We start from the raw sequence: 72,089 nt of genomic DNA, 5'->3' as shown, positions 1-72,089 counted from the left end.
CTTAACTGCCAAAACATCTTTTGGACTGTGACCCCTGTGTAACGGCTGCTCTGCTGCCTGAGTCTGCAGAGAGTCTGACACAATAGCTTATCTCCACAGGCCATTTTAAGGAGCATCCCTGCCATTGCTGCAGCATTGGAAAAGGCTCCATTAGTGCTGACACTGGATGCTCATGTAGCCCAGTTGCCCATGTTTTTGTCATGACATTGTGCTGGAAGCAGAATTCTATGATACAAATGCTGTCAGCTGGTCTGCTCTAAAGCTCTCACCCATTCCTAGCACTGATGGAGCCATCTGGGGTGATGGTAGGAGATTTTCCTGCAATTGTCAGACTTGGCCCACCAGAGGGTGAAGGTCAACTCTGATCGGCCTTGGGAGGACAATATCTAATATAAATGTTGCCAGTTTTATATAGTGCAGGCTGGGGCAGGGGAATATGAGCCTGTCTCTTTAAATCTGAGTCGCTGTAAGAACAGGGAAACCAGCCTGTGACCCACAGAACCTGCTTAAGAGCCCTTCAAAGACACCATGAGCCATCTGAGCTCCCCTGCTGTCTGAACAGCAGCATCCCAAAAACAGTAGAATACCTAGAGACAATAGCTCTGAAGAGTCAGGTAACAATTCTCAGATGGGAATGCGCCAGTGAGAAGAAGGAAAACAAGGAGCCTTGTCTGTGCAGCAAGGTGCACAAGTTTGACTAAAGGGGTGCTTTAAAATCAATGCAGTTAAATTGGTTGGAAAGCACTGTCTTAAATCCATTCACCCTAGCTGATACTGATTCATCTTAAGTCAATTTCTTGCTGAATTAAGTTAACTTGCCTTAACAGGAGAGGAAGGATGGTGCAATGGGAAGGGCACTTGCCTGGGATTTAGGGGACCTGGGCTCAGTTCCAGGCTCTACCACAGTCTACCTGGTAACCATGGACAACTCACTTAATCTCTCTGTGCCTAGGTTCCCCATCTGTAAAATAGGGACAACAGCCCAGCCCTACCTCACAGGGAAGTTGGGAAGATAAATGCATTAAAGACAACAAGGTACTCGGCTCCAATGGTGATGGGGGCCAGAGAAGTACAGAAGCCAGATTAAAAAATGTTTTGCACCACTTTAACTAAATCCCAATTTAAAATAATGATTTAAGTGAAACCGTTGCAGCTTTAGCCCTAGTCAGGGACTAGGACCCTGCAATGGCTAGTGTTGTACAAACACAACAAAAAGATGGGCCCGGGTGTAGAGTTTACAGTCTAAATGCCTCAGGGGTCTTTTGGGTATGTACCTTCCTTTGTTTAAATTAAACGGTTTTAAACATTTTAAAAATCAAATTTTTGGAACTGTTTTAAAATGCTCTGTCTCTACAAAGGTTCGCAAATTGCAGCTGGATTTTGCAAAGTGTTTTTATCTCTGATTCCTTCAGCCCAGAAACTTGCCTTTAAAAAGAATGTCTTTTCCTTTCCCTCAAAACAAGAAATGTCGCTTTGGTGCCTGCGAAATTTTTGGTCTAGTGTGGAATTTTTATAGCGTGCCAGCGTGGCTTTGAATTTCACAAGGGATTGTTAGTAATTGGCCAGAGTCCATTTTTAAAAATTAATATTGTTTTAAAAGGGGCATAAATTGTTTGTGTCCCAGCATGGGTTTTGAAAGTTTTGTTGGGTCTAGCTGGCTTCTTTTATTTGGTTTCTTTGGTTTCTTTTGTTGTTGTTGCCTTTCCCCCCCTCCCTCTCTTTGTTTTAAAAAGGGAAATGTTTCATTTTGCCAGCAGGCTTTTTCATTTTAAAAAGGAAACTGATTATTGCCAGCCTGTTTGCTCAAATTGACATCTGGAAGAGCAGACTGATAGAAAGTGCAATAGACTGCTTAGCAAGAATATTGCATATTATGTCATGTCTGACTCTGAAGCACGAGACATGGAATTCACCCTCTTGCAGAAAAAGGCAGCTAATTTGCACACTAATCTACATACCTGCTTCCCCCACCCCCACCCCTTTCCCTGCATTGACTTCAAATGTAGTTATGCATCTTAAAAAGAAAAGGAGTACTTGTGGCACCTTAGAGACTAACCAATTTATTTGAGCATGAGCTTTCGTGAGCTACAGCTCACTTCATCAGATGCATGTGCATCTTAGTAGCTCTGAGAATCATGCCCTGGGGTGAAATCCTGGCCTCTTTGAAGTCTACTGCAAAACTCCCATTGACTTCACTAGGGCCAGAATTTAACCGTAGGTGTCTAAATTCAGGCACCTAGAAATAGGCCACTTTTGAACATCATGCCTTGAATGAATTCCTCTGCTCCGTTTACCACCACACTGCAGCTGGGGAGGGGAACCAAGGATTCAAGGACTGGCACGAACATAGACACTCAAAACTGTACTGCTAGACCTTTTCCACCGCCCCACACACTATAACAACAAGAGCTAAATCCTGAGCCTTCCTACCTAATCTTGGGCAACCTCCGAAATCCACATCGGAGGGACCTGTGTAATCTCTGCACCAAGAAGAATCTCTGTTCAGTGTCCCCAGGACTGTGCTCCCATCTATGGAGCCAAAATCCCATGTGGGCCATGGTGCTGCTGAGGTGGAGAAGCAGGTTGGAAGGGCTTGTACTAGAAGTTGCAGCCTGGTCAATAGGAGCTGAGGTCTCCATCCTACAGTCACATAAAGCAAAGCCCATTCGCTCAGACTTAGCTGCTGTCCGAGGCTCTGGATTGTATCCTTTGTGCATCTGTATGGTGTTTTTTCCTCTTTACACAATAAAACAAGGTGGCAAAAAACACTCAAGCACAGTTGGGTCCCAAATAACAGTGTTTAGTAAACATACACTACCATGAAAGGCCTAGCTACACATACACAGGGCTCTGACTGGCTTCTGTCAGCTTCCAAAACCTAGAACACAATGAGCACCACAATAGGGCTCACAAACGACTTCAAGGGATACTACCCTAGTCCGATACGTTACAATCAGGTCATTCTGTTTGCTTCCTTTTGAAGATGGTGCTGCTGCAGCTGCAGCTGAATCGCCTGGAAATGCCAAGTGCCAGGGCACGATCCTGTTGATGTTGCTCTGTATTTCAGAGCAACCTCAGATGGATGTTGTGAGGCATACAAAGGGCCAGATTCTCAGCTGGTGCAAATCAGGGCAACTCCACTGAAGTCAGCAGAGCTACACTGATTTACACCTGCCACAGATTTGGCCCTTACTGTCCAGAGAGCATGGGGGCTCTTTGAACAAGAGGCCTGACACGATGTAATTATTTAGGATTACCATTCTTCTTCTTCTCATATGTCAGCATAACAAAAGGAAGAGCGAGAGAAGTCTTGGCACATGATAGCTACAGACCCCTATGCTCTGCTGCTAGCTGACTGCTTGCTGTGGCCGACCAGCATCTGCCTCCATATTACCTCTGGTTCTCAGAAGCCCATTATGTTATTAGGTAGTAGCAGCTTGGTAAAAATTAGAGCCATTGGTTTATGGGAGGGAGAATCTGCTCTGCAGAACATTAGTTTCTCAGCTTAGCCATGTACCTGCTCAGGAACCAGGGAGCACTGGAGCTGTGGCCTGTAACAATAAGGGAGACCACTTACCAGGCCCACAGGGTCTCCTCTGAGCCATGTGCCAGGTAAATAGCTCTGGATTCCTAGAGCTAAGGGCTGCCAGGAGGGAGAAACAACAAAGGTGATGTTTCCAGGCAACAGCCTGGAAACTCTAAAGCAATAGGCTGTTTTAGTCTTTCGTCTCAGCTGTGCACATCAATCAAGCCAGCATCCCAGGAGTGGAGGAGCTGTGGGCTGCCAAAATACATTCAGCACTTTTTCTAACAAAATATTTACCTGTTAAAATGTCACCTTCCTCTTTTATCCGAGGCCCTGAGGTTTTGCTTCTTTGTAGGCAAAGCTAGAAATGGTTTGGAGGCAGGAGGATTTCTGTTCTCTCTGGCCAGCCACAGACCAGCTGCGTTCAAACGGAGCTCTGCTGGCTCTTACATGCACACAGCTCAAGTGACTGTGACAGGATGAAAGGATGTTCCTTGTCTTCAAAACACTCCACAAAAAACAATCACTTGCTTAAAACCATCTCCAGTATGAATTTAGCTAAACTGTTTCACTAGCGAAGTTTAGAAAGTAAAATATGGACCAGGAGACAAATGTCTTTTTTCTTGGAATGCTCTTTAGTTTTGCCACCAGCTACCATTTTCATCCCTGTGCCTCTCATTGAAATCTCTGGAAACTACAGAAAATGGACACTGCTCCTAATATTGTTACCTCATCCTCTGAAACCAAACTCCAAACCATATTTCAGCAAAACTCTGGGCTTTGAAAAATGACGAATGCTTTGTGAGAACATTCGGATTTCTTCAAACTAAAATGTTCTCTAACTTTTTAAAATTTCTTCCACTGGAAAAAGGGGGAAGAATGAGAAAGTGAGGTTCTCCCACCAAAATTAAATATTTTTAGCCATTAAAAAATTCATAATTCTTCTTCATTTCAAATGGAAAGGAACACATTTTCTATTCTGACAGGTTTTTGACTCTAAACATTCTCAGTACAGCTGCTTGGAAATTTTTTGTAAAAACAATTTTCCACTGGAAAATGATACTTCAACTAAAGCATTTTCTTTTTTGCAAAATCTGTCAATTTCAATTAAATTCCTTTTAAAAAATTGGAAATGCTGAAACATCCTGTTTTGACACTTTCAGAACAAAAAGTTTCAAGTTTTTATTTTGAAATTTACATTTTTATATAAAAAAATTAAAAAATGTAAAATGGTCAGAAACCAAATGAAACGTTTTGAATTTATCAAACCAAACTGTTTCAAATTTACCCAGAATAAAACGGTTACCAACCTCTCGGGACCGTGTTGCTCATGTTGATTCCAAGTAGGAGTGCATGCACTGCGTGCTCAGTTATCGGAAGGTTTTTCCCCTAGTGGTACCGGTCGGGTCGGCTGTGGAGCCCCTGGAGTCGCACCTTCATAGCGGTGTATATAGGTCCCTGCCAACCCGCCACCTCTTCAGTTCCTTCTTGCTGGAATACTCTGACAGGGGGAGGCAGGCGGGTCTTGGAATGGACATGAGCAACACATCTCGAAGAACAACAGTTACGAGAAGGCGGTAACTGTTTTTCTTCTTCGAGTGCTTGCTCATGTCGATTTCTAGTAGATGACTCCCAAGCCTTACCTAGGAGGTGGGCTCAGAGTTCATGGAATCGCTGATTGTAGCACCGCTCTGCCAAAAGCCCCATCGTCTCTGCCCTGCTGTAAGGGCATAGTACGAGATAGCCGCCAGGTGCACTTCTATTGAAGATGCTGACAGACCTTTGCTGTTTTAGGTGCAGCAAATAGTCCAGGATAAAAGGAACTGATGTCTGTAAAGGTGGAGGGTGTTTTTGTAATGTCGAAATGGAGAATCTTTTCCACTTGGCCAGATGGATGGCCCTAGTGGAGGGCTTCCTGATGCTAAGGAGGACCTCTCTAACAGCGTCTGAGCATGTGAGCTCCGAGGGATTTAGCCATGGAGTTTCCATGCCGTGAGGTGGAGAGACTGGACATTGGGATGCTGGAGGCGGCCGTGGTCCTGCGTGATCAAGTCCAGGACTAGGGGCAGGGTTATCTGTGTGTTCACAGACAGGTCTAGAAGCGTGGTGAACCAATGCTGGCAAGGCCACGCTGGTGCTATTAAGATAATTGATGCTACCTCCCATAGGCACCGACTTCCCCTCTACCTGGGGATGCTTGACCCCCCCAGACCCTACCCCCACTCCACACCTTCCCCCAAGACCCCGCCCCACCTCTTTCCCACCTCTTCCTCTGAGTGTGCTGTGTCCCTGCTCCTCCCTCTCCCTCCCGGAGCCAACCTGTTTCGCAGTGGGCAGGAGGCGCTGGGAGAGAGTGGGAGGAGTGATTAGCGGGGCCGCCGCCAGAGGAGAGGCACTGGGGGGACGGGGGGAGCTTGGCTGACAGTGGGTGCTGAGCACCTGCTAATTTTTCTCCATGGGTGCTCCAGGGCTGGAGCATCTATGAAGTCGGCACCTATGCTACCTCCCTTCTGCAGGACCTTGTTTACAAGCCAGAAGAGCGGGAAACGGTATAGTAGATGGCCCTTCCATCTCTTGTCCCCACGGAGGTTCCCAGGCTACAGATGATGGAGGGTCCCATGCCTCCAGAATCACTGACTAGGATCTGGACCCCAGCCCTTGGGCTTGGTAGCAGGCCTGGGTCCACTGCGGTGGCCACGACATCAGCGGCAATGGCTGCCCTCCATCTTGTCTGGAGTGGTGCCGCGAGCGGAGCCGGCTTTGCCTAGAGGTGTACAACCCTGCCTCCGAGTCCAATGAGGACTCTGACCCGGGCGACCAAGGCCGTGTGGAGCGAGACAGCGCCAGGGAGTGGTGCGGAGGTGAGGACAAGCGGTGCTTCATCATCGCCGGCTTGTCCCTAGAGGACACAGTGCTTCTTTGTGGTGCCTGTGTGGGGGACTGCGCCATCATTGCTAGGCGGTCCCTAGCCACCTCAGAGTCGTCCGGCGTGGAGGGAAGCTCTAAGTCCTCCTCCCGAGAGTCCTGCATTAGAACCAGACTCGACAGACCTCCCTGTGAGGCCAGAGTCGATGGTGCTGGCTGAGTCGGAGCTGGAGCAGGGTGTCCCAGCATGGGACACACCCCACTGGTGCCTCCTCATTCCACTGCTCTAGTGGGAGGGCGACCTCTGTCGGTATTCTTTCTTTTGTGCCGCACCGGCGAATGCGAGCGGTGCAGGGCACTTGCGCTGGAGGAGGTCTTTGGTGCCACGGAGTGGTGGTGTCGAGGGTCCCTGGAGCCCGAGTCCTTTCTCAGTGCTGTGGCCTCTCTTACTAAGGCTGGCGTGCTCCACACTGAAGTGCTGGGCGTGAGGGACGAGGCCTGTGCCAGCCGGGGATGAAAGGCTGACTCCATGAGGAGTAGTTTCAGCCTCAAGTCCCTCTCCTTCTTAGTCCTTGGGCAGAAGCCTCTACAGATTTTGCACTTCTCGGTCTGATGGGCTTCCCCCAAACACTTTAAACAGGAGTTGCACTTCCCTCCCTTTGGCATAGGCTTCAGACAGGACCCGCATGGCTTAAACCCTTGAGACTGAGTCAAGCCCCGGTCCCCGAGAGGGGAAACGTGGTGGGGGGAACCCCCAACTGAAACTTATCTAACTAACTAAGATCTAATTGAACTAACTAATACTAAGTTTTAAACTATTTACAGATATGACTAGAAAGAGTCCAGTAGGGGATTGCTTGCCATAGCAAGAGAAGAGCTGTGCCAATGACCGCCACTAGTGGTAAGAAGGAACTGAAGAGGCGGTGGGTCAGCCGGGACCTATATACACCGCCATGAAGGCGTGACTCCAGGAGGCTCCACAGCTGACCTGATGGGTACCACTAAAGGAAAAACCTTCAGATGACTGTGCACTCCTACTTGGAACTGACATGAGCTAGCACTTGAAGAATACATTTTTTTCAGAATTTCATATTGTGAAAAATTTCAAAATTTTGGCTTTTTGTCCATATTTGGGAGGAAAAAGTTTTAAACTTTCAAAATTTGTCACAAGATGGAAAATCCCTTTTCCAACCAGCTTGAACTCTGACTAAATTGTTTCACAGAAAATTTCAGGCTCTCAACATTTTGTGCCATTTCAAATGAAAATGAATTAAAGATTTATAAAAATTTTCTCAAATTGCTATTTCATTTTCTAACCAGTCAGTGGAGTTACTTTGGATTTAAACCAAAGCAAATTCAAAGTTTCACTCATTTAACTAAATTAGTTTGACTCTCCTTGTGTAGACACTCTTAATTCAATTTAAAGTTGGATTAAATCGATATAACTGAACGCAATAAGGAATTGAATTAAACTAAATTGAAATATTGTTTTAACTGAAATCCATATATAAACCACTTTTAAATTGAATTTAGAGTGCCCACACAGGGTTTTGCACTAGTTTAACTAAACCATTTTAAAATTAGATCTTTATTTAAACTGGTGCAACTTTGAATATAGACAAGGCCCTTGTTCTTCCTCATTCTGTTAAGAGATTTCATTACAAATGGTTCCTCTTAAGACAAAACCTTCAGTCCAGAATCAGCCATTTAGTATTTTTCTTGGAAATCAATTTTTTTCTGCTTATGAATTTTCCATGAAGAGACTGTGAAATTCTCACATTTGTTGCTACTTGAAATTATATATAAACTAATTTGGGGAACAGTTCTTAGTCTACAGTTCGTTCAGACTGCAAAGATTACCACCAAATATGTAATTTACACTGTCACATACACAATTAACTTCTGGAACTTATTTAGCAGTAATTTATGGAATTAAATGGACACTGCAGGAAGCTAGAACTATATGTTCGATGTTTTCATTGGTAGAATGTACCATGTTGTTGAGTTACCCAAGACATCCAATCAAAATAAAGAAACAGCACCATATGACTTATGTAAATAACCAATACAGAGCAAAATGTGGTTATTACAACTGAATATAGAATTCAAAATGTACTTTCAGCATATATTCATGCACTGAAGGTAAACATTTTGGTTTAGCAAGTAGTCATGGTAGTCGAGTTTGAGCACTCGAATATTTATGGAAAGGGAATACAAAAGGGTTGAATATATGGTTGGATCAAAATTCCCTTTAGAATTTTTAACGACTATTTGCAGACTTCCCCCCCGCTGCTATTCACTCGGCTCCAGAAATTTGCACTGCTAAGGACTGACTAGTGAGCAAGGCCTTGTTTACACTAGAAAAGGGGTATAGTATATAGCCATATTAGCAAACCCTTTTAATGTAGATGCAGCTTATACTGGCTTTTGCCAGTATGACTTATACCAGCTCCCTGAGTGGTGCTTTTGCCAGTATAAAAATGTTACAAGCAAACCCACCATCCTAACGGACATTACTATACTGCCAAAAGTTTTTAGTGTAGACTGGGCCTTGAGGGACAGCTTAAAGGGGCACAGGCAGCTTGAAATCTAGTCAGTTTTAAATAAATTAGTTTAAAGCGGTTTCAGCGATTGCACCTGCCCCTCGCTGCCTTGCCACATTTTGTGGTTTCCCCGTCATATGTTAATATGTAATGCTGTTCTCTCCTCTGCTGCTGTCTGAAACACTCTCACAAGCAAAAAAGAGGAACGAACTGACTGCAAAGGAGAGATGGTGAAACTAGCTGTACACAAAATGCTGCCAGATGTGCAGTGCGTGATCCAGAATAGAGATTGTTTTGGTGCAGGCTATTCTTTTTCCAATATAACAATCTTGGGTGTTACGTTGTGCATCCGACTGAAAGATGATTTTTTTTTAAAAGTTGGCAATCTCTCTTAAAAATCACTCTGCTGGAGGGCCATCAGACAGGACGGGATTCACTGGCGGCCGTAGGATAAAAGCATAGCTGCAACTAATGTTTGAACTTTTTACCACCGTCCTTATTTCTTTTCTAAACTATTGTACGAGGCTTTGGGATTGTTTCTCTGCTTGGGTCAGTAATGTCATTTGTGCCGATGCAAATTGGGTGCACTGTGTTAGAGCTCTAATGTGGTAGCATTTACACCAGGGCAATGTTTGTGTAAAATGAGTGTGTGAGGTGTCTCTATTAGCAGTATCAAGAGCTGGGTAAACTTCTAACCATTGTTCTGACACAGAACTTTGCTGGATGCTCCTGTTTCTATTTTGTTTCCGGGACTGAGACTTGCCGGGAAGGTCTGTTTAACGGGACTGCCCTGCCGGCTGGTTGGTATATGCTGCCTGGGTGAGGTACCGCTCAGAGTGAGTGACAACCGCCATGTAACTGCCGCCATAAGAGTTAAGTTGTGAGCTAACAATGGTCAGAAGCAGGGTGAGCACCCACTTCCTGTCACGTTTTCCTGTCTCACAAACACTGTGAGTGCAGTTTGCCACACTGCTTTAAGATACTTCACAGCGCCTGAGGTTGAGATGCTGACAGATGCCTGTTTAGAAGTTAAATTACAGCTGGACAAAACTGGGAACAATTCTTTGGCTAAAATTCCCCTGAATTTCACTTCCCATGGATTTTGTCTTTTTCAGATACTTCTCTGACCCCTGCATAACATAGTATCTGAGGAGCTTACAATCTTTAACATACTCACCCTCACCCTGTGAGGCAGGGCAGTGCAGTTATCCCATTGGCTAGAGGGGAAACTGAGGCACAGCACGACTCAGTGACTTGCCCATGGTCAATCTGTGGCAGAGCAGGGATTTGAACCCAAGTCCTGGGCTAGTGCCCTCACCGCTGGATCATGTTTCTTATAGTCATAGAGTATAAGGCCAGAAGAGACCACCCGATCATCTAGTCTGACTCCTGATACATCATAGGCCACTAAACCCCACCCAGTTCTTCCTGTATTGAGCCCAATAACCTGGATCAGACCAATGCAGCACAGTCCTCTGGACACTATTCAATTTTACTGCCAGGGCGTTCTCTGTAGGAGCCCTATGGAGCTGGAACACGGTGGCCCGGTTCAGCCCAGATCGATCAGTCCCCCTGCCGCACCACACAAACACATCTTCTTTCAGAGGGCTGTTGGTAGAGGGGTTGTTGGGGGCCATTGGGGAATTCAGTGTCTCGTGTGTGCTGCCTGGGTACACAGTCTTGCTGTATGTTGCAGGGCTAGTATTTCGATTTGGATTGATAGTGTTTGTTCAAGGTGCATCAGGGGTTCACACAGGCACCAGGCGTAATAATCTACATTTAGGGCATGCCTACACTTGCCATTTAAAGCAGAAAAAGTCCCTTTTTTGCACAAAAACCATGGGAGCATCTACATTTGCCAATGACTTTTTGTGGTAAAACTCAGAAGTTTCACCACAAAAAGAAAACCACCTCCACGAGAGGTGTACAGCTCTTACTGGTGATGCTTTTGTAGTGATGTGCAAGTGAAGACACATTCTTCCTGTTTACAGAGCTTTTAGCCTATGCAGGATATCCCACAGTGACCACTCTGGTCAGCAGTTCTGCTGCTCTGACACCAGGTAAACAGACGTTTGCCCCTTCTGGTGTAAAGCCCCAGGAACTTTGAAACTCCCCTTCCTGTTTTCTTAGCAAGTGCTCACTTATCATCTGGCCTGGTGACAATGCTGCTCCGTGGAGCAAACGATCCCCCGCTTGGAGCGATGCTGAGCTACTCGAGCCGATCAGCATTTGTGGAGAGGAGGCTGTGCAGGGACCCAGGATGCCCCGCGATCACACCCTTCCCACAAGACCGATTGTCTAAATGGAGAGAGCTGCACTGTGGGATAGCTGCCCTCAGTGCGCTGCTCTCATGGGTGATGGAAATGCTGCAACTGTAAACACGATCTGACGCCAGCGCTTTCTTTCATGGGTTCACTATCACCGTTGAAACTGACAGCGCAAAAACTCTTCAAGTGTAGTCGTAGCCTAAGTTAGACACAAAACTAGTTTTGGGGGGAAATCTGTACTTGTGTTTCGAAGCTGCAAAAGGAAGAGATGCCTCCCACTCCAGAGAGACGAACACTGGACTGGAGGGCTGGAGTTTCAGCTCTGCCAATGAGGGTATGTCTACATGGCAAAAAACCTATCCGGCAGCGAGTCTCAAAACCCAGGTCAACTGACATAGGCTTGTGATATGGCGCTAAAAATAGCAGGGTAAACATTCCTGCTCACATCAGAGCTCAGGCTCTGAAACTTGGGAGAAAAGATTTGCAAAAGAGAAAAGCAGCATCTGCACCAGATATCATGAGTGCTGCACACGAGGTGAAGTTAAACTGGTTCCAGTGTTTCTCCTCTGGTGATAGAGAAGAAGTGTTTCTTAAAGTCTACATTTTTGGTTCAAAAAGATAAATTAATTCTTCACGTAATAAAGCCCCTGAACTCAGCTTCTTACACTACAGCGCTCTCATTTACCTATAACCACAATATCCTGCTTCAAAAGCAGAACACGTCATTGTCTTGCTGTTGGCCATGGTTTTCCTGTTGCTTTAGCTGAAGAGAAGGCTTTTTATACGAGCCCTGTTCAATGCTGTGTGCTGTGCCGAGGAGCCCTGAAGATGATTTCATATTGTCCCATATGCGGAAAGCCCGTTTACTTTGGTAAGTTTCTTCCATTGGAAGCAAGAGCCCTTTTTTTTTATGTTTCTTTAAATGGTAAATGAAGCCAGGCACTTTCTGTTCTACTTTTCTTACATTTGCAGTTAGTGACCCTCCGTTCATCATGGCACTTCATCCGCTAGATATCTAATCAGTTTCAGATAGCCAGTTAAAAGTCATTTCAGTGATTGCACCTGCTTCTCATTCCCTGTTCCAGTTTTTGTGCTTAAAAAAAATCACATTTTTCTGTTTTTAAAAATATTTTTCTTCCCCTGTTGTTGTGTGAAAGACCCCCACAAACCGGAGAAGCTGACTCACTCTGACTATACCAGGGCAGCGGCACTATGAGAAGTGCTGGCGATTGCACAAAGTGAATAAACTGAACAAAAATAGAGAGAAACACTTTTTCTCTAATTTCTTTTAGTCTTAGATGATACTTTTAATAACTGAAGGAAAAGCATTTTCAGACAGAAGTATGATTTTTAAGTTGATGCTGCTCTGTAAAGCTCAAAAGCTTGTCTCTTTGAGCAACAGGAGTTGGTGTAATAAAACATTACCTCAACAAGCAACCTCTTTAATACATTGTCTCTCTGTGTATAAATATAATCAGTTCTGAATTATGTGGATGTCTGGATAGAAAAACCTCAAGATCAGTCCTCCAAAATTAAACAGGATTAATATGAATTTCCTTCCAAATTTGCTATGAAATATTTTGGCAATGGACAGGAAAAGTTTACTCAACATGTTTCAAAAAGTACTATGAATGTGTTAACTGCTTTTATTAATGAACTGATAAGATAAGATAAAGCTACAAAATATCTTTCGGAACCTAGAAGTGATTTATAGTTTCTCAGATCATATTTGCAATGGTGCAGTAGGCCCTTATAATACCGCTTGGCTTCATATGAAATAGGACTGCTACAGTGTACAAAGTGATAGAGAAACAAGAATGGGTCTACAGTGCAAAAAGATACATGGAAAAGGTTTGCTCACTTTTTAAGTTAGCAGTTGTTTCAAGTGATTTATAGGATGAATTTTGGCTTTTTATTTTTAAATCACCAGCTACTCTGAGGACCGTGCATGCCATGTGTTGGGCTATGGGATAGGGTTATCAGGAGCTCAGTTCTTGAATACTACGAAGGGTAGGGGGGAGTATATTGATAGGGTGCTCACAAATCCATGCTTATAGGACATGAGGGAGCACTCGAAAGAGAAGGGGGTTTTGATGAAGACTCACTTGGCTTTCCAGGAAGAGGTTGGCATTTGGAAGAATCCATCTTGTTCCATTTTAGGTTAGTCCACTAAAAGCCAGCAGCAGCTTCTTCCATTTGCCCTTTGTCTCCCCACTGTTCCCACTTCTGTTTCCTGGGGTTAAAATTACCCAAGATGCCCAGAAAAGGTCTGCATAGCAGGGTGAGGTCCTCATTGCTGCGTCTCATTAAGATTCCGATCCCTAGCCAAAAGGTCCCATCTGTGACCAAAGGGTAATTCCGCACCATGAGCCGCATTACCCCTGTGTGGGCAGAGGCAGAGAAATGAGTGGATCCAGGTGGTGACAGGGCCCAGAAAGGAGGTTGCTACCTGCACAACATTGCCCTCCTCTCATCACCTCGTGGAAGCCCCTGGGTGCTCCAAGGGGATCCGTTCCACTGGTTGGGACGGGCCAAAGCAAGGACTAGAGGAGGCAGAACGGGGGGAAATCAGTGCTTGTTGTAGGAACATCCACTCTGGTCTACCCCGTGGGAGCACCATAACCTGTTCACGGTGGCCTTATCAGTATTAACTCATGCGCTGTCCCCTCCTGCTCTCTGAAACCGCCCCCGAGTGGGCCTGAATGAAGCAGTTGCCTGGGGGATGATGTGCACATTGGAGAGCAAATTGCGTGGCTATGGGGCCTTAGATTCAGGAGGCAGAACGGATGCAAATGGTCTCCATTCAGATAGCACTGACCTCGGGTACTGTGTGGCTTCCTTGGGTTAAGTCCCCTGTCAATTCTGCAGTGGTTGACTAGGGGACAAATCCCATTACCCCCCACTATTAAATAATAAAAGCAGAGATTCCATGAATGGGCAATCAGAATTTCCTGTGCTTTATAGTGGAGAAATCCAGGAAGGGGACAATCTAGCCCATTGCTGTCATTGCATTGTTTCTTCATAGACACACATCATGAAAAGTTTGCCTGGAAAAATGCACTTTCCTGAGGTTTCTATTAACCGTGAAGAGAGCATGTGGGCCTATGCATGTGTGCTCGTATTTGATATGATACATTGTGACAAAGTTCCTCCTCTGCCTTGGTGGGTCCTGCGCTTATTGGCGGATTTGCTTGCCTCAGAGGTTCACGGCAGCCCTCAGTTTGGCCACTTTCGTGGCTCAAATCTGCCATTCACTCAGTTAGCCTTATCAGTAGCCAGCATGGGGAAAGGAAGAAGAACAATCCCCGCAGTCTCTGCTGATCCACCTAATAGATTGGGGAACAGGCCAGAGACCTTCCCCTCTGGTGGAACCCACAGTCCAGGTCAACTCCTCCGGTATCAAGTAGGGAGTTACAGGGATGGAGGGACGTGGGGGAACCTGGGCCCGCCCTCTACTCTGGGTTCCAGCCCGGGGCCCTGTGGATTGCAGCTGTCTACAGTGGCTCCATAACAGCTGTGTGACAGCTACAACTCCCTGGGCTACTTCCCCATGGCCTCCTCCCAACACCTTCTTTATTCTCACCACAGGACCTTCCTCCTGATGTCTGATAATGCTTGTACTTCTCACACTTCCAGTAGTACGCGTTCTCACTCTCAGCTTCTTGCACCTCTTGCTCCCAGCTCCTCACATGCACACCACAAACTGAAGTGAGCTCCTTTTTAAACCCAGGTGCCCTGATTAGCTTGCCTTAATTGATTCTAGCAGCTTCTTGATTGGCTGCAGTGTTCTAATCAGCGTGTCTGCCTTAATTGTTTCCAGAAAGTTCCTGATTGTTCTGGAACCTTCCCTGTTACCTTACCCAGGGGAAAGGGACCTACTTAACATGGGGCTAATATATCTGCCTTCTATCACTCTCCTGTAGCCATCTGGCCCGACCCTGTCATAATATATATATCCACATACTCCCCACCCTTCAGGAGCTGGAGTTAAAGATGGGAGAACATCTCAGTGATTTCAGGGGGAAAAAATCTTACAAGAATGTTGTAAATCATATTAAAAGACATTATTAAAAACCTGGGAAATTCAGGGTTAAGGTTAAATTAAAGAGAAACCAAACATTTTAAAGCATGGGAATGCACAATTCAGGCACCAAACAACCTTAACTCTGCCCCGCCAGAAATAAAGTTGAGTGCGACTTTGAGAAATTGAATGTGTAACTGTGGGCAGTTGTGTAGTGGATATAAGAGGGAGTTTGCTGTGGAGGTGAATGCATTTGGGTATTAGTTTTGGCGGGAAGACATCTGGAGAGAGGTTGCGGGGGAGGTGAATGCCATAACTAGTGATTTCCTTGATTTTTAGTACTCACATTAATAGGAAATGACCTTGAGCTAATTCATTCTAATTGAAGGAAGTTTATTATGGGGGATATATATCTTCCAAACATTATGCAAAATTTATACAAGCCCTCTTAGGCAATGGAACACTTTCATTGTAGCAAATTAATTCCTCTGTTACTTGCTTAAGAATGTGTCACTCACTGCATTATTGGAAATGTTGTGGCTTGCTACATAAAACAGGTCTTATTTCAACAGCTTCATTATTTTCCTTTTTTAAAAAATGTTTTGATGGATTATTTAAAACGTCAGAGTTTGGTGCACAGGAACTGCATGATTTTATAGACGCTCTTCTTTGTTAGCAGCTAATGTATCTGCTTAAGTGGTTACAATAGTGCGTGCTTCATTATAACCTTACCTACCAGCATCGTTCACCCTCTGTATCCACTGTAATCCCTGAGTTTCATGGGTTGATAATTCAATCATTTAAAATCACATGAGGCTTAAACTTTATAAAGAGATTGTTTGTCTAGATGCTTTTTTTGGTTATAAATATGATGCAGATTGGACAAATTATGGAGTTTTAAAGAAATGATTTGCATGAGATTTTTTCAAGGAACATAACTTTCAGCCAAAAAAATGGGTTAATTTAAGAATAAAAATTTGGTACAGTTCTGTTTGTGAACTGATATCATTTGATATTTTGAAATGGCTGTTTGAAATATTTATTTTTGAAAAACCACAGATCATATTGCAATTCTATTATGCATTTTTATTTTTAGTAATAATTAGTGATAATAATTGTGTCTGAACACGCAAATTGCACCAGTTTAACTCAAAAGCAGCTATAAAATGATTTATTTAAATCAGTGGTTCCCCAAAATTTTACCTCATGCCCCCCAACCTCTGTCCACGCCCTCCCCCGCAAGCCAGGGCCAGGTGTGGGGCCGCAGCCCCAAGAAGGGGGGATGTGGACACAGGTACTGGGGAACTGGTAAGGACACTGGGGCCACAGCTGGGGGTGGGGCGGGACCGGGAGCGGAGCCTCGGCTGGAGGACGAGGCCAGCAGTCGAGGCCCCGGGCGTAGGGCCAGCAGCTGGAGCTAGGAATGGAGCTGGGTTGCCCCTGTCCCCTGTAGGGGCTTGCCTGGGCCCCAGCCATGCACTCCCTAATGTTCCTTTGCGCCCCGCAGGGGGGATGTCCCCCAGTTTTGGGACCTCTGATTTAAATGGATGAAAACCCGTGTATAGACACAGATCAATTTAAAGCTGGTTATATTAGCTTAGCTTGCACCTGTACATTTACCAACAGAAGCACAACCAATATTGTCCCGGTTTAAAATTGATTTAAGTGTGTCCACACAGCCTTTTTCATCAGTTAACTAAATCAGTTTAAACATCGTGGGTGAAATCCTGGCCTCACTGAAGTCAAACTCCCATTGATTTCAGTGGGGCCAGGATTTCACCCCACACCTTTAGTTAAACAGGTGCAACTTTGTTTGTAGACCGACCCTAAGGCTTAGTGTCATATACTGCTGTAGAGATAAACAGATCTATTTTAGCATGAACATAATGTTCAGATCCACAGAGACTGGCATTTTCCATGCGCAGTGATCTGTTGGAGCAGGTTCTAAATGACTGAAGGTCTTGTATCCTGTCCCTCTTTACACTGGGATAGAGACCACAGCCAACAGACGCAGCTATGCCAGAATACTGCAAAAAAGCAGTTTTCATGCTATCTCCATTCCCAGAGCCCATCCTGCTCCACTGAAGCTCAAACAAGTTCAGACTGGAAATAAGGTGTACATTTTAACAATGAGAGCGATTAACCACTGGAACAACTTACCAAGGGTTGCGGTGGATTCTCCATCCCTGAACATTTTTAAATCAAGATTGGCTCTCTCTCTAAAAGACTTGCTCTAGGATTTATTTTGGCCTGTGTTACACAGGAGGCCAGACTAGATGATCACAGTGGTCCCTTCTGGCCTGGAATCTATGAAATCAAGGTTACTTTTGCCCTTATTTTCAATATTGGTGCAGGAGTGGTCTCTATTTTTGTTCTCAGGGACTGATTCCAATCTCACTAGAGCTGGTCAAAGTTTTTCTTGTTGAAACGTATTTTGTTTTTTTTATGGAAAGTATTTGCTCAATGAAAAGAATTTTCATGAATTTTTTAAAAAAATTGTTGAGATTTTCAGTGAAAACCCCAAAACAAATCATTTTTGGTTTGGGGGTTTTTGCTTAAAACTTGAAATTTTTTGAAGAAAAATTTCAAGCAAAATGAAAAAAAAAAAAAAAAAAAAAAGAGAGAGCTTTGCCATTCTCTGGCCAACTGCTCATTTGGCTTCTGTATTTGACCTGTCTCTGATCTACATTTCCAATGCAAATCAGGTTAGTTTGTCAGGTGTTATGACTCAAAGGCTTCTGTGGTCTGCATAATGCTCCTCCTGTAAAGAAGAAACAGGACTTGCCTACAGTGACTGTAAGAGTGTTTCTTTATTCAGGCTGCTGCTGGCCTACAGAGACACCCTGGAGTTCCCGCTGGCTCTCTAGCTCACAGATTGAGCAAAACACTTTAGCACATGCTTAACTGTAAGTACATGAATAGACCCATTGATAGTCACTGGGACTGCTCACCTGCTTAGAGTTAGGCATGTGCTTAAGTACCTTCCTGAATAGGGGCCTAAATGAACAGCCCCTGTGCTCCCTAGTCCTGGTCTGGGCTGAGGAGATCGGTCATTAAGCTCCAATTTGATATCTTCTCCTTGACTTCAGGGGACCTGTTCTATGTGACCTTCATTTGGATTTCAGATGCTGCCAGCATGGTTAGAGGACAGGCATTATCAGCATTACCAATGCACGGTGAGAGGGCACACATGACTAACATCACTGATGTAAACAGCCCTGCCAGCCCAGCAACTCGGTGAAGGACAGGCACCTGCCAGGGGATCACAGGACAGATAATGTTTGTGGCCACTATGCAAGTATAGCTGACCTGCTCCTATCACTTGCACTGATTTCAATGGGTATTTTACTATTGACATCCGTGGTGGCAAGATTTGGGCCCTATATGATCCAAGTCAGGGGAATGTTTGCATCACCAGAACTGTATCTAGGTCACATTAGCCTGATAAGGGAGGAAGTAACTCAGGGTCACCAGTGGCTCTGCTAATGAGCAGCTCTGAATAGATTCTTTCATTACATGACCTTTTTAAACTGCACCCTCCCTGACTATTCTTTTGTCTTCTTTCTGAGCAATTATTTTTGTAACCTCCCTTCACAAAGGATATCTCCACTGTCAGGTCTGTGCGTCAGGAGGAGGCAGGATGTGATTGAAGCTGTGCCTGAGCAAGGTGAAATGGATTTGTACCAAGTTCACTCTGCACTTGCGTCAGGGTTATTACACTCTTTAGCAAGCCACCGTTCACAAAGGCTGATGAAATCTGAGATGCTGGGTGGGGAAAAAAAAGAAGTGAAGAGCTATCAGAGAGAAGCCTTTCTGCCACAGGCAGAAAATACCAGTCCTAGCTTTGTCAGAGTGCATGACGAGATGGAGCAGCTCACTCAAAAACCAGCACACAGAAGATCTACAGACCAAACCCACACCTGCAAGCATGGGCCATGGCTTGAGGTGACAATTGCATTTGTGCAATGGAAAACTGGCTATACTTGCTTTCTGTAGGCCACGCCCTGCAGCTTTTGCCAGTGTCTGTGGAGCCAGCGCTCCTGTTGGCTCCCACTGAAAGGTGCTAACAGCTGCCAGCCAGGGACTGATCGAAAGAATCACAGCATTTGTGAAAACCAATGGGTGCGAAGCACTCTTTCAGGCCCGACAGAATAAACAATCCAACCCCCTTCTGTAGTCAAAACAGCTGCCAATAATGGAGGGTCTGCCACAGGCAAAGGCTGCACCAGAGCTGGGCCTGAGGGCCAAGGTGCTGTGCGTGCGGACCAACGGGCTAACGCAGGGGCGAGGAGATGGACTGCATGTGGTGTGTGCTGGAGGCAGCCAGCCAAGTGAAGGAGCGGTGAGCATGACCCGGAGAGGACGCAGAGGTGCAGGACTTCTTGGGCACAGAACTTGCTGGAAGAGCAGCCATGGGGATTTTTGAGCCAGGAAACTGCCCGCTGTTTGTTTCTATTGTGCTTAGGGGGAAAACAGACTGCGTGCACATTTTGCAAACAAACAAGATTACGTCAAGAATACATCTGACTGGTTTCACTGATTTCTCCTCTTAATGGACCCTCTCCCCCCACCCCACAACACCCGGACTTTGGCTAACTGGCTTTAATAAAGGACTAAGGAAGAACTGAGCATATGATTCCAGATGTGGTGAATTTAGTGTCCCACAGGCCAACCAGCTTGAAGGACTGGATGACTCGTGAGGCGTTTGGGCATGTGGCTAGAACATTAGGGGCCAGATGCTCCTTGTGAGGGGGGAGCTCTGTGCTGCTCCGTCACAGCAAGGTCTCCCCAGTGTACAGGGATCCTCAGATGACAAAGCACTGCCAAAGTCTCCTACATCTATCTCCCCCTGTCTTCCTAGAGCTGGAGCCCCGGGGCATGGGCAAGTGGGGTTCTTGTGAGAATCATCGGAATCCCCTTTCACATCATGCATCTTAGACACAGTTTTGTACTTACTGAGCTGAGGGTGATCAGCTTACACCTTCCTCACTAGCAGCTGTTATTTCTCTTGCTGGGCTGCTGAATGGATGAACTCCAGTTTTTTAGCAAATTCCACTGCCTCACAACCTGTCCTTGGTATCAATTCGCTGATTTTGATTTGCAAGTCTCTGTCCAGCTGCGCTTCAATAAATTGGCCCACTGCTCATATAGCATGCGAGTCCTCCCTGGCATCTGGATATGCCGGCTACACTGATCTCCTCACATCCTCTGCCAGATCAGGTGTGTGGGGGGAGGATCTCTTCCTTTCCTCTTCTGCGAACCTTTAGTTGAGTCCTGGCCAACTCAGATGGACCACTGGCTCCTAACTGCACATCAAAAGCTGGTACCTAGAAGAGGTTTAAATTTTTTTTAAAAAAAGTTTTTCTAAGTTGTCCATGCAAAATTTTTATTTTTTGTGTAAATTCAAATGCCAAAATACTTCAAACAAAACTGGGGTCTGTCTCTCTCATGTTGTCTTTCATGAAAATTTTCAAGAGGTCTTGGGTTCGTTCTGATAAAGAATGCAAACAAATTTCAGAGCCTCATAATGTTTTGCAAAATGGAATTCTTGTTTTCCAGCCAGCCCTCCTCAGTTTAAGGGGAGAAATCAGTGATGCACTCAGTGCATTTACTTAGTGTAATTTGTTGATGTTCAAAATGTACACAACTCCTGCTCCCTTGGACTCAGGGGATCCCATGCTGCACTCAGGCAATTCCCTTCTGCAGAAACCTCAGCTAAAGTGCAATGGCAAAAATCCCCCTGTAAGTGGTGTTGCTAGCTCAGTGGGTGAACCAGATTGCTTGAGGAGGAGGTGTTATATAACTGATTATTATTATTAAGAGCCAGACAATGTGACCCATAGCCAAGCCTTGTCTTATACTAGTATTTACTGTTACCTTATTGACCTTATAAATAAGGTCCATCATCTCGTTGGTACCTTAGTGTCTGAGGAACTAGGCAGTGTAGAAGAAGAAAAGCTCTGTGTGGCTCGAAAGCTTGTCTCGCTTACCAACAGAAGTTGGCCCAATAAAAGATATCACCTCACCCTCACCATGTCTCTCTGAATAACTGTCGTCCCTGGTGGTGAACTGACTGAAAACCAACATTATACAGATTCATTTTTCCATTATGTGGCATTTAAGAAGCTTCTGGATTCCCTGACGTTATCTAATCAAACTCAGGGGGACGATACATTTGCAGTTCAAACTTAAACTGACTTTGAAGTCCATGGAGCTCTGCCAATTTACAGCAGTGAAGGAGGCGGCCTTTCATTTCAGTTTACAAAACACACACGGATAGTAGCCCCGAAGTGGACACTGATTCACAACAGTGACAGGGAGAGGCAGAGATGCCGTTGTATAAGAACACGCAGCCTTGCCCTGTTGCTTATGACTGATCCACACGGCTATTGTGTGTGTAATGAGGAGACTAAAGAAGAATCATGGAAAGTATGATGGAAGGGGTGCAGACATTGTAGATGTGCTGAAACATTACTTCTTTCCAAGCTCAGGTTTCTTAGCTGAGTTCACAGGGTACTTGAGGCGATAAGTCATTTTTATAAACACCACCTGATTTGTGTTTTTACTAAAGATGAGCCAAAGCCAGAAGCTTTTACCTGACCCTATGCTCAGAACGATGGAATCATCCCTGGCTTTGCAAAACAAACATCTGACTGTTGAGGTTCTTGTCTCTATTCTCAACCCATTCCACATCCAGACATAGAAAGTCTGACAATAGCACAAGCACAAGCTAGGCAGCCCTGGTGAGGCAGGTGTGTATAACACTGGCATGGACCCCAAACACGTCTCTGTACCAGATGCTATAACTAAGAAGGTTTAAGTGTGCCAGGTCCCCTACAGAAACTAGAAAAGAGACAGTCCCTGCCCCAGAGAGCTTACAATATATGGATAGGATGCTGCAAGCACTTTATCTACATTATTTAATATTCATGTTACAGCAATGGCTAGACACACCAGCAGAGTTTTATGGATTTCCGTAGTGCTAGGTTCTGCACAGCCATGTAATAAGTCATGGTCAATGCCTCACAGAGCTGACAGTCTAAGGTTTCCGACTAAGATAAACCGCACTGCTACCAATCATATTGCACTAGTGTAAGTCGTGCCCAGGGTGGTGCATCTACACCTCTGGCAAATCCCTGAGTAGCCAAGGCCTAAATGAGCAGGTCAGACAAAGAGTGGGAGAAAAGGAAGGACTATTATTTCATGTTACGGATGGGGTAGCCCAGAGATGAAATGACTTGTCCAAGGTCACGGGGTGACCAGTCGTGCACACACTATCCAGGTGAGGCTGCACCATTGATTAATATACAGGCATTAGTATATTGCCAGATAATTCTCAATCCTGTTCTTTACGCATCCTAACATTGTTTGCTTCTTTGACCGTTGACCAGAGCTGTCTGTTAAGATGCCCAGGTCCCTTTCCTGAGTAGATACAGTTAATTTAGAACCCTGTACGGTGTGTGAGTAGTTTAATTTTTTCCTTCCAGTGCACGTTACTTTGCATTTATGAGCATGGAACTTCACCTGCCATTGTGTTGCCCATTCTCCTAGCCTGACTGAGTCCCTCTGAAGCTACTTACAGTCCTCTCGGGACTTGACTAACCCAAATAACCAAATTTTGCAGCTGTTATCCCTCTTCCCCCTGTGATGTGGGGTGGCACAAACGTACAGCAAGGAAACCCTCTGCTTAGCTAATCCTGGGCAATGATCCCCCATTGACATCAATGGGAGCGACAACTCAAATCAGTAAGACAAGGTGGGTGAGGTGATCTCTTCTATGGGACAGAAGTTGGTCCAATAAAAGATATTACCTCCCTCACCTTGTCTCTCTAGTATCCTGGGACCAACCACATGGCATACAACCATGTCAGTATGGCCGAGAAACTGCTCACCCTAATACCTTGTACATTAAAGCAAATTAACCAGTGTCAATTTGTTTCATCAACCAGCTGGCATCAAGTAGCTGGCCACACATTCAGATACAGCGGATTCTCTGAGACAGCTGAGAAAGCAGGTTGATTAGCTAGGCTCCATGTCTATAATTCATCTCACTGAGGAGGACAGAGATGGTGAAAATTAACCTGGGCCACCGGCTTTGGTTGAACACCCTGGTCTCCTCAGAAGGTGACAGAGTGGGGCTACTGTTAAACACAGCAGAGCCGGTGGTGCTACGAATCTCACTGTCTGTGCAGAAAATAAGCATCAGCAGGCAATGAATAAGCATGTAGCTGGAACATTAACTTGAGGGAATATTACCCACATTGTGCCTTCAAACTGATGCCTGAGAAAGAGGAGGGGCAAGGGTGCAGAATTTAACAGGGAATGGCAAACATCCTCAAAACCCAGCTACCCTTATATCCCTGCACACCAAACTGAAGGGCCTCAAAGCAGCTCATATACCAGGAATGAACCATGCAATCTAAACTGAGTAAGAATTGGGTAAGAATTTACTTCCCTCCCTGGTGGTGGCCAGGTACTTGATGCTATTATAATTCAACGTGAGTCTTTAGATGGGGTTTATTTTTAGTAGAAGGACGTTGAACTTGTTGGCGACAGAAATGGTCCATTCCCCTTCTTTTTGTCATCTGTTGCTAGAAACCCCTCTTCTCCCCTCCTTTTAAGATTATTTGCGTTAAATTCATGGGCCATATTCAGCCCTGGTGTAAGCAGGTGGCCTACCCATGGAAGTTAAGGCACCCATTTACGCCAGAGCTGAACTTAGCCCAGGATTTGATCCTTCAGATGTCAACAGCTCTTTCTTATTTATTACATGGTATCCTAGTCTTCTGTTTGCGACATCACATCCATTTCCATAGCAGCCAGTGATGTTATCTCAAAGAATTGCTATGACTTCCGGTGGGGAATAAGTAAGGCTACGATTTAGTCACGGGTATTTTTAGTAAAAGTCATGAACAGGTCACAGGCAGTAACCAAAAAGTCACGGCCAGTGACCTGTCCATGACTTCCATGAATCCGTGACTTCTGTGAAAGATTCGCAGCTTTAGGAATAAGCAACAGGAGTGATTAATTCTCAAGGAACAAACAACACATGTTCCTAATAGTATAAATGTGGTTAAGAAATACAGAGAAGTAGGATACAATTTTGTACTTGATTGTTTGTCAAAGTCCTTGAGAAGGCTTCAGCACTTGGAGGAGTGTTTCCTTAAAAGATTTCAAGGACGTGGTCCAACCCCCGCCCACTTACTATGAATTAACTTTATGCCAGGATGCCTTTCATCTCTAAGCACAGGCAAAGAAAATAACAGCAGAGCTAAAGACATGCTGAAGAGCTACATAGGAGTTGTGGGCCAAATTCTCAGCTGGTGCCAGTGACTTTCACAGGCTGGGGATCTGGCCCATGCAGTTGATTCACAAAGAAGAAACTGATTAACACAGGCTGAGAAATACAAGTTAAAGTGGGAGCAAATGAGGAAGAGGAGGAGGATGACTGGCCCTGTGGTTAGGGTGCTAGCTGGGACTCAGTTCTCTGCTCTGCTCCAGATTTTCTGGATGACCTTGGGTAAGTTACTTAACCTCTCTGTACCTCAGTTCCCCATCTGTACATTGGGAATAACAAGCACAGCACTGCCCTGCCTCCCCGGAGGCTGGAGGAAGGGCTCACTGTGGTGGTGATGAGCTCTGCTAAGTACCTGAGATAGAAATGGCAAAACAAAACTTTAAGCAGAAACCTCAGCACAGCCTTAAAAAATAGGCTCTGCAATACTTTAGCCTGATCGGCTGATGAGGCAGATCAGCACTAAACGGACAGGGCCAGCGACCAAGCCTGTTAATGATTTTGGCAAGAAACTCTGTCCTCATCTCTTGGTCTCCTGGCTAATAAGGAATGCCCAGCTCTGGATGAGTCAGCAGCCTGCTCTGTCTGGGCTGAGGCCCCCTATCTCTGCACTGCTCCCAGTGCCATTCCTACTGGCAACCCCCCCTCACCCACTGCTGCGGCCAGTGCAGAGCAGGGAGCGGAGTGCGCCGGTAACTGCCGCGCAGCGTAAAGGGGCCGCGGCCAGTGCAGAGCAGCGGGTGGAGTGGACATAGATGCTGAATTGCTCTCTCTCATGGAGAAGGGCCATTCATTTTCTGATGCGCACACATAGAACTCATGGTTGTTGCATTCACGAAGAGTGATGGCTATTGCTGGGTACAGTGGACATTTATTCTGGAGCAGCAGAGAGCTTTCTGGTGTAGCTTCTCCTGTCACTCTTGATCATTTATGCACTGGTTACCAGTACGGGATGTAAAATACGCGCCTACTCCCCTCCCGCCCCACCCCCTGCCTTGGGCAGTCATTTAGGTCTGTGCAAAGCAGGTGTGAAAACACCACCATCCTGATCTGGTAGAGTTTGATACTGCTTTGCATAGCAAAGCAATGTGGAATCAGGCTTTGCTGCTGGCATTCCTAGTTGCCGTAGGTCAGTCGGGGCATGACAGGTAAGCTGTTTAACGGACTCCAGGCTGATTTACATGGTGAGAGAGAACAGCAATAGAAGTGGACATGAGGAAGATGGGGGGGATTGCTTTCCTCCGTGGCTGGGGATCACTTTATGACTGGAAGCACATTCTAAACACCTGTTCTCATGCATCCTGGCTAACAGACTGGCTAAGACACCACCCCAGTTATGCTGGGAATGAGAACTGTGGCTAACTCACCCCACATTGCAGTCATTAGCTGGGGGATCACATTCAGAAAGCCAGACGCCCTTCCCTTTACTCCAGATGAGAAGTACAGTACCCTGCTGTTGAAAGGAACGGACCAAGTGCTATTCAACATAGGTACAGGGACCAGAATCTGGCCCATCTGGGCTAAAGCCGAGACCAAAAAAGCACCTGACAGACTCAGCACAAGGCATCTGTGTACTGAGCCGGCCCTTGCACCTATTCCCACCGCGGCTAGCCCCTTGCTCTTGCAGAGACAATGCCCTTTGACCGCCTAAGTGACCTGCGCCTGGCTACGTCGTACCCTATGTGTGCTCAGTGACACGGTTTGCTGGCCCGTTCTCGACTTTGCATGAAGAAGCTTTCCCTGCTTCCTCAGACAGCAGGGATCTGATGGCGGAAGTTGCTAAGTGGAGCAGAAAAACACAGGAGGGCGAAAACACGTGCCCTAAAGAGCGTGAGTGACCAAGTACCTTTGGGATCCCACACCACCCGCTAGGCCTTTCTGTGGAGAACACTAATGTTAGAGCAGGAAGCTCTAAAGTTCAGAGTCTATTCATTTTCGTTGTGTTACCCTCGCTGCTGGATTTCATTCGATAGGGAGAGGAGCCCTCTACAGACTCCTCATGCAAATGAGCTCCTGCTGAGAGCTGCGCTGACATACTAATGCTTCACCTCACCAAGGGCACCCGCACACGCAGGTTGTTCTGAGCAGCCTTTTCCCTAGGGCGAGGGGAATGTTCCTTGCTGAGCACGGCTGCAGCATGCCTTGCAATTTAGCAAATGAAGGGAAGGGTTTTTTTCCCCTAAGTGTGTGATGCATTATGCATTTAATAAGTCCCACTGCATCATACTGGAAGCAAGGGGATGGGACAGAGCCACTGATGGAGTTTTGCTATCAGCATTAAACAGCTTCATTATCAATCAGCAAGTAACCGCAAAAGGAAAAAAATGGGGAAGCACGATGCCTGGTGATAGCACATGGAGCTTTTCACTGTGTGGCCACCAATGCTTCTAATTATGCTCAAGTCAGCAGTAATCCAACCTCACAGCACCAGACCCTCAGCCGGTGTAAATCAACATTACACCATTTATTTCAGTGGGGAGGGTTTGGGGCACTCTATTGGTCTAGGTTCTTATAGGGCTTCCATCACTATATAACGTGAACACATCGCCTATATTTGTGCATTTATTTTTACAACACCCCTGTGAGGCAGGGCAGAGCTATTATGCCCACTTTACAAATGTAAAATCAAGGCACAGAGAGACTAAGTGACTTGGCCAAGCTGTAAGAGACTGGATGTGGGACAGTACTACCTAATGGTCAGGGTGGGAGGTTGGCCTAGTGGCCAGAGCCCAGATCAAGAGCCAAATTACCAAGTCTAGGGAGCATAGCAGAGCCAGAAGCTAAGAATCAGAGCCAGACTTTCAGAAGGAAAGCAGACCAGATACATAGCTAGGAGCACAGAACAGTATTAAGTAGATAGCCCTGCTACAGGGTTTAAGAATGTTCCTGCTGGTATCTTCAGCCAATCGGGGGGCCAGGTTCATTAGCTGAGTCAGCTGGGCTCAGCTGTGCGTCCCTGACAAAAGGGAGTGTGCAGCAGAGTAGCGAGGTGAGTGTAGTTCTTGGGTGTTGCAGTGAGCACTCATCCTCCGGCTTCAAATGCTGCTCTGTCATACACCTGGCAGACTCCTCAGCTTTCAGTGGATTCTAAAGGTAGATGTTGAAATCCTTGCTCCTCCACAGGAGTTAAAAAAACTCATCCTTTAGAGTTTCAGTGGATTCTAAAGGTAGATGTCCCATTAGCAGGGTCGAAATTCCTTCTCACCCGCTTGCTGTGTCTTTTGGTTCCAAATGTTGTCAAAATCAGCTAAATCCCTCAGTAACTTGGTTTGCAGGAAAGCAAGGAGGCCATTGCAGATGGCTTCATGCTCCATAATGACGTAGCTATATAAAGGCATTGACTAAGGTCAGGGACTCAGTTAAAGAATCTCATCCATTGGGCTGGTTGAACATTTTTGGTTGAAAAGATTTTTCATTGGACAACAGGGTTTAGCTGAAAATGCAATTTTCAGTCTTTGCATGGTCATGTGACAGGAGTAAAGACTCAAAGAAAATCACTTTTTTTCTAACACTGAACAAGGAACTTTTTGCACTAAGGAATAAGTGTGATCGCTAAAGCCACTCTGTCATTCTGCATTTCATTGCAGAATTTCCTTAACCTGCTCCTGACTGGCTTCCGCCTATGGATTTAAAGAAACAGGTCCCATATCCCCTCACAATATAGGGGCTCAACAGTTTGGCGTCTCAAGCCTGCCATGTTGTAAGTTGCTGTGTAGGGAAGCAAACTGCATTTGCAGTTTGGCACATAACTATCAACTTTAGCTGTATAACTGAGGTTCATCTTCTTCACAATGTAGCTCTTGAAGGAACCGGTTTCCTTATTACTCTGATTTGTATAAGTCACATAGGCCCACTCCTTGATCTGCGTCTTAGCAAACCCCTGTACCTTCACTTGATGACCTAGGACACCCTCCAGGAAACCAGATTCTCTAGCTCCAAGTTGAATTCTGCTCTGTCCTGCTGTTCTCTGAGTCTTCCATCATCTTCCCTAAATACAAAGCCCCCTGGGAGTGCAGAGAGTATCTCAAAAATGACAGCAGGAAAACAATGCCCCTGTTTACCAAATGGGATTATTATTTGTACTGTCGTGGCTATGGGCCCGAACGTGCTAGGGGCTGTACAGACACACAGTAAGAGACAGTCTCTGCCTTGAAGAGCCTATGGTCCACATGGAAAAGACAGACAACGGGAAACAGAAGCACAGAGAGAGAAGTGACTTGCCTAAGGTCACCTAGCAGGTTAGCTGGTAAAAATAAGACCTAGCTCTTAGGGAGAGCTTTACAAAGGAGGTCAGTGTTGTTATATCCGTTTCACAGATGCGTATACTGAGGCACAGTCAGCTGACACAACTTGCCCATGGTCACACAACAGGCTAGTGACGGAGCCAGGAACAGAACCGAGGTCTCCTCAGTCCTAGTGTAAAGCTCTAGCCACTAGGTCTCTTTCTTTGTAACTAGGTATCTCATTTCCACTGTAAGGCTAATCCAGTCCCACATCAATGCTATTTCTCCTCTAGCACGGCCTTGGCCTAGCAGGCTGTCCGAGGGACCAAGAGGGCTGATGAAATGAGAGGTTGCTGAGATGGATGAACACAGCAGAGCAGATATTACAGAGGCTTCTTCTCCAAGCGGGTTACCAGAATGTGCAACAACCTACCATGGCAGAGGATTGGTACATGACTAATGGTGTCTCATTGCTTCCTTGTGCCCCCCCCCCCATCAGCCTGGCTGTACAATATGAGAATGAGACAACAGAGGGGTAAACTGCTTGGAGCAGGCACTGTCTTTTTGCTCCGTGTTTGCACAGCACCTAGCACAGCGGGGCCAGGGCTGGGCTGCTAGGCACTACCGCAATACAAATCATAACAATAAATGTCGCATACAGTGCACCCATTTAAGAAAAGAATGGACATGTGCTTAAACCGTCCATCAGTCTTAGTGGACGTCCTGTTACAACATCAGGCAAAGGGTCAGGATGACAAAGGCAAAGGGTCAGGATGGCAGCAGAGTTCGGTCACTAAAAGAGGTCTGCATATCTCCAAGTGGGCTGTATATTAGAATAAAGTATCAGCCATTAACAAAACCAGTGTACATACACTAGGCCAGTTCTGATCTGTAACCCTATCACCTTCAGTAGAGTTAGTCCTGATTTACATAAGTGAAAATGAAATCAGGCTGCTTGTATACTATCGGCTAGCAGTAATATGGAATAAACACAGTCGTTCTTGAAATGATTATAGCTTTCTGCACATTGCAAACATTAATTATTGGGACCTTAGCCATCAAGAGTCAAACAGAAACTGAGATTTAATGGATTACAGGGTAAACTGCTGTATATTGACAAGTGCCAGAAAAAGATGGAGGTAAACATTTGCAATTCATTGTGTGGAATTTTAGCCACATGGATCCCATTAAAATCAATGCAAGTCACTTGATCGCATTCCAGGGCAGTGCTTCGCGATTGCCATGGTATTGCGCTGAAGCAATGTACCATTCTGCACCATGCATATACTGCGCTGAAGCAATGTACGTACTATGCTACGTAGGCCCGTATTTATAGTGCAAGGCATATGCTGTACTACGGCAGGGCATTACGTATGCGTATTGTACAGTACATACTACACTATAGCAGTGCCGTGTATTTACCGGGCAATGCAGATACCTTGCTATAGCAAGTTCGTCATTTTTTCTAAACCGTCGTTTCTTTGTAATGAATTATGTCCAATAATATGCAAAAAAACCCCACCCCTACAACACTGAGCATTTTTGAAACAATTCTTGACCTCTGCACATGGCCTGGTCTTTTTAAGTCTGTGTGGCACTCTGTTCCAGAATCAAAGTGATGCTATTCCAGAATAATTACTTTGCCTCCATGGTCACTTTTATTCTGGGATAAAGAGTCCACATGGGGACTTATTCTGGACTAACTAGAGCGGAATAGTTATTGTAGAATAGCCCTTCCAGTCACTTTCTCCTGTGTAGAGAAGCTCAGATAGTCCACAGTCTAGCCTCACTGAAGTTAACAGCCCCAAGCTTTAATCCTACCCTGAAGTGAACGTTTCAGCCAGCAAGCAGAAAGGTTGCAGTGACTCAGTCTTGACTATGGTTACATACATGTTGGGGTGAAACATGGAGGCCGAGTGTTAAAAAGCAGCCTTGCCTAGCAAGAGATTGGTCTCTGGAAAATGGAGGGTGAGGGGCACTCATTGACAGCTCATTTAAACTAGGCTGTTTAAGAACATGAAGCTGACGCTGTTAACAAATCTTACCGAAGAATGTTACAACTTGACCTGGATGGAAAATGCCATTTAGTTTTTGCACAAAATGTAGAGAAAATGTCCATTCTCCCCCACATCCCCCAACCCATTTCCCATGAAAGCATTTCAATTGTTTTTAATGAAAAACCAACACCAAAAAGCAACAAACAGTCAAACCCATTTTTCCAAACCCAAAAATGGAAAATCTTCACTGAAATCCAAATCAAAACCAGAAATATTTTGCTGAAAAACGTTCAGGTTTTGGATTCGTTTTTCATCGAAACACCTGAAATGTTTAACCAAAATAAAAAATTTCCACCAAACCAATAAATGAATGAATAAATAAATGTGGTCAAAAAGCCATTTTTGGCAAAAAAAAAAAAAAAGAAAAAAAGAAAAAAAGAAAAAAAGAAAAAAAAATCGTTCCACAAAACATTTCCAGCTAGCTCTACTTAAAACTCTGGAAGCAAATATAGATTCTCAAAATGGTTTTTATTATGTGCCTCAATTAGCAGCAAATAATAATCTGTCTTCTTAAAGGGCTGAGAAATGACCTAATTTTCATGGTGTCCTGCTAAGCTTCAGAAGCCGTATGCAAGATACAATTATGAGCCACGGTGTGTGTGGACTGTAGTAACTCTATGAGAAATCTATTTTCCTGTTAATTATTTTGGTTCCTGTGAGGATACAGGTACTGTTTCTTTAAGTCTATTGCAGGAAGCTATTGCAGGCATGGGGAAGAATTTCTATAGTGCAGCAGAGAGACATGGAAGCTTTATGGATAATACTGGTTTCCTTATTCTCCTAGAGATCCTTGTTCATTTCTAGAATCCCTCTTTCTGGCATTTTTACCATTGTCCCATGAGGATCCCATTTCTTGATATTAGACTTGGCCTCCCCTTTTTTATGCACATCAAAGGAGACCAGAAGGTTCTAATAGAGGAGTGTGAAACAAGAAAGTTATTATAGTCACATCTCTATCCAATTACATTCATGGGCCGTTTTCATCTACAGAGCAAACTACCAGATTCTGAATGCCTTATGTAGTCAGTCTTTCCCATGCTCTGTGCTTTGACTGGCTTTTCCACATTTAGGCTCTCCCATAAATTGCTCTAAGCAGAGGAGATGGCAAGTGACTCAAACTGCAGAGGAATGAAGAGCTCAAAGCAGTACATTTCACAGCTGTCAGGAGGTGCATTAAGCTGTAAAATTCTGATACTGTTCCTCTCAAATACTATACAGTGCAATGGATAACGGAGTCAAACACTAGAGCTAAGCAAATATTGGGAGGAGGGCAGATGGGGAAGATGCAATGCATCCTTATTTGAATTCCAAATTACATGTGGCTTTCATGTATTCATGACCTTTTTATGTTCCCTTTCCATTAACATGTGTGCATTTGAGCTCAGCCAGTGAGAATGCTTGTGAACATCGAATGTGAAGCGTGGCTGCTCAAACACTCATTGAGAGCAAAACTGAGAGAGTGAATTCAATGAAAATTCCCCATTCACATAGTATTATTCGCTAAATGCGCTGTCAAATCAGGGGCTGGAAACAATGTTACATCGCTTACATAACTAACCAAAACACTGGTGAATAGTTTATTGAGAACCATCTGCAGACTGAGAATTATTTACTGAAGAAATTTGGGAGCATTTCATGATCCGTTCGCAGAAAATATGTACACAGAAATAAAGGCGACAAAATTATTTAGTGTCAGTCACACAGCTCTGTCAAATAAGTCGTGGCCTTTTAAAAGGGATGGATAATTTCAGGGTCAGCAATATTTATAGTAAATAGAGACAGTTGAAAAATAGGCTGGAAATATAGTGAGAATTTTTTCCTATTTCCTCATCAAAATTTCAGTGAAATATTTAATTGAAATTTCAACATTGTTCAGCCTGGTCTAATAGCTTGCTGTGTTATGATCTGGCTAATCGAATCGTATGCTTAATGTGTTTGCTACAGGCAGCTGTCAGGCTCCAATTCAAACAGGTATTTAAGCATGTGAGCAAGCCCACTGAAGTCATGCAATTGAAGCTGGGGATGCACTTAAGCACCTGGCTGAATTGGGGCCCCAAGGAAGGAATTTCCCCACATTCCCCTATACAATTGCACCAGTGACTAGATGCACTTGAATTGGGGTTTTTTCCACCTTTCTCCAAAGCATAACATATTGCCCACTCATTCTATTAGACTCAGTAATAACACCTAGCTCTTATATGGTGCTTTTCATCAGTGGATCTCAAAGCGCTTCATAATCTTTAATGTAGTTATCTTCCCAACACCCCAGGAAGGGCAAGAAATGTTATTATCCCAGTTTTACACATGGGGAAACAAAACACACAGAGGCTAAGTGACTTGCCTAAGGTTACCCAGGAAGTCTGTGCCAGAGCAGTGAACACAGGACTACCAACTCCTCGGCTAGTGTGTTAACCAGAGGACCATTCCTCCTCTCAGTGCACCATTCCACCAATGACCTGATCAGGATGGATTTGATTTAAATCAAATTGATTTAAATCATGATTTAAATCACTAGTCAGGAAGACTCAATTTAATCATGGTTTTCTACATAAAAGTGCATTATTGTTGGTTGTTATAACCTTAATACATATTCTTCACAACTCAGAGATAGATGTAGGTTTCATTTTTAGAAGGTACACACTATCCATTTTTAAAGTGATTTATTTTGAAAACTTTTCAGATTAGTTTTACAGCTATATCAGAAAATGAAGGATTGTTTGGTTATTTTATTTACCAAAGGTAATTGAAGCAGATATTTATGAAGTCATTGGGAGGTGAACTATCTCCAATTCAACAGGCTAATCATTAATATTTGGAGGATTTTCTTGCCATGCTGTATTAGGAGGAGAACATCACCAGACAGACATTTAAATTGTTTTATTTAACTAAAACAACAACAACATTACGTATTCTGGATTTTTTTCTTCAGCAGCAAACATATAATATTTTAACAAAACTAGCATATGAATTTTTGAATTTAGTTAAACATTCAAGTTTGTTTTTGTTAAAATTGTTTTTAACTAAAATAGTCAAATGAAATATATATTTTTTAAAAACAAAAATTAAATTGACGACGTCAGCCAAGTCAACATGAGAAACTTAAACTATTGGCTTCTGCAACTAACTCAGTCATCTTCACCTTCATTTTCCTGTTTGTTCATAATCTGGAAAAGGAAAACAAGCTTTCCTGCTTTTTCAGGTCCCAAACAATTTCTCAATTTGGAATGAATTAGTCTAAAGGAAGAAAATGTTCTTTCTACACGGCGGAAGAAGCTACTGTTGTTAAAAGTGAGTTTATCACTTCAATAGTCTTTGAATCCAAGTGCTTAAGTAACTTCCACCAGTTCACTGGTGTGACTTTCTTTAAAACATCATCAGCAAACATATATTTCTTGAACAGTTTACCCTTAGCTCTAAAGTTTATTATAGTTGGCATTATGAAGGGATGATTGCTGGATGTCCATGTCATAGCCAACTCCTCTTCTTCAACAGTTAAGGTTTGACCCTGGTACCAAGTACTGAGAATATTTGCAAGAAAATGAGCTGGAGATGGTGCTTGTAGTTTAACTCTGTCATTGCATATTCCTCTTTTTACGATCTCACTCAGTCCCTTCTATATTTCAGCAGCGTCAGCAATAAAACAGCTATTTCCCTGCATTTTGTTCAAGGCTACAGAAATAGGCTTCAGGGTACTCAGTATGTGTTCAACATTTCTCTTAAGTCCAATGTTGAGAACTTTGGCTGTGACAGGGCCATCTATTTGTTCAGGATTTTGTTCACAAACTGTCATCAGATTAGGCGAGTTCTTGATATAGAGCTCAAACAGTCCACTACTGAGTTCCATCGCACGTCTTGTGGGAGAGTTAGCTTGGTTCCTCCCACTTTTTTCAGAGCAGCTGCTGCAAAGTGGTTGTTATGGAAGTATTTTGCAATTTCAACAACATTAGCCTTTATTTATGGAACACTGAAGTCTTTGGCTAGGAGGTGCATCAAATGAGCACTGCAACCGTATGTTATTAGCTTGGGACTCTTGTCACTTTCTTTCTAAATAATTTCTTCTCATCTTGGATATATTTGCAGCATTGTCTGTGACCAAGCTGCATACTAGACATTTGAAATCTTTTTCAGTTGATTATAGCTTTTACTGCTACTTCTTGTAAGTATTCTGCTGTGTGTGCATTTCCTGGTGTATCAATTGTTTCTGTAAGGAAGACATTCCCTTCTTCTCTTGTCACACAAGCACATACAACAGGATCATTGTGAACATTGCTCCACCCATCAAGACTCAGGTTAACAATTTCACCCTGTAGACCTTTTGCACACTGTTCAATTTCTCTTTCATACACTTTATCCAGAAATTTGCCTGTGACATCTGCTCTGTTGGGTGGACTGTATCCTGGTCTTAATGACTGAACCATGTTAATTTAATATGGGTTCTCAATCATACAGAAAGGAGAGTTTGTTGCATAAACCAACCGGGCAATTTTTTCATCAATTACCTCTTTTTGTAATCTGCTGGTTCTTATCACAAACTTATCTATGGTTGTTTCTGGATGATGGAGATTTTTTTTTTCTTTTTGCTACAGGTGATATACTGTGGCTATGTGACATAGATGATGTGACTGAAACACTATCATTGGCAGAAAACTCTGAAACTATAGAAAATGATGGTGATCTTGAAGCTGGATAGTCTTCAGAATCCTGTATGTTGAGTATGGATTCCCCTAAACAAAATATGTCAATGCAGTTATTTAATTATATTACCATACTGCTCATTTAGTATTACTCACTGCATTCACTGACACTCAGTACTACTTTAAAGGTGAAATTGTAAAACAAAATATGTCAATGCAGTTATTTAATTATATTACCATACTGCTCATTTAGTATTACTCACTGCATTCACTGACACTCAGTACTACTTTAAAGGTGAAATTGTACAAGGAAGATCTGCCTATTTCCGCGATTTATTTTTTTTCACGACTGCATCTAAAATTGATAGTACCATAGAGCAACAACTATATTTTTTGCTCAAACATGAGAATTCAAGAATAGTCCAGAAGGAGGACAGGCAGTCCTTAAGAAAGAAGTATGAAATAAAAAAGTTTACCAACCTGAAGAGCCTGCATGTTCAGACCTGTTCCTTTCACCATCTTCAACGCAGCTTCCTCTTGAGAAGAAACACGTCTCAAGATGTTGTTTCATTCGGGCAACCAGGCCTCGCATTTCTTTGTTGCACTGTTTGCATTTTGCAGCCGTGCCTGTCTTACCCACAGGTAGAGGAACTTCATTAAAATATTCCCAAACTGGGTCTCTTTTTTGGCCTGCTGCCATTATAGGTTTTTCCTTCTAGTGAGAGAATGGTATGGTAGAACTCAAATCAATGAAGGCTACACTCAGAAAGACCTCAAGACTTCTGGAATATGCTGCTCAAACAGTTTCATTTTTGTTTCTACTGCCTGTCCCTCCCTTCTCAAATTTATCTTCAAACTTCTTCTCCTTGTCCAGATCTATTCTGCCTCCAACAATCTTCTATCCATTGAACTTTTTGAAACTCTGCACTTTTAGAGAGAGATAAGGGATTGACTCTGTGTACACACATTTGCAGAGGGACAATAGAGTTGAGGTCTGTTATTTCTCATCTCTATATATTATTTATTTATTTTAAACCATTTTTGCTGTTAACAAGCATGTTATCTCCGGAGACACAAATCCAGTTTGAGAACTGCAAAACTAAGCATCTCTGATGGTATCTTCTAGATTGAGCACTGAATCTCATTTGGTAGATAGAAAGATTAACCTAAACAATCTATACAGTAGCCCCTGGAACCCCATAAATTTGGGGCCCTAATCCATGAACTATTGGAACTCATTTACAAAACTTTTCTTAACCATTACATGAATATACTGTCTTATACTATAGAATTAGAATTTATAATCCCTATTCCATGATGCGATATCTTTGAGCTATAATGCATCTTAATTAAAACTATCTTTAGATAGTTTTTTTCCTCAAAAATCCAATTTAAATAAAAAAATAGGATTTTTTTGATTTGTTAAAAAAATAATACATTTTTATCCACCCTGGACCTGATCCACTGTAGTAAAAACTTACGCTTCTGTAGTTCGCATCCGTAGTTTCACTGTAAGCACTCACAGACAATTGCATAATTATAGCTGTGCACAATGGAACCTAAAAAAATGCCGTGGTGCGGTTTACCACTTTTGCCTGGTGTCATCACAGAAGATCTCAGTGGTTGCCCTGGAGGAGACACCCTTGTGAAGTTAATTGGATGTTGGTAGGCAGGCTTGAATTTTTCCTGCTGCTTTGGGGCAAAAACGTATGCATTTTATGTGGGGGAAGTGCGGGAACGTGGCATGAAAAGACCTGCTCAAATTCCACTGCATAGTCCAAAGAAAGGTGCAGGGGAGGTTTTGTCTGTACTCTTGAAGCCCTTAACTTCCATGACAGCTTGGCTTTAATGGCCATCCCACTGAAATACTGATTAATTTTTAAATATTTTGTCAAGAAACATCTGTTTATTTCACATTTGGCCAAATACTCTTCCACTTCTTTGGCCGGCAATAGCTGGCAAGATAACAATTGAGGGCATTTGACTCAGTGGAGGTTTGTCGAGCATATTATTATGGCATAATGCATGCACCTCTTTTCTCCTGGGGTTTGTGTCAGGTAAGGCTTTGCCTTCCAGCAGCGTGTCCTTGTGCTGCAAAGTGACAGGATTCTGTTCCACTGTTCTGAAAAAGTCAGATGTGACAGCAAAGTCAGCAAATGGAGCATTCAGGCCAGTAAATGGGATTCAGCGGCTGAAGGGATGACATGCGTTAGCCACAATATGAATGTTTAAAATAAAGAGGAGTCTGAAGGGTCATCTCATCTTGCTCGTCCCTTCTGGGATACGTCTAAAAATCCTACTTTAGGATCTCTTCTACCAACCAACCCGAGATGTACGATCTGATTTATGAAAGCTGCTTCAACCAGCACAACACGAAGTGGGGAGGGGGATCCTTTCCATTCCCCCTAGGTCATGTGTGCATTTGTACTTCGCTAGAAGTGGTTGCTCAGAATCTGCCTGTTTGCAGAGAGGTCTGTGCTAATTAATACTATTACTACTGAGGTCTTTATAACATTTTTCATCAGGAGATCTCAAAACGCTTTACAAAAGAGGTCAGTATCATTGTCCCCATTATACAGATGAGGAAACTGAGGCACAGAGGAATGATGCAACTTGTCAAAAGTTACCGGGAATAGAAGCCTGGTCTGCCGAGTCCCAGTCCGGCATGCTATCCATTAGCCAACACCACCTCCCTTTGTTGGTAGTACACTAGTTCAAACACGTATGCCCCTGTCCATCCCATCCCAAGAGGGATAAATACCAGAGAGGGAGAGGAATTATTTAAACTCAATACCAATGTGGACACAAGAACAAATGGATATAAACTGGCCACTAGGAAATTTAGATTAGAAATTAGACGAAGGTTTCTAACCATCAGAGGAGTGAAGTTTTGGAATAGCCTTCCGAGGGAAGTAGTGGGGGCAAAAGATCTATCTTGCTTTAAGATTAAACTTGATAAGTTTATGGAGGAGATGGTATGATGGGATAACATGGTTTTGGTAATTAAATATTCATGGTAAATAGGCCCAATGGCCTGTGATGGGTTTTTAGATGGGGTAAGATCCAAGTTACCCGGGAAAGAATTTTCTGTAGTATCTGGCTGATGAATCTTGCCCATATGCTCAGGGTTTAGCTGATCGCCATATTTGGGGTCGGGAAGGAATTTTCCTCCAGGGCAGATTGAAAGGCCCTGGAGGTTTTTCGCCTTCCTCTGTAGCATGGGGCACGGGTCACTTGCTGGAGGATTCTCTGCTCCTTGAGGTCTTCAAACTACAATTTGAGGACTTCAATAGCACAGATATAGGTGTGAGGTCTTTTTTAGGAGTGGTGGGTGAAATTCTGTGGCCTGCATTATGCAGGAGGTCAGACTAGATGATCATGATGGTCCCTTCTGACCTAAATATCTATGAATCTATGAATCTATCTATGAATCCCTCTCCAAAGATAGCCACTGCTGGCGGAGCGCGTTTGTTGGCTTGCAATGACTTACAATGCACTTTCTTAACAGTGGCTCTTAATTTAGGCACCACGCAATTTGAGCCTGATGAATCCTGTAGCTTCTGCTTTAATGGGAAGTAGTTAAAGTGGGGATTGGGACCCATGATACTTTATTAATTACGGTACTAGAGGTACGGTAACTGCAGGGTATTACGAAGGTGTCCGTGGGATATTACTACAAGGGAAATCAGAAGTGCTTCAGAACTGATATACCTGCTACTGCCCATGTGGTTGTCATGGGCAAATCTGCAGGGTTAGGAATCCGCCCTTCCCATATTGGAACGGGCGGGTTTCTGCGCCCGTCACAGCCACCTCCAATGCCAGTGCTCAGGAGACGCAAGAGCCAGAATGACTGAAATAAACTGTGCTGGTGGAACTCACCTGGGGCTTGCCCAGGGATTGAAGTGAGAGAGAGACAGGCGGGGGCCCTCTTGCTAAGCCCTGATCTGCACTAATCCTCTTGCGTGGACACATCACCAATGTGACCAATTTGACATGTGACCAGTGGAGAAGAGCAACGTGCGAGGAGATTGTTTGCGTGAAGATTGTTCCTTCTCCCCTCTCAGTGCACCAACCCAATGGGAATCAGAAATAAAAACTGGTCAGGCTAGAAAATGCAGGGATTACATGTAACCCATCCCAGGCTTAATTTAGCACCATCCAGGAAGGAGCTTTAAGGGGCTGCCAATGGGATCAATGTAATGACTGGGCACCACTCATGGCCTCTGTTGTCATCTGGCTGCAGCCCTGTTTCAGGTTACATTCTTAAATGACTGGTGCCAAACTTCATCCTGGCCTTAGTCAGGACTCCAGGTTAGCACCTGCACTTGTGAGAGTTTGAATAATTCCAAGCCCTACTTGGATCAGTTAAACTCTAGGGGCCCAGTTCATCATTACCAGCACTGTGTGGCCTCTGCAGGAGCCCTGCTGCATGGGGTGATCCAGGGTTGAGCAGGGGCATGCCCGAGGAAAGCGGTGGGGACATGTCAGAGGAATGGGGATGTGCTGGGGCATTCTTACTGCTCCGCAGAAATTCTGCCCCTCTGTGTTGGTCCATAAAGCTCCCTAGCCAGCATTCAGCGGCCCTGGAATAGTTATTCCAGGTTTTGGCTGGATATGGGCCCATGTCGCCAGGTTCCTATCTAGAACCCACATTTCACCAAATTCAAGCTACCACTCTGGTCCCATCCAGATTCCAGCTTCGGCCCAACATGCCTGAGCCATGGGGTTTGGATCAGAGTCCAACCTTTTCCAGAGTTAAAGGGAATTTGGATCCAAAGCTGCAATTTTCCTCCTGGACTTCACAGGAGTCACTAGTATCACTCTGTAAGAGAGGACAAAATCTATCCTGTGACATTAAAGGGACACCAGTAACTTGAAATCCAGCCATTTTTAAAAAAAAGATGTACAAGTTGTTCTAGGTCTTGCCCCCAAATTCCCTGCTAACGTTTGTGGGTTTAGAATCACATTCCCCCTCTTGGGGTGCGAAACACACACATACAGTACACACCAGGGGAAACTGACTATGCAGAAAGTGCTGTCAAGTTGAAAATCGGGCACTGGATCAGTACTGAACTAGCTCCCCACTGTGTTGCTAGAGAAACCACTCACTGAGCGATCTCTTAAATGGAAACCCTCAGTGCTTGTGATGAGTAAAGCTCCTATTGCCCTTTTCACAGGGGTAGAGATGTTAACCCTGGTGTCCCGATTTAAATCCAACTCAAATATTCTGCCCATCTAACTTCCCACTGCCGTTTCAGTCTTCTTCCTGTAACCATTGTGTAAGGTTGCTGTGTGCTGTTAAACAGACACTATATTCCTCCCCAGAGCTGGCTAAATTAATGGAGTGGGGAGAATTTCAGAAATGGGGAGAAACACAGTTTACGTAGCCCAGTGAGATCTGTAGGGATAAAAAGGTGCCTTCCAAATGTGAGATATTTATTATTACTATTGGCTGGCGTTCCTTGTGGCCTTATACAGATGACTATAATGTACCAGGATCAAAGCCCCTCTACAGGGAAAATATACCAGGGAAATAAATGCCCAATAATTGTCTGACAGCTCCACAGGGAAGATAAATAAAACACGTTTGTATGTTTCCTGAAATGCAATATGTGGCTATAGGGTTGTCCTGATTTTCTTGATCCACTCCCACAAGAATGTTTGCATCAAGCCATGCATTCAGCCTGATCCTGAGCTGTCAGGTGTTATCTCTGTGTTTGATCATATTCTGCATGGGGACTTAATAAGCACTGCTCTCTCCCTTTAGCAATTTTATGACACAAGATTGAAATACATAATTGCCTCAGAGTAAAATTCTAAATAATAATAAGACAACTAGGTACCCAAGCTGACTGCATAATGTGTCTCCCTGCATGCCTTTTTATTCTCAGCTCAAACACAAACCAAGAAAGCATCTACACTAAACAATGTGTGACCTGGGACAGAAATCCTGCCAAAGATGAAAAAAAAAAAAAACCCTCCCAAACCCTACATTTGATTGAAGTGAAGAAGAAAGGCAATTTTCGTCCTGGTTAGGTGTGAAATTTCCAATGTGTAAAGTTTAGAAAGAGTAAACTTCAAAAAGACAGAGCCACAGCCGTGCTGTTGAAACCAACTCACAGGAAAAAGCCAAATTGTCCCTGTATTAAAGATTCTACCATGGCTTTGATTTGAGAAAAAGAGTCTCACTCTTCCCTCTTCCTTGGCAAGTAATTCCACGGATCAAAGACCCATTTCACATATGTTCCACTATTAATGAGGTGCTTGGAGTATAATTACTCATACCTTTTTCTTCTCTTAACAGCTGAGAGGAAGCGTTCTCTAGGCAAAGACTATCATCCCCTTTGTCTGAAGTGTTACCAGTGCAAACGGCAGCTCAGCCCCGGCCAGCACGCAGAGGTAGGAAACGAACTGTCTCTTATCTGCCTGCCTCAATGAGTTACTGCATGACCACAATAATCCGTCTCCTGATCCCATTTCAAAGGGCTGGTTCGCACTGGGATGCAATGAAGGCTGCATGCAATCTGCTTAGAAGTTTTTTCAGTGTGATAGCTGGGGAGATAAAGGCTGGTAGAAAGTGGACATGCACTGAGAACAGCAGACAGATTAGAACTATTACAGCACCAGGGTAGCACCACCATTTACTAAAAATATCCAGCTTGCCACAGCGATAAAGACAAACTATCGTGTGTCTGTCACACGCCGGTGTGGGGAGGTGGACGGGGGTGAGTGTGTTGAGACAGGTTGCACATGGTACCATACACACTAGTAGAGCCTGGCAGGAATTTTTCAGCGAAATGTTTTTTCATCAGAAAATATCAATTTGTCCAACCCAAAACTGTTCACAGGCAAGGGCCAGTTTCGATGACTTGCTCATCTTGAAAAATTGGTTGGAGAAAAGAAATTTTGAAATTGTCCACACGACTCGTGTCGACATTTTCAGAATGAAAAATTCCAGTTCAGAAACACTTTTTGGTTAGAAATTTATGCTAACAACAATTTTAAAAAATCAAACTTTAAATTAAATGTTTTGAATGAGATGAATTATAAAAAAAAAATTGGGGGCTTGACAGGTGGGAAAATTTGAGATCACGATTTTCATCACAATTCAGGAGGTGAAAATTTTCCTGGGATGGGAAAACCATTTCCTGCCCAGGTCTACACAGACTCGGATCTGAAGGGGCAGCCTGTGAGTACCACCAGGGGAGGGGAGCGCGGCACAGCTGTGGTTTGACGTACCTCAAGCAATAGAGCTGAGAGCCCTGCTTTTGAAGACTGCCCCTGAGCATCAGGGAGTGAACTCTTGGGAAGATTTTCCTAGTCTAACCCAAAGTCAATGACACTTTAGGGATGCTGCAAAATCGATGGGATGGGTTTTTGGAGAGGGTTGAGGTGTTCCTCAAATGCGGGAGGTGGGGAGAAATGGAAAGGAGCTTTGTGTAACTGGTTGGCTGGCCAAGTGGAGCTAGCCACTAAATGATTTCAGAGCCTAAGTCCCTCTTTCAAAAGGGATTTAGACAGCAGGGGCCGTATTTTCAAAGATACCGCCACTTCTCGAGTAGAGGGGGATCAGCAGGGGTCCCAAGAGCAGTGGATTTCAAAATAAATAATCCTTTGAGATTACCGGGGCAGTTTCCTCTTTCAGAGCAATTGTCTCAGGCTCTCTGCAGTCTCAGGCCACAGTTTCAAGCTCTTCTTACTATCCATCAGGGCTAGAAACAATTTTTAAATTAATACTAGGATTCAGATGTCATCACATGATTCCAGGAGCTGGAGCCCCAGGCTGCCTGTGCCTTAATGTGTCCCTGCTTCCAAGACCCAGTTCAGGCAGGGGTGTGCAGGAGTGAGTCTCTGTGGGCATGCAGCACAGCCTGCCCATGCCTGCATGCACCTGCCCACATCCGCGGTGGATGATATCTCAGGGTAGCCAGAGAGAGCTGCTCTTTCTTTGCATGCAGTACTGCCCCGTGACAGATTCTGCATACAGGATCTGATTTATACAAGACACCCAAGAGCTGTCATGAATCTGCATGCAGTTTCTGATTCTGCAACATGCCCAACCATAGGCTCCTCTTCTCTAAAATCAGAATCAGCCCTACTGCCACACTCTTTAAATCGCCAATCACTGAGACAAACAAAGATGGTGGTGCATGCTGCCACAGACCTGCCTGGCTTGGCACAGCCCTTCCTCGCTTTCTGCAAGTTCATGAATCAGAAAGGCCATGAGATCTTTCAGGTTCTTACCCAAAGGGCTGTGGTGATGGTCTGGGTAAGGGGAAGGCATTGGGACGATGTTGTCGCTAACACACAGTAACCTGGGCAGCTCAGCCAGTGCATTCCCCTTAACACGTGATCAGAGCCAAATTCTGCTTGCTGACTAGGCAGAAGTGGGAAGCTGGTGGGAGCCTGTTCTGTGTCTGTCTCATGTGAACTTCTTGTGTCTAAGGTGATATGTACATCACTCCTCCCCTAAAACAGCCTAATGAAGAACAATCCCCAGCCTGCTTTCCCCCTTCTCGAGGACAGTAACAATTGGCTGAGCCCAGACCTACTCCTCACTTAGCTGTTCTGGAACCTGTATATTATGCACTTTTTAAAATGCCAAAATCAGCCTAAGAGCCTCGGGCCATGGTCCTGGACCCCTTGTGGATTAGATTTTATTGAAACAAAATGTTTTGATTGGCCCCAAACAAGCCCCCCCCCCCAAAAAAAATTGTTTCACGGGAAATGTGAACATTTTTCAATGAACGGAAATGTCAAAATGTTGGAATTTGCCATGGAGGGAAATTCTGACTTTTGACCAGCTCTAAGGATAAGTTACCTATCTTCTTTTCATCTGGAATTCTCTCTGTGTAGTTCTGTCCGAGTTTCAAAAAAGATACCAAAAAAGAGAGGATTCAAAGAAGAGCAACGAAAATGAGTCTTGAGTTTCTACTAGGAGAGATGGAAGGAACTGGTTTGTTTAACCTAAAAACTACATGTGGAATCATGGAAGTCAACGAATGGCTACGCAGGTGGTGTCAGAGAGAAGGCTTTCGATTCTTTGACCGTGGGATGGTGTTCCAAGAAGGAGGAGTGCTAGGCAGAGACGGGCTCCACCTAACGAAGAGAGGGAAGAGCATCTTCGCAAGCAGGCTGGCTAACTTAGTGAGGAGGGCTTTAAACTAGGTTCACCGGGGGAAAGAGACCAAAGCCCTGAAGTAAGTGGGGAAGTGGGATACTGGGAGGAAGCACGAGCAGGAGCGTGCAAGAGAGCAGGGCTCCTGTCTGATACTGAGAAAGAGGGACGATCAGCAAGTTATCTCAAGTGCCTATACACAAATGCAAGAAGCCTGGGAAACAAGCAGGGAGAACTGGAAGTCCTGGCACAGTCAAGGAATTATGATGTGATTGGAATAACAGAGACTTGGTGGGATAACTCACATGACTGGAGTACTGTCATGGATGGATATAAACTGTTCAGGAAGGACAGGCAGGGCAGAAAAGGTGGGGGAGTTGCACTGTATGTAAGGGAGCAGTATGACTGCTCAGAGCTCAAGTATGAAACTGCAGAAAAAGCTGAGTGTCTCTGGATTAAGTTTAGAAGTGTGAGCAACAAGGGTGATGTCGTGGTGGGAGTCTGCTACAGACCACCGGACCAGAGGGATGAGGTGGATGAGGCTTTCTTCCGGCAACTCACGGAAGTTACTAGATCGCAGGCCCTGGTTCTCATGGGAGATTTCAATCACCCTGATATCTGCTGAAAGAGCAATACAGCAGTGCACAGACAATCCAGGAAGTTTTTGGAAAGTGTAGGGGACAATTTCCTGGTGCAAGTGCTGGAGGAACCAACTAGGGGCAGAGCTCTTCTTGACCTGCTGCTCACAAACCAGGAAGAATTAGTAGGGGAAGCAAAAGTGGATGGGAACCTGGGAGGCAGTGACCATAAGATGGTCGAGTTCAGGATTCTGACACAGGAAAGAAAGGAGAGCAGCAGAATATGGACCCTGGACTTCAGAAAAGCAGACTTTGACTCCCTCAGGGAACTGAGGGGCAGGATCCCCTGGGCGAATAACATGAGGGGGAAAGGAATCCAGGAGAACTGGCTGTATTTTAAAGAATCCTTATTGAGGTTACAGGGACAAACCATCCCAATGTGCAGAAAAAATAGTAAATATGGCAGGTGACCAGCTTGGCTTCACAGTGAAATACTTGCTGATCTTAAACACAAAAAAGAAGCTTACAAGAAGTGGAAGATTGGACAAATGACTAGGGAAGAGTATAAAAATATTGCTTGGGCATGCAGGAGTGAAATCAGGAAGGCCAAATCACACCTGGAGTTGCAGCTAGCAAGAGATGTTAAGAGTAACAAGAAGGGTTTCTTCAGGTATGTTAGCAACAAGAAGAAAGTCAAGGAAAGTGTGTGCCCCTTAACGAATGAGGGAGGCAACCTAGTGACAGAGGATGTGGAAAAAGCTAATGTACTCAATACTTTTTTTGCCTCTGTCTTCACGAACAAGGTCAGCTCCCAGACTACTGCACTGGGCAGCATAGCATGGGGAGGCGGTGACCACCCCTCTGTGGAGGAAGAAGTGGTTCGGGACTATTTAGAAAAGCTGGACGAGCACAAGTACATGGGGCTGGACGCGCTGCATCCGAGAGTGCTAAAGGAGTTGGCGGATGTGATTGCAGAGCCATTGGCCATTATCTTTGAAAACTCATGGCGATTGGGGGAAGTCCCGGACGACTGGAAAAAGGCTAATGTAGTGCCCATCTTTAAAAAAGGGAAGAAGGAGGATCCTGGGAACTACATGCCAGTCAGCCTCACTTCAGTCCCTGGAAAAATCATGCAGCAGGTCCTCAAGGAATCAATTCTGAAGCACTTAGAGGAGAGGAAAGTGATCAGGAACAATCAGCATGGATTCACCAAGGGCAAGTCATGCCTGACTAATCTAATTGCCTTCTATGATGAGATAACTGGCTCTGTGGATGAGGGGAAAGTGGTGGACATGTTGTTCCTTGACTTTAGCAAAGCTTTTGAAACGGTCCCCACAGTATTCTTGCCAGCAAGTTAAAGAAGTATCGGCTGGATGAATGGACCATAAGGTGGACTGAAAGTTGGCTAGATTGTCGGGCTCAACGGGTAGTGAGCAATGGCTCCATGTCTAGTTGGCAGCCAGTATCAAGTGGAGTGCCCCAAGGGTCGGTCCTGGGGCCGGTTTTGTTCAATATCTTCATAAATGATCTGCAGGATAGTGTGGATTGCACCCTCAGCTAGTTTGCAGATGACACTAAACTGGGAGGAGAGGTAGATACGCTGGAGGGTAGGGATAGGATACAGAGGGACCTAGACAAATTAGAGGATTGGGCCAAAAGAAATCTGATGAGGTTCAACAAGGACAAGTGCAGAGTTCTGCACTTAGGACGGAAGAATCCCATGCACCGCTACAGACTAGGGACCGAATGGCTAGGCAGCAGTTCTGCAGAAAAGGACCTAGGGGTGACAGTGGACGAGAAGCTAGATATGAGTCAACAGTGTACCCTTGTTGCCAAGAAGGCCAATGGCAGTTTGGGATGTATAGGTAGGGGCATTGCCAGCAGATTGAGGGACGTGATCGTTCCCCTCTATTTGACGTTGGTGAGGCCTCATCTGGAGTACTGTGTCCAGTTTTGGGCCCCACACTACAAGAAGGATGTGGAAAAATTGGAAAGAGTCCAGCGGAGGGCAACAAAAATGATTAGGGGACTGGAACGCATGACTTACGAGGAGAGGCTGAGGGAACTGGGATTGTTTAGTCTGCGGAAGAGAAGAATGAGGGGGGATTTGATAGTTGCTTTCAACTACCTGTAAAGGGGTTCCAAAGAGGATGGATCTAGACTGTTCTCAGTGGTAGCTGATGACAGAACAAGGAGTAATGGTCTCAAGTTGCAGTGGGGGAGGTTTAGGTTGGATATTAGGAAAAACTTTTTCACTAGGAGGGTGGTGAAACACTGGAATGCGTTACCTAGGGAGGTTGTGGAATCTCCTTCCTTTGAGGTTTTTAAGGTCAGTCTTGACAAAGCTCTGGATGGGATAATTTAATAGGGGATCGGTCCTGCTTTGAGTAGGGGGTTGGACAAGATGACCTCCTGAGGTCCCTTCCAACCCTGATATTCTATGATTCTATGATACTTAAAAAGGCAGCGAGGTACCGGCACATTCCTAAAGGCAGCTCAATACAGAAGAACACAAGTAACTGTTCTTAGGGGACACTGGGATTAAACTAAGGAGCAAGGTGCTGAAGTTAAAAGGATAAAGGGAGATAGCAGAAATAACTGATGTTAAAGTCAGTCAGCCAGCGAAACGAAGTGTCGAATAAGGTAGCTTGCTATGGCACAGTCACTAGACATCTCTAACCTGGAAGCAGGGGCTTTAATTAGGTAATCTGAGAAGGTCCCTTTTCATTTCCGAAAGCTCTGACTCATGGATCTGCTGTAAATCAGCTTTGACTCCAGGTCTCCAGAGGGAGAGACTGGCTGTTTAACTCGCTAGCCTCATAGCCAGGATTAGACCAGAAATAGCAGACACCCACCTATTCTGGAAGCGAAGCTGCTTCCCTGAATATGTGCATCCCATCCCCACAGCATCTGTGGGAAGCTCCTTTTACTAGTGGATTGATTTAAAGTGACTGCTTATCCCGACAGTCAGTATTTCCTGGCAAATGTAACCAGCATTCCCCGTACTCCCTCTAATACAGTATGAATTTGCTTAAAAGCAGAAGTTGAGTTTTTTCAGACCCAGCCATTTAATCACCTGGCTGTAGTGCAGCATTCGTGGCAGTGGTGTTATTTATCACTAGTTAATTAAAGCGCTGGGGAAAGGCGAGTCTCGGAGTTCACAAGTGTGTGTGTGTGTGTGTGTGTGGGGCATTAGAGGGGTTTTTCAGCAATAGATAATGAGCGAGATTCAAAATGTCTGGTCGGTGACATACTCTGAGTGCCCCCAAAGCCCCCCACACAGTGTGGGAAGAATGGAAAATGCCAGGCAGAAATATTGTACAGTATCCTTTGAGCTCATGACAAGACCTAATGCTCCTAAAGGTGGGAAATCTCAGCAGCACTGGTCATAAAGACCCCCCAGGCTCTTGGGATTTGTTTGCTAAGGAAGTTCCCTGACACACTGGGTGTTTCCTTTCTCCATATTTGCTAGGTGTCAATATGGGGTGAACAGAAGAAAATCCAGCCATTCGTTTTAATTTCAGTTCACTGTCAGGAACTGAAGGGAAATACTAGATAGTAATGTTTAAACTAACCCCCCGCCAGCTGGGTTTTGTTCCTGTTATTCCCTTTGACCTGAGCGATTAGCTAAATACAGGGTGTCACGGGTTGTTCCAGTTAGGGGGAGAAACTGGTGACAGAGCCAGGTATTGTCTTTGATGCAATCCTGTTTATTTACAAAGATTACGTGTAAAGTCCTGTTTGCCTGAACACAGCAGGAATCAAATAGCAGGAGCCAGTTTCCTTGCTTGCTGTTCCAAGCCTTCCTTTCCAGCCAGCACTCTGCTTAAAAAGCTTTCTACTAGCTCTCTCTCAGAACCACATTACCAGCCTTCTCTTACTGTCTTCCTGCTCCTTCTGCTTCTGTGGTGCTGTCTTTCTCTCTCCCGATTCTCCCCTCCCACACATATCCTCACCCACAAACAATGCTCAGCAAAGCCCTCAGCCCACACAGTTCTAATTCCTGGGCAGACTTGCATATGCCTTTGTTTTAGGCAGGAGCTGCTTAACTGTCTCTTACAAATATCTGAAATGAGGGGTGGCAGCCACACCCAACAGGTTAAATGAGGTATAACCCAACCCACAATATTATACTATTATTAATTATCCATGCTGTGGTAGCATCTAGGCCCCAGCCATGGATCGGGACCCCAATGTGCAAGGCACTGTACAAACACAGAACAAAAATACTGGCCTGCTATGTCTCCTCAAATCCAACAAGCCAAGCATGCCATTCAAGCGAACCACAAGGGACTAGAATCAGACCCTTGGCTCCCGTACATCAGTGTAGCACCAGTAACTTCAATAGAGTTACAGCAGCTTGCACCAGCGGAGGCTCTGGCCCCGCGACTTTAACCGGATAAGAAGCACATAATGAGAAAATGGATCACGTCAGCCCAATGAGAAGGTCCATTAGTTACAAGCTCCATCCAACCCTAACTCATTCCTAGGTGCAGTCTCCAACCAACTCCAGCTGCAGCTGCTTCCAGCTGGCCAGCCTGCTTTTGAACTCCATGCAAAATGGTCCAGGTCTTAAAAGCACACTGTCCACATCCAGATGCCATGGCTCGCAAAGCTCTAGATGCTGCTTGTTTGAATCGAGTGCACACATTATTCCTGAACCCATTTTAAGCAGGACTTGCCCTCTCTGCTCTGGGTTCCATTTCCATGGGCTGCTGAGACACATACTGTGACTAGCTGGTTGGAGGGCAATCCTTATCCTTTTCTTATGAGTATATGTCTATCTATTGTTTTACAGGAGTGGAGTTGGCTCAGCCAATCAGAATGCAGGTTTGCTGTACCGCCACTATGTAGACCCATCCCTGTGTTGCTGTATCTCAGTAATAACCTGTACCCCGTGCTAGTTAACAGCCTAGATTTCAGCCTGGAGTTTATGTACCCCAGGATAGAACAATTCCAGTTCTACTGGAGATCTCTTGTGTGATCTCAGAGGTGTCAGTCAATCTCCCTAGGCCTGAGCTCCCCACCTCTAAAATGGGGGTGCAGATACTGTACTTCCTTTGTCTGCCTGGCCTGTTTAGAATGTAAGCGTTTTTGGGCAGGGACTGAGCATGTGTACAGCTCCTATCGCTACAGGGCTCTGATTTCAGCTCATGTCCACGGGTGCTCCTGTTTTACAAATAAGAATAACCGAAGAAGACAATGTGCACAACCGTTGACGCTTGGGAGTTCTGCATGTGGATGAGTGATTACAAAGGTGTACCCTTGAAATGATTGAAGTGGAAATGATGGGAGGTGGGGAATTAAATTCTGGGGTACATGGGCAGCTCAAAGATAGCTGGATCTCAGGAAGATGTTGACACAGGATCCGAACGCTGAATTCTCAAGGTCTAATGCTCCACGTCTTGCCGATGGCACTTGTCCCATTGCAGTCAATGGGATTACACACAGGATAAGTGAGACAAATAGGATTTTGCCTTAAGTCAGGGATGGATTCAAAGTCAGTCTTTCCATCCACTTCGATCACTTTAGATAAGGTCCCAACAACTTTAATTCCTCTGGGGTTTGGGATTTTTTTCCGTCTCCCAAAGTAGAGAGCCACATTGATAAAGGAAAGTTAGAGGTGGGCTGGCTTGCCAGAGGTCGGGATGGCAGGTACCTGCACTATCAACAGATCTGTCCACTGCAATCAGCTAATATTGAGCTGAAATGAGAAGCTAAACGAGATCTATGGCACAAAGCAATGCTCATGATACTTTATTTTAAATATCAGAGGGGTAGCCGTGTTAGTCTGGATCTGTAAAAGCAGCAAAGAGTCCTGTGGGCACCTTATAGACTAACAGACGTACTGGAGCATGAGCTTTCGTGGGTCAATATCCACTTCGTCGCATGCACCCACGAAAGCTCATGCTCCAATACGTCTGTTAGTCTATAAGGTGCAACAGGACTCTTTGCCGCTTTTATTTTAAATGTTAAACTTTGCTTGCATTTTTTTGTCAGACCATAACAAAAACAACCCTCTTGCTGAGTTCCCTCTATGCCACTCCCCTTCCCAGCCCTTCAGTCAGTTTATCTGCTTTCACCCCGAACTCACCTGTAGCAGCTCTGTGTTTTACTCTGTCTGAGTACACCCATATCAATGCCAGCACTTAAATACCATTAACAGGAACATTTGGGGGAGAAATAATACATGCCTTCAGCCCGCACTGAAATGCTTTGGCCTCAGTGCAGTTTTTGGGAGGCAGGGAAGCAAACTGAAAAATCTCTAATAAAAGGAAATGAGAAGTGTCTCTCCTACAAAGTGGAGTAGTTAGCAAGGACTAACTCCATACGTCTAATTCATAAACTGAAATAATCTTCTATTAGCAGAAAGTTTAGGCCCAACAGTTAGATTCTGATTGAAAATTATAAAAAAACATTGTCTACCTGTTCTCATTAAATATTATTTTTTAAAAACCACTCAATGCAACACATTTTTTGCATTTAAAAATTTCCCACGTACTGTTTGCAATCCGAACACTGACGCGTCATGCACCTAAGAGAAGTGCAATAAAGCAAGGGAAACGGACTAGGATCTAGTTTGCAGTGTTGTTATCATCATGTTGGTCCCAGGATATCAGAGAGACAAGGCGGATGAGGTAACATCTTTTACTGGAATAACTTCTGTTGGTGAGAGAGAGACGAGCTTTTGAGCTCTACAGAGCTCTTCTTCAGGGCTGGGAAGGGTAATCAGTGTGTCACAGCTCAATAAAAGGGGGAACAATTTGTTAAGCATAAGGAGTTAACACCTGTTGCAAGAAACCTTTCAAAATCGAATAGGAAATTTACACATCCGCAGTCATAGGACAAGGGAGAGTTAGGGCAGGTCTGCACTAGAAAGGTATATTGGCACAGCTGCACTGATGCAGCTGCATCCCTGTAGCACATCTGATGAAGACTCTCTAAGCTGATGGGAGAGAGCTCTTACTAACTCCACCTCTGTGAGAGGAGGGAGCTATGTCGGTGGAAGAAGCTCTCTCACATACATAGCACTGTCTATACAGGGGGGTTAGGGTTGTTATAAGTATGTTAGTCAGGAGTGAGGATTTTTCACACCCCTGAATGACTTAGTTGTACCGCAGTAAGTCCTATGCTCATCATTTAAAGGTGTTATGCAGGTTTCCTTTGAGGACAAAGACTGAGAGGTCAGATATAAAGTGATCACTTTGTGAAAAGTGTTCACCCATGGGTGATTGGATGGTTTTGTCTTTTACAATTTTGCTGTGTGAGTTCATTCGAAAGCGTAGTGATTGTCTGTCTGATTTCATCCACATAATGGTTGTTGGGACATTTGATGCACTGGATGAGGTACACCATGTTTGTGATAGGCATGTGTAGGACCCATGGTTCTTGAAAGGTGTGTTGTAGGGGTTACTGATCATAATAGCAATGGAGATATGGCTTCAGGTTTTGAATCTGTTGTTCTGGCAGGGTCTGGTGCCGCTTCCAGTTGGTGTATCCTGGTCTGTGTGGAGTTTGCTTCTGATGAGGAGTTTGGCAAGTTTGGGAGCTGGGGGTTGGAAGGCCAGAAGATGGAAGACAGGAAAGATTTCTTTCAGGATGTGGTCCCCATCAAGTATGGGCTGTAATGGTTTGATGATACCATGCATGGCTTCCAGTGTGGGTTAGTATGTGACACTTAGGGGTTTGGGCTCATTGGGGTGTTTTTTTGTTCTGTATTGAAGCAGATTATCTCAGGGAATTAGGGTGGCCCATTCCATGATGCAATCTACTTCTCTGGTGAAGAGTCCTTTTTTGGTGAAAGCAGTTTTAGGTGTGTTAAGGTGTGTATCCTGAATATTCTCCTCGGAGCATATTCTATGGTATCTGAGGGCCTGGCTAGAGATAACAAATTTCTTGGTGTATTTGGGGTCGATGCTGAACTTGTGGAGGTAAGTGTGATGATTTGTGGATTTCCTTATATCTGGTTCTAGGGCTCCATTGTTGAAGCTGATCGTGTTTTTCAGGAAGGTGAGGCGGGTGTGGGAATGTTCTTGAGAGAGTTTGATGGATGGCTGGTGGTTGTTGAAGTTGGGGGGGCACTCTAGGAGGGAGATTTGGTCATTTGTGGAGACGGTGAATATAATCATTGATGTATCTCAGGTGTATCATTGATTTCATGCAGCATTTTTCTAGAAATTCTTCCTCCAGGTGGCCCATGAAGAGGTTGGCATATTATTCCTATGACTGCAGCAATTGCCCACTTCATTTAGAATTGTTTCTCGCAATATGTGTTAACTCCTTATGCTTAACTACCTGATCTCCCTTGTATTTAGCTGTGACACGCTGTGTACCTCCCAGACCTGAAGAGGAGCTCTGTGTGGAGCTCAAAAGCTTGTCTCTCTCACCAACAAAAGATATTACCTCATCCACCTTGTCTCTCTCTAGAGTCTAGTTTCACAGGTTATACAGAAATGTAAATAAAGAGATTCATGGTGAAAACCGTAAGTCCTGGAGCACCCACTGAAAAATTTAGTGGGTGGTTAGCATCCACTGGCAGTCAGCTCCTCCTCCTTGTCCCCACACAGAACCTCCTGCCTGCCGGTGGCCCTGCTGATCAACTCCTCCCCCTCCCTCCCTGCGCCTTCTGGCCGCCATGATCAGCTGTTCCATGCCGTGGAGGAGGCGCTGGAGAGGAGAGAGAGGAGTGGGGATGGGGCATGCTCAGGTGCGGGGGCGGCACTGGGTGGGAAGAGGCGGGGCGGGGCAGAGCAGAGGCAGGAAGAGGAGGAGCAGAGGTGTGGGCTTGGGGGAAGGGGTGGGGTGCGGGTGGGGTCTGGGGTGGCACAGGGGTTTAGCACCCCTGAGACAAGGAGGAAGGAGGAAAACATTCTTTCCATTTGAATAACAAAGAAACATTGGTAACACACGAACAGTCTTTGGGTTTTCTTTAATAAGGATTTTAAACCTGACAATATCTGTTTAAGTGAATTATAATATATCCCTCCTACCTGTTAACGTGTAATTTGTGAGAGTCTTTATGTCTCCCCTACTCTGCGTGGTGCCTGCTCCCAATCCAGGTTTCTAACACAATAGTGAAAATCACAGCTTCTTCCCCATTGCCACTAAACTGCCTCAGCTGGCCTGCTACCTATTGCACGACCAGTGAAGAAATATTTGTGGCTATACAACCTGGTGCTGTAAATCCATTACCTCTGACAGCTAAGTAGCATTGGCCCAGCTCAGGCCTTGGATGGGGCAGCTAAGTGTTGCAGGAAGTGTTATCAGTGGGACCGCAGGTAGCACCCTTGGGTCTGAATGAGGTGCTGTCTTTCAGATGAGACTCAACAACAGAATTGGTACCACTTATGGTCATCAAAGGTGCCGTGGGACTTTAAAACAGGAGTAGGGAAATTAACTCTGATGTCATGTCCAAATTCAAAGATGGGTAATTATAGTCTAACTCCTTAGATTCCCTCTGCAGTTTTGGTTGGATAAGGTAGTCTTCACTTTCTGTCCTGAACTGTTCTGTGTGTTGCTGTTTTCATGAGACATTTGTCACATCTCATTGCAAAGGTGACTACAATTCCTCAGTGGATAGTGTGAAACTTACCTACATATAATTTGTTTGGCAAAACTGAATGAAAGCTGTAAGATACAGATAATTACATATTTACATTGAGTTAACTCTCTCTGTAAGCAGGTGGAGAGACTCAGCAGGCATCCAGAGAGAGGTAAATAGCAATCTTTCTAAGATTCATGCCTTTTAAGGCCAAAAGGGTCCATTAATGATAATCAAGTCTGATCTCCTGCATGGCACAGGCCTGTGATCCCTGCATGAAGCTCAAGACTGCTGGCTGCACAACATCATATGTTTCAGAAAAAGACATCCAATTTTGATTTACTGACCTTAAGTGATAGAGAATCCACTACAACCTTAGGAGAGCTGTTTCAATGCTTAAATCTACTCACTGTTAAAAATTTGCACCTTATTTCTAGCTTCCAGACATTATGTAATCTTTTTCCTCTAGAGCAATCTGCAGTTAGAAATGCCTTTCCCATTTAAGTATTTGTAGATCACCATCAAGCCAGCTCTTAAACTTGTCTAGGATAAATTGAATAGACTGAACTTCTTTAGTTACTCATTGTAAGGCAGGTTTTCCAGACCTCGAATCATTCTTGTAGCTCTTATCCAAACCCTTTCCAATTTGTCAACATCTTTTTTCATAGATTCACAGATTTCAAAGCCAGAAGGGACCCTGTGATCCTCTAGTCTGACCTGCTGCATAATACAGGCCACAAAACTACCCCAAAATAATTCTTAGAGCAGATCTTTTAGAAAAACATCCCATCTTGGTTTAAAAATTGCCAGTGATGGATAATCCATCATGATCCTTGGTAAGTTGTTCCAGTGGTTAATTACCCTGACTCTTAAAAATGTACACCTTATTTGCCTAGCTTCAACTTCCAGCCGTTGGATCATGCTGGAACATAAGATCTGCCATACTAGGTCAGATCATGGTCCATCTTGCCAATTATTATATCTCCCATGGTGGCCTGTATCTAAGCGTCAGGGGGAATGTAAAGAAAAGAGCAATTATGGAGTGATCCACCCTTGTCTTCCACTCCCAGGTTCTGGTCATCAAAGGTCCAGAACTGGACACAATATTCCAGCAGAGATTGCAAGAGTGCCAAATACAAGGGGGAAAATAATTTCTCTGCTCCTACTTGAGAATCCCTTGTTTATGCAGCCAAGAATCATATTAGCTCTTTCGGCCACAGTGTTGCACTAGGAGCTCATATTCAGGTGCTTGTCCACCACGACCACCAAATCTTTTCAGAGTCATTGCACCCCAAGATAGAGTCCCCCGTCATGTAAGTATGGCCTACGTTCTTTTTTCCCCATGTATATACATTTACATTTAGCCATATTAAAAGGCATATTGTTTGCTTGTGCCCAGCTTCCCAGGCAATTCTGTATCAGAGACCTATCCTCTTCGTTATTTACCATTCCCCCAATTTTGATGTCATCTGCAAACTTTATCACTCATGATTTTATGTTGTTTTCCAGATCATTGATAAAAATGTTGGTAAATTGTAACAATGGCTAATTACTCTCACTTAAAATTATGCCTTATTTCCAGTCTGAGTTTGCCCATGATTCCATATTCCATGATTCAATGTCAAGCTAACTGGCCTATAGTTACATAGGTCATCCTGTTTATCCTTTTAAAATATTGGCACAACATTATTTTTTCCCCAGCATTCCAAGATATTTTAAAAAGCAACATCAATGGTTCAGAGCATCCGCCAGCCAATTCTTTTAAAACTCACGGGTGCCAGTTATCTGATCCTGCAGATTTAAAGATGTTTAACTTTAGGAGTTACTTTATAACAACTTGCCTAGTTATTGTTGGAACAAAAAGTATTTCAATATTCCTCTAACATGTGGCTACATCATACAGCTTCTTTCCAAATGCACAACAAAAATTATTCAACACTTCTGCTTTTTCTCCAGAGTTATTGACAATTTTACCATATCTGTCTAGTAAAGAACCTCTGTTATTTCTAGAAATTCCTTTGTTCTCAATTTATGTCCATACCTTTTTCACTGATACCTTTAGCTTCCATCATCAATTGTCTGAATTTCATAACTGCTAATTTATATTCATTACAACTTCCCTCTTTTTCAATTTGTTATATATTGTACTTTATTTTTTATAGCTGATTTCACTTCCTTTCTTAACCAGGATGATATTTTATGTGAATAAGACTTCTTTTAGGGTTGCAGGATTGTGGTTTATTTAGATATTTAGTAAAGCTTTCTTAAACACTCCCAGTTATCCATTTTTAAATTTTTTTTCTTCCAATCAATTTTGATCGTAATTGTTTCCAGCATCAGAAAAATTGCCCTGTTAAAATGCCAAATATATATATTAATGGTCAGGACTATATCCTCTTTGAACATAACAAATGTAATTAGGTCATGAGTACTTGCTCTCAGGCAACCACTAATTCTTAGCTACATGATCAATTCTTCTTTATCTGTCAGAATAAGGTCTAATATAGAAGTACTCCTACTTGGATATAATACACTTAGAAATCATCATCTATAGTTTTAAGAAACTCAAAGGACGTTTAAATAGTGGCAGCTTCAAACTTCCTGCATATGGCCCCCCGACTGAACTCCCCAATGACAACGTTTATTCTTTCTGTACATTGCAAATAGATGTTTAAAGAGCTGCTTATCCTGCTCTCAATGTCTGTAACAAACTCCCACCTATCTCCCACCTTGTGGCTCATCAGTGAGAACACTGATCCAGAAGCCCTCCAGGTCCTGTGCTTTGAACTGATGGCAACTCTAAAGCAGGTAATAGTATCTGCTGCCCACTCTGTCCTGCCTAAATAGGTGATAACATTCCCACTACATGTATCCTCCCACCATGTCACAGGAATAGCTGAGTGGCCTGCAGTCTTCAGCCCTGCCTCCTTATCCTCCCCTGAACACCTGTGGAAAGGGACGAAAAAAAGAAACTGCAATTTGTTTGCAAGTGATCAAGTAGTGCCCCTTGCCCCCTGCCACAAGCACCTGTCACAGTCTCTAGGTATATTTTACTGTTACATTCCAATAGAGACATAAATAACCCAAATAGATGCCCAAATCAACACCCTTCCACAAATACAAATAATCATGCCTTACCTGCTCAGTCTGCCTCCTCTATGAAGGCCCAGATAAACAGCTGATTCTTGCACCATGACTGGAAGGTCTCTGACCCAAGTGTAGTAGACAGAGAGCCTGAGACATGAGGCCTTGTATCAGAGGCCTGAACTAAAGTAGTGGTCAAGCCTTGCTAATATAAAGCAAAGTTAGCAAGAGACAGGCTGTGAGCAGGCTCACAGAACCTGGCAAGAATAGGGCTGGTATTGCAAAAACCACACACATTCCTGAGAAGTGCTGGGCACAGGACACATTCCAGAAGGGTGGTAGCAGAACACTCCGATACCAAGTATGGTACAAACACACTCCCCGAAGATGATACAAGGATACACTGACCCCCTATTAGTGATAAGGTCAGGATGACAGTGTGATGGATTAGAGATGTTTTGATCAAACCAACAGGTACAAGGTAATGGGTGGAACAACCCACGTCAGGGGGCAGTAGCTAACCACATCAGAGGGGCGATATGTCACTTGTTTGTACTGGTGTATAAAGAGGCGTCTCAGAGGGAGTGTATCTAGTCAGCCTAGCGGGGCAGTGGAAAGTCCTGCCACTGACTGAGGTGGTCCACTGTCATGGGCACACATGTGCTAGTGTAACGTAGACGTTGATCTGGGGAGCTAGGACCGTGCTTTGTCAGCAATAAACCTGGCTGGGCGCCTTCGCTATTGAAACGGGTCTGTGGTTTTCTTGGGCAGTATGATTGAGGTCTGCTGCCTCAGCTATCTGGTGCAGCACACAGAGGGAACACGCAGCCAACATCTGACAACACCAAAGAGCAAAGTGAATTCTAGAGCTGAGAGTCCTTAAATAGAAACATCCTGTCACCATTCTCTCCCCCACCATTAAACATGGGGGTTCTAAGCTTGAACATCCCAGTAGATCTCAAGGTGGGGGAATCTGTCTGTACAGTTTATGAGTTCTGTGTGGGATTATGAACTCCCTGTATGAACTCTCTTTGCTAGGCTGCAGGCTCCATTTGGATGTGGGGCTCTTTACCTTCTTGGTGGTCCTGCTACCTCCGTGTTGGACTAGAATTCCTGGTGGTCAAGGGATAACGAGAGGGTTGTTGACTTGAGTGCTCAGCCATTAAAATGGAATCGCTCTAAACAACAGACTGGCTCCCAGGGCTCTGGGGTCACCTGGTGAGGCTGACCAGGGAGTCACCTGACAGAGGAGACAAAGGAGAGTATAAAGGGCATAAGCTGTTCTATTTGCTCTCTCTTTGGCCATTTGCCGTGAGGTAAAGATGAGAGAAGCTGCAGTAGGACCCGGATGAGGTGGGCGGGGGAGAATGGGGAATGCTGCCTGCCTTCTTACCTACCAGAACATAGATTCATAGATTCATAGATATTTAGGTCAGAAGGGACCATTATGATCATCTAGTCCGACCTCCTGCACAATGCAGGCCACAGAATTTCACCCACCACTCCTAAAACATAGGTGGTCCCCCAGGACTCCCAAAGGAAGAATAAGCCGGAGAAGGGAAATGTGTGTAGAGGTTATTATTTTTGTATGTGTCTGTGTGTTTATGTGATTAACTAAAGAGCAATAATGTGTTGGAATTTTGTGCATAGTGTCTGGGTGCAACACCTACCACACGCCTCCTGAGGGAGTTAAACTGTAACGCAGCAGGCTCAGACCTTTGGGGGGAGTTCTGGGAGAGGCAGTGTTTAAGCTACTGGGGTACCTTAGGGGTCAGTGCTGGACCTTGGGGTCTAAGGCAGGTGGGCTGAGGGGCTCCATTTCCATGACAAGGTAAGAGACAGAGTCAGCATCCAATGAATTTGCGAGAAAGACCAAGAGAGGAACCAATATGGCAGCCTACAGAGGCCCAGGGAAGCTTAAAACATCCAGGGCTCCAGCAGCTGGATTCCTCACAGCAAGCTGTTTGCCAGACACTGGGAATGGGTGACGGGATGGATCACTTGATGATTGCCTGTTCTGTTCATTCCCTCTGGGACACCTGGCATTAGCCACCGTTGGAAGACAGGATACTGGGCTAGACGGTTCATTGGTCTGGCCCAGTATGACCGTTCTTATGTTCTTAAGCTAGTGGGCGGCCAATAGGGGAGCCTGACCACATCTGTGACAGGAAGTAAAACAAGGAATGAACGATGGTTTCTTAGTGCAGAAGTGCTAAGCCATGCAGGGCTTTATAAATCCACACCTACACTGTGAATACTCAGAGACAAACTGGAAGGAAGACTCTGAAACAATATACAAGATATTATCACAAGTGGTGCTTCAGGGGTTTACAGTGTGTAGGAAAAACCTAGTCCCTAGAACTAGTCCTTAGTTGTCACTAAACCTTGCTGTTCTTCTTTCACAGTATGATGACAAACCCTACTGCAATCACTGCTACCTGCAGCACTTTGGACCAAGAGGTAACATCCTTGCTTACTCACTAGATCACCCTTCACTGTAATCCTGTAATTCAACGGACTGATTTTTAAAAGCAGCCTCTAAATCTGTGCCCTCTGTTTTCCAGGAACAGTCATTTGTGCATGGAACAAGAATGAATTTTCCCAAATAAATAACATTTGTGGGAGCAAATAAGAGTTAGACAGTCAACAATCTCATTTGTGCACAGAAATCCCAAGCTGAAGTGCAAATAATTTATGCAGGCAAATTTGCAAGTGCAAATTTAGATATTGTATTGAAGCCCCTTTGAAAATGCAATCAATAATATTTAAGGTTAAGATTCTGTCACAGTATTTTTAGTCAAAATCAGGGACAGGTCACGGGCAATAAACAAAAATTCACGCTAGCCCGCAACCTGTCCCTGACTTTGACTGAAAATACCCTGTGGGGGGAAGACAAACAGAGCTCTGCCAGGGGCTTGCAGCTGCTCCAGCTCCAGGGGGCTAACCCAACCTCAGCCACTGCTCCGGTGGCCCAGGGCTGGCTGCCAGTCAGCTGTTTGGCGGCCCTGGGGCTGGTCACCGATCAGCTGCTCCAGCAGCTGCTGCTCTGGCAGCTCCAGGGCTGAAAGCTACTCCAGAAGAAATCATGGAGGTTCCAGAAAGTCACAGAATCCATGACCTCCATGACAGAATCGTATCCTTAATAATATTTAATGTTGCATTGACACCTTCCAGTTTCATTATGCCTTTCTGAGACACATATTCTTAGCAAATGTTTCTAGGGCATGAAGAAAGAACACAACAGAGGGGGCTGTTGGAAGTAGCATGGCCTAAAGGAATGAGTGGAAAGTTAGGTCTTAGGCGTTTGTGAGTTTTAATCTTTGCTCTCCAGCTAGAGACTGTCTCCTTGTTATATGTTTGTATGGCACTTAGGACAACAGGGCACTGGCCTTTAGTTGCTACCATAATACACATAATAATAAATATGTGTGGCCTTGGGAAAAATCACTTCATCTCTCTGCCTCAGTTTCCCCATCTCTATAATGGGGGTAATAATCCCTCACTCACAGGGGGCCCAGTCCTGCAAACCCTTACTCACCTGAAGAAACCCTATTCCAGTGTCGGGAGGACTCAATCTGCAATTAGTTAATGATTGTACTGCATTTCTAACACATGGCACTGGATTTGCGTCTCGCACCAGTTTTACAGTGTCATAACTGCATTGTGCTGCCGTGTAGTTACTCCTGACCTACAGCAAGAGAAGGATCAGGCAAGTATTATATGTAATAAATGCGAAGGGCATCCTTATTATTATTATTGCTGTTTTACCCTCACTTCCGTCCTCCCTGGCTGATGTCGGGGATATTCACAAAACAATGGGATGTAGCTAGGGTGACCAGATAGCGAGTGTGAAAAATCGGGACGGGGCGTGTGGGGTAATAGGCACCTATATAGGAAAAAGCCCCAAATATCGGGACTGTCCTTATAAAATTGGGACATCTGGTCAACCTAGACGTAGCTGACACTCAAACAAACACTCAAGCAAACAAATTCATCAAGAAACTGCAGACTGGCTTGATTTGCATCCACTTGGATAGAGTCCAAAGCTCCTTTCATTCTCATGTAGCATCGGTGAAAGAGAGGAGAGAGATGAGCCCGAAGGAGCTACTCATTCTACCTCAAAATGTCCATGCCTGCTCCTCAGTCAGTGAGGTCTAGTCCAACTCCAGAGGAACAGTTTATAATGCACATGGGTTTCCATTCCCACTGGTGTGTGAGGCCTTCACTCCCATGCTAGGAAGAATTATACAAGGTGACAGTTATCTAAGAAAAATGATTGGAGCTTTTCCTGTTACTTTCGCCCTGATGTCCATCTGATGAAGCACCATGAATTTTGTGCAGACTGTTTTGCATTTAAAAGAGGAGAATGCCTTTCAGAGGTGTGGACCTGTGCATGGCCGAAGCTCCATTCCCAGCTAGCACTCAAACTCAGATCCTGATCATAGCAGAGTTTCCTACCCAGGACATAGGACAGGTTCTGAAATCCAGCTCCAGCATAGGCATTCATGTTCAGAGCTAAGTGAATAATGGATTTTTTGGTTCAGGGGCCAAGCCAGAAAATCCTCCCTCAAAATCCAGTTCGATTTGAAACAAAATCACTTTCCCTCAAATTTTTATCAAATTGAAAAACCTCTAAAAAAATAAAAATTTTGTTTTGAAACAACCACACCATTTTAGTCGATTTGAAACTATGATGACGGTGATGCTTATTTTTAGCGTTGTGTTTCGATGTGGCTCTTTTGAGGTGGTTTTCATCTTTTTTATTTAAACTGGCCAAATGTGAAAACGAAATGCCATTTTGAAATGAAAAAGGTCTAAACAAAATGTTCTTTTTAGGAAAAAATGGTTTCTGGGTGTTTTTGGCGGAAATGATTAGGCAAAGCTGATCCAAGTTCGCAAATAGTTTTGGAGACACGCCCTGCCCCCAATGCATTTTTTGGCAAAATTTCTATTTGCCCGAAATGTTTCTCCCAGCTCTTTCCATATTGCCCTGCTAGACAGAGTGTCTGGGCTCCTCGCTACTATCTCAGCACCACTCCGTGAGGGAGGGAATTGTTATTACACAGATGCAGAACTGAGGCACAGAGAAATGAAGTGACTTGTCTAAGGTCACACTGGAAGCCTGTGGGAGAGCAAGAACTGAACCCAGGACTCAAGGGACCTAGGCAACAAGCTTAACAACAAGGCCAGCCTTCCCCTGCAAAGAAGCAGCAGAGGTTCTGATTCTGATTACATTTACACCAGTGTAAACCAGGAGCAAATTCCATGAAGTCAGTTATTTATTATTATTATTCACAGCAGGGCATGGAGGCCCTAGCCAACATCACAGCCTCCTAGTGCGAGGTGCTCCACATACACACAGTAAAAGACAAGAGCTTACAGTCTAAATAGACAAGACAGACAACGGGTGAGAGAAAAGGATACTTTGTGGAAGCCCAGTTGAGGCACCAAGAAACTGAGTGATTTGCCCAAGGTCACAAAGGATATCTGAAATAAAGGCAGGAACTGATCTACATTTCCTAAACCCCAGGACAGAGCCTCCTTTCCATGCGAGTTCATGTAGACTGGTGAAATGAGAATCAAGCCCAAGGTTTGCATTCGACCTCTGATCCAAAAAGAAATTGTAAAATTGCATTATGTTCAGAGAATGTCGATGGCAGGCTGGGTAGTGCACTAGCCTTTCATGTCCAGAAGTGGAAGCCTCAAGTCAAAATGAATCTGGAGGTGTTTCACATATCACAAAACTACTGCATGGCTGCCAGGCCTGTCTCAAAAAGGACATAGGACAAGAATAGCCAAAGTTTTGTAGATTGGGATAGATCTGTTTGCCATGAGAAACAAATTCACCCATTGGTTGTACAACCAATTATTCTTATTAATAACCACATTTATTACAGCAGTGCCTAAAGGCCACCCAAGAGTGGGGTCCCATTGTGCTAGGTGCTGTACAAACAGAGCAGTAGATGCTCCCTGCCTTGAAGAGCTTACAGTGTACACTGAACTGTTCTTTATGGGCCTATGCTTGGCCTACCCACAGGTTTTGTACCAACATGATTATGCCGGTTAAGAGAGTGATTTTTTATTTATTTTTTTTACCAATATCACTTCAGCCCCTGTTGCGGATGTTGTTATAATGGTCCAAAGGTGCCTCATACCAGCATATTTTATTCCGCTTTCTGCGTGGGAATTAATTGTACTACTATAAGCACATTTAGAACAGCACAATGACATCCCCGTTAGGGGGTTGTACTACTTTAATTATACTGGCGGATTCAAAACAGTACAACTTGTAGGTGTAGAAAAGGCCTAAGCCCCTTTTAAACCGTTCTTTATATGGTTATTCATAGAAGAGTTTACACAAAACGTTTTCAGACTACGTGTTGTTTGTGAACTGATCACTTGGGACAGTCTCTGTGTATTATTTGTGTTGTGTGGTGGCTCATCTCAGTCACATGGTAATGTTTCTGGTATCTGGTTGGATGACTGAACCATTTTAAGCAGGAGAACAATGAATAGTCAACTTCTGTTGTGAAAAAAAGATCATTCATGCTAAATTCATCAAAAATTTCAGGATTCGTGAATGTTTTCACCAACACCCATTCCTTAGTGCAACAACATGACATCAGGAATGACTGTTAACCCAACCCAGTGCTTTTATACACAGAAATATTAGTGGATTCCTTTTTTTTAAACCACAGAAACTGTTCCTCCTGATTGACACTGCAAAAGTTGTTTATGACATCAGACTAAATTCCCTACATAAGAGGTATTCCACAGTGCTGTTCTATGCCAAAATGGACCCAATAATTAAGATACAGAGCTTCCATGTTGAAGAGGATGTTATCAGAGCTCATGTTTAGTTTGGTTTCTCCTGAGACCGAGAAGTTCATGAGAGTTCAGTTTTTAATTGAACAGCTTGCCAAAGCTTCTACAGTGCTTTGAGAGTAGGCATAATTTCTTCCAGTTCCTAATAGCAAGTGGAATCTTTGATGAGGTTTTCAAAGATGACAACACTGCAAGATTAGGTTTTACAATACGTTTCTGTTTTTAATTACCCATCCCCCCTGAAATTTAACATTTCCTTTTGTTCCTCTCTGTGGTCTTTCTTATTCATTTGTCCTCTTGGTATTTTTGTTTTGTTATTTTAAAGGAACAAGATGGCCAACGTCTCGCTCATCTCTTGGGGCAGCTTCCTCTTCCAAAGTTCCAGTGGGAAACCAGAACAGCTCCTAGATGGCCCTGCATTTAATATTCAAAACTCGGAGACTCATTACTGGACTGTGATAAAGTAGCAAGAAGGCATTGTATTTTTACCCACAGACTAAGAAAAATGCACCTGAAGAAGAATGTTGCTTCTGAGAATGACTGATAATCCAGACAAGTCATAAGAGAACATGCTTCTAAACTGAAATCCCTCCTACTGCAGATTAAAATTGTGCTGTGATAAATGAATTTTAATGAGCTACAATGAATTTTAATGGGATATATTCTTGTTTGTGTGAAGGGGACATATTCATAGCATCGACTTGATTTTCTAACAGCTTAGAAATTGTTGGTTTACTCATCTGTTACCTGAATTGACACTGAAATCTGTAAATAATTATCTCTTTACCAGTATAATGGACTTCCAGGTGGAAACTTTCTCAGCAATGATCAATAGGTGTCTCCAATTGTTCCCTGGTTGGACAGCTCAGATGTACAAATCTTTCCACCTCATCTTTTCCAGTAGGGCAAAAAGCTGGAAGCTTGGAACCCATTACTATCAATATTTCCCCAGCTTTCTTCCCTGAATCTGTCTTTGACTGGCAGCTGTTGGGAATGTCAGCACATGCCTTGGTTACTCTACTGAAATGGTCATCTCTATCATGGTGCAATTTGTCTTCATGTGTACGTGAGTTGGAATGGATGGAACAGTAGCCCAGTGATAGTATTTAAGTCCTGTAAAGACGCATGTATGTCTCTGCATTTGCCCAATCACGGATGCCTCCAGTGGTCACCCTAAATTCCTATTACAACCGGGGTCCTGACTCAGTTCCCTAAACTTTAAGCATGAGAGTAGGGCCATTGATGTCCATGGTCAGAGTCTAGGCTCCTCTATTACTGATAATTTGTTTTCCCCAACAAGTATTGTTCAGATAGCTTGTAATTTTGTCTATTTCTGAATTAATTTTGCTAATTCATAGAACTGGAGTTTTGTGGGTCTTTACACCCCCCTCAATTTCTCCACATTCTTCCATTGTACTGAATGATCAGACCTGAAGGAATTTCACATCATATACACACACCCACACCCTACTCAAAGAAATACCAATTCATCGGCATTTTTATACAAAAGCAGACTAAAATTAATTAATGGAAAGAAACTCCAGCAGAATGGAAGATGTGATGTTCTTGTACTGAAATGCCTTGCTTATTAAATCTATGAATGCCTTGCTTATTAAATCTCTACTCCTTGTAAAATAGATGATGGATTTTTAATGTGTGCTTAGGCTTCCAATGAGCCAAAGTGAGCTTGAAAACTCCTAATTACTGTATTTTTGCCATAGATGTCACTGTGAATAAGTGGTGGTATCATTTCAGTATGTGAAATGGACTTCTCCATTTCTGCTTTAATCTGCATTCCAAATTTTCAGAGTTTCTTTCACTATCATTCTCACCTTTTTAATCATGATTTTTTAATTAATTTTAATTAATTTTTTCATTCTCACCTTTTTAATCATGATTTTTTAATCATTTAATCATTTTTAATCATTCTCACCTTTTTCAGTTTAATATTTTATGCAACAAGTTCACATAACTTTTCCCTCTGAAAATCATACAATCCAGTTGGCAGTTGCCTGGTATCGTTTTTGAACTTAGCTACTGGTACATGCAAATGGTAAACACCAAGAGGATGATATTTTTAGCAACTCTGATGCAATTAACCTGCGTTCCAGAATTAGATAACTTTTCCTTGTAAGTGGCTTCAGTCTACTTTGTGCAGATAGGAGTAACTAGAGCAGTTAACTGCACCTCATTTAGGTACAGGATACAAGAGGCAAAAACAACCTGGACAATGGATGGCTTGTGGTTAAGGCACTGTAATAGAATTCAGGAAGAGTTCAGCTCAGCTCCTGTTTCTGATACAGCTTTACTGTGTAACCTTGAGCAAAGCCCTTAATCTCTCAGCACCTCAATTCTCTGCATGTACATCACAGGGATGCTGTATTAAAGGTTGTGAGGTGCTTAGATACTAGGGTGGTCATTTAAAAATCTAGATAACGTTATGTCCTCCTGCAAATCACATCACAGGATAGGCCAGGGGTTCTCAAACTTCATTGCACCACAACCCCCTTCTGACAACAAAAATTACTACAGGATCCCAGGAGGGGGGAACCGAAGCCTGAGCCTGCCCAAGCCCCACCACCCAGGTTGGTAGGGGGACCAAAGCCAAAGCCCCACTGCCCTAGGCTGGAGGGACCAAAGCCCAAGGGCTTCAGCCCCAGGCAGGGGGCCTGTAATCTTGCTCCCGCCCCCCAGGGCTGAAGCCCTCGGGCTTGGACTTTGGCCCTAGGCCCCAGCAAGTTTAAGCCAGCCCTGGCAACCCCATTAAAATGGGGTTGCAGCCAACTCTGGGGTCCCAACCCACAACCGCTGGGATAAGCCGTTGCTGATTGGCTACAACCAGTGTACACATTTTTTGTGTTTTACAAAAATCAAGAAAAAACATCTAAAATAAGTCACTGGGACACCAAAGCCTCTGGGTGTGATCGCCTAGCACCAAAGGCTAAATTGTACAGCTGATCCAAAATGCCAATTATTTTTCATGGGAAATGAATTTATTTCTCCCCCTAAATTATCCACAATGTGTTTCTATTATTAATTATTATTATGAAAAGCAAACAGAAAACCAAAACATTTCTATTTAATTTTTTTCCCCAAAACCTGGGTTTTGATGGAAAATTGGGGTTTTGACCAAATGAACATTTCGGCAGAAAGTATCTGCTTTCTGGGGGAAATGTGGCTTTCTTGTTAAAAACCTGAAACCCGAAAACTTTTCAGCCAAAAGGGTTTTTCGACAAACAGTACAAATTTTCCATGAGGACCCCGACCCGTTTTCTAATTAACTCGGCACCTGAGATGTATTTCTACTTTTCAGGGACCACCGTCACCACCAGCTTTTGCATTGTGCTAGGACACATGCCTGCCCCTTGACAGCAATAGTTGAAACATTGATTTTGGAGAAGCCGCAGCTTCACATCCCTTTAGAATGCACTTGACTTTTGGATCTGCTCAGAAAAACGAACACTGCACAGCAATGGCAATGAGTAGCATTGATCTATCACGATAAACCTCGCTTTATGGACTGATACACAGAAGCTCTTAACTTCTCTTTGGTATGGTACTTAAAGGCCTTTCTGTGATCTTGTTTTCAAGTACAGATGTGCCAAATCAACACGGGTATGTATGTCTTGTGTTTGGTTATTCTACCGCAATACCAGTTCCATAGAATATAACTCTGTTAGCATGTACCCAGAGCCTTAGGTCTTCTCTTCAGTACCACCAAACAATCCTTCATGTGATCAGTTAGGGTATCTTTTTCAGTTACATGATTAGAACTCACTCATATTTACACATTAAGGCCCCCAGCATATAGGCAGGTCGCAGCATGTGCATGGAGCTCTGCTGAAGTCAGTGTGGCTCAGCATAGGTTCAACAGTCCAGCAACGCACTATCAATTACTTAATGCTCCATGGCTCTGATGTTGAATGTGATTCAAAGCAGGTGGCCCCTTGTTCCTCCCTGGAACGTCATTGATTTCACCATGCAGGCAAAGGCACCTACGCACACAGGCCCAATTGCAGGATCAGGGTAAAGTGGGATTTTATTGCAATATTTGCTGTTTTTCTTAAGTCCCCAGCAGCTGGAGTCACGTGATTCCATGAGAATCTCAGTTTTCATGCAAGAGAAAAAGTAAGTTTCCAGCCCTCATGGTTGCAGTGGAAAGCTTGAAAATGTGACCTTCGTGCCCACTAAAGGCTCGGAAACCAGAAAGTAAATAAAAAGAACCTCAAAATGTATTTTTTTTTAAAAGCAGCTCATGATTGTTAAATTAATCTCATAATTTTGGATGGACCTGACACATGATTTCTGAGTGCTTGGGGTTGGAAATACTGTTAACAAGAATACCTAGCTCCTCCATAGCACTTTTTGTCAGTAGATCTCAAAGCACTTTACAAAGGAGGTCAGTCATTATCTCCCTTTTATAGAGGGGAAACTGAGGCACAAGGTAGGGCAGCGACTTACTCAAGGTTACCCAACAGACCGGTGGCAGAGCCAGGAATAGCATGCGGAGTCCTGATCTCTCATGGCTCCTGAGTGGTTAACACAAACAAACAACAACAATAAAAGTTATAATGAGGCTGCTGGGCTCGTCTTGAGCCGATAGATGCTGTTTGGATAGTTAGCTGTGTGAAAGGAAGTGCTGCTAAAGTATGCCAGCTCCTGCACAGGGCAGTGAGATTACCTTGATGGCTTTGACACTGTAGCCCTCTGAACATGAAAAACTATTTATCACAAGTGTTTAAAAGGCAGTACAAAAAAATCACTAGGAGGAATCTGAATTCCACAAATTACAGCAAGATCCTCCAGGGAATTTCCTATGTAGGTTTTGAACTGAGATGTCTGTGGAGTATATTGAAAGGAAAAAAAAGAAAAAGGAAAAAAAAAACCACAAACAAAACCGTCCTCTGAAGTGAGATTTTGAACACAGCTGTCTGAGGAACTTTAGCCATCAAAAGCTCAGATGACAGGTCTCTTCTCTGGGAAGCCAGCTTAGTGCTTGGGGCAGAATTAAGCAACATTAAATGTTTTATCAAGGATAAAAATAAATAAATCCAGGCTGATATGTTAACTATGGGCATCCCACATTATCTTTTAAGGAGACTTCACTCTCAGTCCTCCCCCTGCGTAAGGGAGTTACCTTTTAACACAGATATTTACTCCTTCAGATGATTTTTTTAACTGATCTATGTAGAAGTGCTAATATACGGCCAGATCCTGGGAAAGAATAAGCTCATTCAACTCCCAACAACTCAAAGGAGAGTTGACGGTACGGAGGTCCATGAAGGAGGCCCTCAGAACCAGGCCATAGTTAGCTATAATTAAGCACTGGGCCGGGTTACCAAGGGAGGTTGTGGAATCCCTGTCACTAGAGGTTTTTAAGAACAGGTTGGACAAACCCCTCTCAGGGATGGCCTAGGGTTACTTGGTCCTGCCTCAGCACAAGAGGCTGGACTTGATGACCTTCTGAGGTCCCTTCCAGCCCTACATTTCTATAAGGCACTTAGCAAGGACACTGGACCAGCATCAGTTGTTTATGTTCCGTTAGCACAGAGAGGACCCAAGTGAGATCAGGAGTCCATTTTGCTGGCCACTGCATAACACAGAATTAGAGATGGCCTCTACCCCAGACAGCTTACAATCTAAGGCCCTGACTCGGGAAAGCATTCTTAATTCAGTGTAACTCTATCACATGCTTAAGTACTATACTGACTAAGACTTAATACACAAGATAGACAGGGTACATCTACACTGCATTGTAAACCCAGACCGGTGGGATATGGATTCGGTGTTTCCAAGCCCGCACTTGAACACCCTCACTGCATTGTAAACCTGGGCTTACAATTGCTGGACCCAGGTCTCACAACTGTGCTAATGCATCCCTACTGCACTATGCAGACCTGAGCCGGCTCTGCAGCTTGAGCACTGTCCACACTGCAAAATGACAGGGCTTGGACATGAGAAACAGTGGACTCAAGCTCTGACCCCGCCTGCAGGTGGCTCCTAGAACCCAGGTCATAGAATATCAGGGTTGGAAGGGACCTCAGGAGGTCATCTAGTCCAACCTCCTGCTCAAAGCAGGACCGATCCCCAATTAAATCATCCCAGCCAGGGCTTTGTCAAGCCAGACCTTAAAAACCTCTAAGGAAGGAGATTCCACCACCTCCCTAGGTAACGCATCCCAGTGTTTCACCACCCTCCTAGTGAAAAAGTTTTTCCTAATATCCAACCTAAACCTCCCCCACTGCAACTTGAGACCATTATTCCTTGTTCTGTCATCAGCTGCCACTGAGAACAGTCTAGATCCATCCTCTTTGGAACCCCCTTTCCGGTAGTTGAAAGCAGCTATCAAATCCCCCCTCATTTTTCTCTTCTGCAGGCTAAACAATCCCAGTTCCCTCAGCCTCTCCTCATAAGTCATGTGTTCCAGTCCCCTAATCATTTTTGTTGCCCTCCGCTGGACTCTTTCCAATTTTTCCACATCCTTCTTGTAGTGTGGGGCCCAAAACTGGAAGCAGTACTCCAGATGAGGCCTCACCAATGTCGAATAGAGGGGAATGATCACGTCCCTCGATCTGCTGGCAATGCCCCTACCTATATATCCCAAAATGCCATTGGCCTTCTTGGCAACAAGGGCACACTGTTGACTCATATCCAGCTTCTCGTTCACTGTAACCCCTAGGTCCTTTTCTGCAGAACTGCTGCCAAGCCATTCAGTCCCTAGTCTGTAGTGGTGCATGAGATTCTTCCGTCCTCTGTGCTTGCTGACCCGATCCAGAAAGATTTGGGTGGACCAGAGGGACAGTTGGGCTCAAACCTGACTCTGAGCCTAGGTTTACAACACAGTATAGACATACCAATAAAGAGTGGGAGGGAAAGCTGAGTCACAGAGAGGAGAAGTGACTTGCCCAAACTCACACAGGAAGGCTGTAGCAGAGCTCCCTGAAGAAGTAGATTGCTCCATCCCCATCTGGGAGGATGAACCTCTTGTCCCCTTTTCTCTTCAGACAGTGCTGAAGCTCTGACCCCAGCCCAGCTTTCTTTCTAACCCCTCACAGCCTCCTCCTACTCCTCCCTTCCCAATGGGCTGTCTGCTGCACTCAGCCAGGACTTCTCCCTCACTGAAAAAAAAAAATGTGGACCTCAAACTATGTAAATGGTTTTGCCTACAGTACATGGCTTTGTTTGGTAGTGCAACAACATCCTGGGATGCGTGCACAGGCAGAAAAGCACGTGGTAAGCTATGGACTGAGAAAGGTAAATAACGTACCATCTTCCAAAATCCTTGTAATAGGTTTAAAAGCGGAGCCTTCAGGGAAATGGGAGTATTATCAGGGAACAAGCATAATAAGAAAATATTACAGCTCCGTTGCTATAGCCTCTGTAACCATAATAGCTAGATCATGACACACCATAACTTGTGGGAGGGGAGTTCCAAACATCCTTCTAATACACTGCTTCTTCAGAAGAGATGCAATTAAGGTGACACGATAGTTTTCTGTGGGTAATTTACTT

General features: G+C 44.2%; 1 protein-coding gene across 1 annotated transcript; it reads left to right on the top strand.

Annotated features, from left to right (window-relative positions):
* The first annotated feature begins 11,945 nt into the window (after positions 1-11,945).
* On the top strand, positions 11,946-66,214 carry LOC140912147 (cysteine-rich protein 1-like). Its single transcript, XM_073346315.1, has 4 exons — positions 11,946-12,072; positions 41,736-41,830; positions 60,158-60,212; positions 64,903-66,214. The coding sequence occupies exons 1-4, from the start codon at positions 12,030-12,032 to the stop codon at positions 64,983-64,985; spliced, it is 276 nt and encodes a 91-aa protein (XP_073202416.1). The 5' UTR covers positions 11,946-12,029; the 3' UTR covers positions 64,986-66,214.
* The last annotated feature ends 5,875 nt before the right edge of the window (positions 66,215-72,089 follow it).

This window comes from Lepidochelys kempii, chromosome 5 (genome assembly GCF_965140265.1).
Source record: "Lepidochelys kempii isolate rLepKem1 chromosome 5, rLepKem1.hap2, whole genome shotgun sequence".
Taxonomy (NCBI): Eukaryota; Metazoa; Chordata; order Testudines; family Cheloniidae; genus Lepidochelys; species Lepidochelys kempii.
This window is presented reverse-complemented; position numbering and strand designations above follow the sequence as displayed.

What these genes read in the sequence shown, in the direction of transcription:
- LOC140912147 (XM_073346315.1), top strand. Translation starts at nt 12,030, where the DNA reads ATGATTTCATATTGTCCCATATGCGGAAAGCCCGTTTACTTTG. An exon ending in CGGAAAGCCCGTTTACTTTG is followed by an intron (nt 12,073 to 41,735) that starts GTAAGTTTCTTC and finishes TTCTCTTAACAG; the next exon opens with CTGAGAGGAAGCGTTCTCTA. An exon ending in GCAGCACTTTGGACCAAGAG is followed by an intron (nt 60,213 to 64,902) that starts GTAACATCCTTG and finishes GTTATTTTAAAG; the next exon opens with GAACAAGATGGCCAACGTCT.